This window comes from Mesocricetus auratus, unplaced genomic scaffold, assembly GCF_017639785.1.
Source record: "Mesocricetus auratus isolate SY011 unplaced genomic scaffold, BCM_Maur_2.0 Super-Scaffold_100004, whole genome shotgun sequence".
Classification (NCBI taxonomy): Eukaryota; Metazoa; Chordata; class Mammalia; order Rodentia; family Cricetidae; genus Mesocricetus; species Mesocricetus auratus.
Genome location: NW_024429189.1, coordinates 42,736,852 through 42,808,940, shown reverse-complemented (window position 1 = coordinate 42,808,940; position 72,089 = coordinate 42,736,852). Strand labels below are relative to the sequence as shown.

Genomic DNA, 72,089 nt, shown 5'->3' with positions numbered 1-72,089 from the left:
GTCTGTTCTTTTGACTCTGTATATGTCTGAGTTGTCTCTACCTCAGGCATTTCTTGGAGTCTGACTAGGGTTCCTACCCATTCCAGTCAAGGAACCTGCCATATATTATCAGATCACATGCTCAGGGCTCCTCTGTTTCCAGTATGGGTATCCTTCGGGTGGGATTACTAAAATGGTTCAGGCCAACCTTGCTGCAGAAGAGCTCTGGTGGAGGCAAAGATAAATACGACAATTCTTCCCCTTCAAGAGATTATGCACCATGACTGTTTGTGTGAGCAGGTAGAAATGTGTCTTTTGGCATACTCTGAAACTGAAAGTCCAGAAAGGGCTCTGATTATGCCTATGTTGCAACACAGAAGAACAATTTCCATACAAATCTGAACTAAGACATTCCAATGGCTTTTATCCCAGCCCCATTTTCAATCTTTCTTCCCAGGATTGTCAAATTATTCCATTTTCTGACACTGACTCCCCAGAATAACAATAATAAGGACAAATATCTCTGGATAATAAGATAACCTGGGAATTAAAGCTGGTGCTAGCAATCATTTTGCAGTGATTAGGCCACATTGGTTGGCCTGGACTAAATAACAAGTACTAATGAATGAATGAATACAAACACAGATTGGAGTGATGCCTGTTGTCCATAGGAACCTTCAGAGACTCTGATCATTAACTCCGAACACAGCTTTGGCATCTCAGTTACATCTTTCATTGTATGGATGGGATAGTCATTGTATAGATGGGACATTGTATGGATGGGTTGAAATGGTGAGCTACATCTAGTTGGACCTTTGAGATGTCTTTAGGATCATATAGGAGATTGTGGGGTGGGTGTTGGAAACTCCATGTTAACAAGATGAAGTTGAGGCACCCATGGTTCTAGATTGCTTTAAAACTTGTACAGAGCTGAACATCTGGGGCTTCAACCTTGAGCCACCCACTCCAGCTTCCAGAGAGAAAAGATTGCAATGGGGTGTGGCTTAGAATGCAGCAGGTTCAACACCTGGGTCTTAACACTGACCACTACACAGCTGGGGGAGAACAGTCTCTGCACCTGTTTCCTCTTCCAAAGAACTGAAGCTCCACAGACTCTGAAACCTCACCAATGGATTAAAATTGGCATTTAGAAAATGATTTGTATAGTACCTGGCACCTAGATGTCAGTTAATGAATGAAAACAGTGGTGATCATGCCGCTTCTTACTCCTATCTGTACTCTGACCTGCAGAAACAGGGCATGAAAAATGTGAGTGACTCCCTTTCATTAGCATGGAGAGAATAGTCCAAGAGAAGGCTAGACTCTGTGAAGAAATCAGGGAAGAAACCCAAGATGGGATCAGAGAGAGCCATCACACTTGGAAATAAGGCTGTATGCACAGTGGTCAAGAGAACCAAGGTCAATCCAGATGGATGATCTGGGAAAACTAATGCGTCTTCCCCAGGAAAACATAAGAGTTGCATATATTATCTCACACTTTGCACTAGCTCATGACCAAGTGTTCACTGGCACACACTCAACTATGAAAACTAAAGACCTTGTAGACTGTCTTTCAGAGCACTAAACACAATAGTTTGCAAGGGCTTCTTTAAGCGGGGCTTATGCTTGTCCTCACTCCTCATGCTGTGCAGTTGAACCCCCAGCAGCAGGGGATGCATAAGTGTCAGGAACTATACATAATACCAAGCTTTCTTCTGTGAAATGCATCTGCACCTACAATAAAGTTTAACTTATAAATTGGGCACAATAAGATAGTGATAATAAAAATAAAGCAATTATGAACATTCTTGAAAACTTATGAATTATTTCTGAAATCGTCCACCTAATATTTCTAGACACTAGGCGTAATCTAGTGAAAATAAGATCCCAGAAAGAGAATGCATGGGTGAGAGGCATTGCCCTGATGTTTTAGGAAATAATGGCAACAGTGGGTCACGGCCGCATAGAGACAAATGGGAAATGTGGACCGTATAGGGCATCTTCAAGGACAGTTTGCTTGTGACTTAGTGAACCCAACCCTCAGTCATGATCGCCCCTGATATGGAGGCTTTCCAGGACTCACTGGTGGAAAACTCTCTGGCTCTTTGGCATATTATTAGCTACCTTATTAGCAAGTCTATCCCTAGTAATATTTGACTACAGATTGCATGCTGAAATGAGAACTGGACCCAAGACGATGCATAGGAAGGGTTACAATACAGGGAAGGGAGATTCTAGGATTGGAGTGAGGTAGTATTGTGTCAGAAAAGGTGCACAGACCTTGGAAGGCAGAGAGAGACAGAGCCCTGGATCCAGAATCAAGGCCTGACCATGGGGAGCAAATCACCATATAGATAGAAATTGCTTGTGACCTTACTTGGAAAGTGGGCTTATAGATAGAAATGGGGGCAAACTGAAAACATCTGGCTCAATGATTTTTCAAGTCCAGAGACCTGTTTTTCTGCTCAGTAAGGAAAAAGAAAATAAAGGCAAAAGAACGATAAGCAGTCCTAAGGTGGCTAGTCGTTGCATTTTTGCCAAGATGCGGTTGTCTACTAACCTGGCCAGCAATGGGCCTGAAGGACACTTTCCAAGGCAGGACTGAGGTCTGACTGTGTCTACAGGTGAGAGTCTGGAATGCCTGGTTGAGGAAAAAAGCAAATGGATGGGAGTTGAGGGAGCTGTGTGCATATGCAGAAGTTGCTCCATCACTGTGTGGACAGGAGCTCAGGGACAGGAGGGCTTACTAAAAACATTCAGAGAGGTCTTTGCTATTCGCTGGTATAAGCTAACACCCCCATTGGGGAGCACGGGCTTAGCAAATCTAGCTTTGTGTGTGTTAATTGCTGCGGTAGATGTAAGAAGCATGACAGGTATTCACTCATGCAGAAAGAGCAGAATTTCCCAGCTATCTTCCACTCATTTTATTCAAAATTGGAAGGATAGTCTGCTGTCAGCTGGGGCATTTTGCTCTGCATAGAAAATGCAAAGCCTTCATCACCCCCTGATGGCTACAAGCAGGAAACCTCAGAAAGTGGGCACAGCTCTGGCTTCGTTCACATATGGTCATTACAAGTATCAGAAGTCTTAACTTTTGCTTTGAAACCACAACACTTGTTTGCTTAAGCAGTTTTTCAATCAAAACAAAAGTACCCAGAGGCCAGTAGAATAGTGTGAGACACTTTGGTGGGAAATACAAGCTGTTAAATAACGACAATAATAACATGGTGGCCAAATTTACTCTGAGTTTATTATCTTAGTCTGGTCAGACTACCGTAAGTAAATACCATAAACCGGGCAGCTTAAATAGCAGAGACGTCTTTCTCACAGTGATGGAGGCAGAGAATTGTGTGATCAAAGTCCCTGCTAATTTGGTTTCTGATGAGGAACCTTTTCTGGCTTAGAGGGGTTGGCCTTCTCACAGGAAAGAGAGAAACAAAGAAGAGAGGAGAAAGGAAGAGAAGAAAAAGGAGAGAGAGTAAGCTTGATTTTGTGTGTGTGTGTGTGTGTGTGTGTGTGTGTGTGCAAGCGCAAACACATTTGTGCAGGCGCAGTTGTGTGTGTTTAGGTGCTTGTGGAGGCTAGAGGTCAACTTCAGATATCTCTTTTAGATACCAGCTACTCACCATGATATCTCTTTCCCTCTCTCCCTCCCTCTCTCCCTCTCTCCCTCTCTCCCTCTCTCCCTCTCTCTCTCTCTCTCTCTCTCTCTCTCTCTCTCTCTCTCTCTCTCTCTCCTCCCTCTCTCTTTCTCTCCTGGACTTTTTAGACAGAGTCTCTCTGTATAGCTCTGGCTGTCCTGAGCTTCCTTTGTAGACCATGCTGGCCTCAAACTCAGAGATCTGCCTGTCCTTTGCCTCCCAAGTGCTGGGACTAAGACTTGTGGCACCACTTCCCAGCTTCACCTTGGTTTCTGATCTGGACAGCCAGTGAACACACTCCAGGGAGCCACCTGTCTGCCTGCCCCAGCACCATGACTATATGTGTGTGCAGCCACACTCAGCATTCTGTATGGCTGCTGGGAATTAAACCTCGCGTTTACTTGGCAAGACACTGACTGTTGTCTCTCTTTATAAAGACCTCCTAATCCAACCTGACCAGGGCCTCACCCTCATGACCCAATTTAACCTTACTTACTTTGTGATAGTCTCCAACTTCAGTCAACACGCTACAACACTTACAATACACTAGCATTATAAAACATTAATCTCATATGTATATATATGTTTAATTCCTTCAATCCAATGAAAAAGATATTCCAATTATCCCCGTTTTATAGAAGGATAAACTGAGGCTCACAATTTCACCATTCTTCCCAAGGCTGCACTGCTGTAAGTAATATCTTTATTCATGTGCATGAAGAGTTCACTGTACTGAAAGCATCACTGATAGTTTCCCTGATCCTTGTAGAGCAAGTCTTGACTATGTCAAGTCCCTCAGGGACTCTAAACAACTAATGAGCCTTGACACCCATGATTAGGAGAGCTATATTGGAAATATGTGGTGCTTACACACTCTCTCTTCACAACTGAAAGCTCTGTTCAAATACACAGCTTCGTTTGTTCTTAATGCCATGGAGCCAGTTTTGCTTCAACTATTTGTTAAAGTAATGTTTGGGGGGCACTGCCTTGTTCCCAAAGCATGAGAGAGAGAGAGAGAGAGAGAGAGAGAGAGAGAGAGAGAGAGAGAGAGAGAACGAACAAATCAAGTATCAAGTGTGTCTATAATATATGCTATGGCCATTTGGGAGCTTGGATGGTCTGGTCTGCAGGTCACACAGACCATCAGAGACAATGTTGTACCCAGCATGAGTCTTGAGCAACAGAAACCATTTGGCTAGGAATTTCTGTAAGAATGGCTACACAGACCTTTGCAAGGGAGGGCATGGCATTATTAGAAGCTATACATGGGGTACCACAAGGGCTGCAGGGGGCAAACAGAAGCAGTAGCATGGTAGGACCTAGCATCTCATGTGGGGAAGGGGCCAAATCCCAGACCAGGAACAGTTTTCTGTGCTATTCTGAGGAGTGTTGATGTTGCTGCTTCTAGGAAGTGCATAGTCTCATGCCCAGAGCAACAAGACAATATTTGTGCTTCTGAAGGATAATTATAGGGAAGACAGATTTTGAATCAGCAAGTTGAAGACCAGAGACAATTGCTGTGTATTTCAGAAAACAAAACAAAAACTCTGAAAGCCTAAGTTTGAGTCAAGTAGGCAGCTAGATCAGGTAAAATGGAGTCTTGATACTTCTTCTGATCTTGACCTAGGAAGTAAATCCACTGGTGTTCAGCATGAGAAAGCAAAGCTGCGACTTGCTCCTGTTATGTGACCACAGGTAAGTATTCTTGGGAAAACCGAATCTTTTCCCTACTAACTTATGATAGATACCCTTTACACTTGTTTCATTGTCACAAATTATACCACACTCAGTCACACTCAGAGCTCTCTGGCTGCCAGTGTGAGTTACCACAACTGTTACATGGTTGGGTAGTTTACATTTTATTGTAGTTGAAACTCACCTGTATTTCTTCAGACTTTTCCGCTGCTGTTGTCAAGAATTGGCTAGATGGGAGGGTGCCACAGCCATGGTTCTTCTTGTCCCTGTCAGCACCCTGGATCTGTTCACCAGCCTCCCTTGCCTCCTGTATACCTCTCCAGCTGTACCCATGGACAGTCTCTCCTTTACTGGTCTTGAGGTTAACGATATCTCTTGATTACATAAGGTTAGAAATTTTCAAAGAAACTGTATAGAAGACAGGGTTCTTGTCATCGTTCAATGAGGAGTGGCAGCTATAGATTTTCTTAGCTAAGACATAGCTTTCTGAACTCTATGATAAAATAGTTTGGCTCCTTGGAAGAGTTCTTACATTGCCTCCTTTCTTAGGCTTCACTTCTTGTTTTGGTTGTCAAGGCACTCAAGTACAATGGTTCCTTTACCAGAGACATATGTTGGAGTTTGCTTTGGTTTTCTCCACACCCATTCTTCCCTCATGGCATCCCAAATCCTTTCAGAGAAAAAAGTGAGTCATAAGCTACTTCTCACTAGTAAATGCTTCTCCGTTAAATTATCCGGGACAATTTAACACGTTCCTGATTCTTTCCTATTCAATTCAGTCTGCTGTATTGTGTCATTTCACCCTCACCACAACCTGGAGTTTGGAGAATATCATCACCATTTCCGTTTTTCTTTAGTCAGTCTGAGGCTCAGAGAGATTCTAATGTCAATTCAAAGACAGAGAGCTAAGTTCAGATGCACATAAGAAGCAAAACAAAGGCCCAACCTGGAGTCTCCTCGCATCCTTAACCCTGGGTGTGCCATTTCAGAAGTGTGTGTGGCAAACCCTGACCACCACAGTTTGCAATGTTAAGGATTGTATCTACCACCCTGCCTACTCGCAGGGGAGTGGGGGTTGCTTTTTTCACACACTTTGCCTGTGTCTGGCCTGTCTTTAGTTCTTCTTATCACCTTTGACGAGTATAAATAGGATCTTCAGAGATGAAAGTCATCTCATTCTCATTTCCGCTACTGTTTGTGTGGATCATAAACCTCCATTGTATATGGTTTATATTTTATGATTACAGGAAAACACTTCCCTAAAAACAACTTCCCAAACCTACAGAGTCATGTGATTTTTGCTGAAAGAGCTAACAGGACCTCCTCTCTGTGCACTGAAGACTTTTCCACTAGTAGACACATGTATTAAATGCTCAGAATCAATAGGAAAAACCATGTTTATCATGCAGATAAATATCTCAGTGGTGATGGCCATTACATTTAGAACATTTCACATTTCACTATTGTCTATCTGATCTACATCATGACCAAACTCCCATTTTTGCTGAAAGAAATCTTTTATGGTAGTATAAAGGAGACTATGCTGCATTGGAAACAAGAAGATTGGTTTAAATGCAGAATTTATATGAGGTTATGTTGTCTTGAGTATGTGTGCTATTGTTTCAACCAAATAAAAAAGCAAGCTGTCCCATATTTTAAATGATCATCTCTCTCTCTCTCTCTCTCTCTCTCTCTCTCTCTCTCTCTCTCTCTCTCTCTCTCTCTCTCTCACACACACACACACACACACACACACACTCAGAGAGAGAGAGAGAGAGAGAGAGAGAGAGAGAGAGAGAGAGAGAGAGCCTTAGCTCATAATAGACATATTCCTCTGAATGGGTTAAGAATAAACACAAGGCCTGGAAAGGCAGAAGCAATAATGACAGTTTTGAAGTTTCTCGTACCTGTTGTGACAGGAATAACAAATTAATTGGGACTATAACGGATTCTTTGTAAAGGTGAAGTAAACACACTTGACTGTATATTTTTCACCATCAGTTAAGTCTCAATTGGTTCTAAAAATAAACAGAAGACATTGAACAGTTTTAATGGATTCTGACACCTAGGTATTATGCTGTCACTCCAGTATAAATGAATCATAACTTTGGACTGCACCTAGGAATTACTACACATTTGGAGAAAATTTATGGTGCTCCAAGCTTTGAATCATGATGTGATATCAAAACTAAAGTCAAAAGAGGAAAACTGCTGGGCATAAATTATGATCCTCAAGCCCTTTGGTACATGCCATGCAACAGGTAGAGATGCTAGAAAGCTTAGCGATGGGCCAGTGGTTATCCTGGGTACAGAAACAAATTGAGTCTCTGAAAGAGCTTCATAATAAAACAACAACAACAACAAAAATTCACCTTGGTACCCATGATAAAGATATTTATTGGCTTTTGTCTGGGTCCCTGTATCCAATTTTAGACTAGACTCTCCCTGAGGGCATGAGCATGTCTGTGTTTCCTGGATTCTGATTTTGAAGACCAGTCACAGGCCAGCCCACTTGCTGTACTGACTACACTGGTAGACTGATACCGTCAAACTCATTACTTCCAGTCACATAGATGCAAATCAGAACCTGAACCTTTTTAGGGGAACAGTTGACGTGGTCTAGGCAGTGAGAGAAGACTGCCAAGAATGTGCCGCTTTAAAGAAGTCTGTGACTGAATAAGGACATTCTGAGACTCCATGTAGGTCACAGGAAAGTATGAAATGTCCGTGTGTATTTGACTAGTGCTGAGTTTTTGAGAGCTTAGAGATATATTCAGATAGCAGGACATCTTTCTGAAGCACGTCTCCTACATCATGGAAACTGTGCTACCGTGCTCGGAGCCGGCATTCAATATTTTTCTCAAGGCATTTCGTGAGCAGTTCTTTCTTTACCTTTGGCAAAGCAACAGGGCTGGCGTGTTACTCCCATTGGTCAGGTGAGAGACAGGAGTGTTAACTCCCTCGGTGAACACACAGCTATTCCAGAGCTGGCCTTTTGCCTCTTGAACTGGCCATTGCAGTTGAACTCATTGCAGGAGTTCACTGTTTTGAACAAAAATCTAACATGCAAATGGTACTAAATGTTGCAACTAGGCAACAGAGACCTGCCAAACCCCATGATATAGAGGAAAACACTAAGGCTGGGACAGGTACTCCCAAACAAGGAAATGGGGATGCAAGAACAGAAATGCCTGCTCATTCAAGAGCCCTCTTGCTGAGCTTCGCTACAGAAAGCTGGCATAGTACGCTGTCTTCCTGTGCAACTTCCTGTAGCCAACTACAGGAAGCTGGCGTCGTAAACAAGATGGCTCTCCCTCTCCACTTGGGCTCACCATTCCAAGCAATGCTGCTAGCCGACTGAGTCTATTTATCTTCTGAGATATTTGCAAACACCCCAGCCTCATCTCTTGTAGGACATTGTGAAAGACTAACCAAAGACAACATTTGAAGAAAAACAGTGTCAAGAGGACCCTCATCTTTTAACGGTAATTTTAGCCATTACCAACTATGTTCCAGTGACACTCTTCTGCATTGTTGGCTTTGATCTTCCGGACCACTGGTCTTCTGGAAGCATCCTAAAATGGTGTCCACAGGTTTACAATGCTCATTTTGGTCTCTCCTAGTTTTAATCCATCCCTCATGGCTACTTGTACAGTTTCAGTTTCCATGCAGAAGCTTCCTGAATTGACCTTGTACAGTTATAAATGTTTTAACATCCATAAAAGAATAAAAATGTGTGTTCCCATAAAAGGCAGCAAACAGAAAATGCAGCGAATAGTAGGAAGATTTGAGTCCCCACAACACCATGCTCCATAAGACCGCTGTTACTGTACTTCAGTTGCATCCCGGAACTTAATGGCTAAGAACGTGGTTCTCGCAAGACATTTTAGAGGGCATTATATTAGCATGACTGTTGGTTAGTACGAATTGCCCTTTTATTTGCACTGGGAAGGAAATCATTTCCTGGGCTCCTTCAGAAAGGGAAGCAGGGCTTTACAGCTTTTTTAACCTGACCACCCCTACCTTACTCCCCTGCCCCTGAAAACAAACTGCAGGTGCAGGGACTCACAGCTACCCGCTTCCTCAGCTTTGGAAGCTCTGATGCTATTTGGAAAGTATGTGCTTTATGTTCTCCCCAAAGTTTCCTAGGTTTTTTTGTTGTTTGTTTGTTTTTAAGATGAAAAAAATGGTGCAGAGTGAAAACAAAGCGTTTAAAGCTTCATAAAAGGTTGTGAGTTCATTCCGTTCTCCTTCTCGGGGTTATAAACAGAGTTCCAGAAAAAAACACTCCTCTCGAAGCTGAGAGCCCTACCAGGCGTTTAAAGGGGCAACACCTTCACTTGTCAATTTCAAGAACAGTGAATGATCCTGGAGGTTTTTTATTCCCCTAATCAGCTGTGATTTTTCAGCTCTGATGCTGGCTGACAGGCTTCATCTCCAGCCCTGAGCAGCATCTTCTCTTGGCTTCATCCCTGTGAGCTTTGAACAATGGGAAGAGACCTGAGACTGAATAGACACTGGAAGTCGGATGGACCCTTACCCTTCTAAGGATGGGCACCACGGTTTAGAGGTGTCAGGGGGCAAGGGTGCAAAGCATGGGTGCTTCACGGAGGAAGGCCATATGCTAAGACATTTTGCAGTTTTCCCTCTTTCTTTGTTACCTTCATGCACTCCTCCCTCTCCTCTACAAGTTCTTACCTACTCCTCTCTCATCCTCCTTGAGTCACAGGCACAGAGACCATGAGTCTCAGACATGCATGGGAAGGTGCACACCCACATATACACGTGTACATCTTTTGCCCTGAACAATTATCCCAACATTCACACATTGAGGGCTTCCTGGGTGCTAGTCCCTGTGTTCCGTGTTTTCCGAAGCCCCAGATGCTGGAGTTCAGTGAGTCCTCGCATCACACCTGCGGGTATCATTTTATATATCAGGAAACTGATATAAAACCATGTGCAGATAATAAAGAGATCCGCTGCACAGACACATGCCCACCCGGTCACATGCCCCTGCTTTAAGTCATAGTCTCCCAACTGTATCTACAAGCCACACCCTTAAACATTGACTTTCAACAGCAGGAGTTCAGGAGGCGTGTGTCTGTTGGGTGTGAGGGCCAGAGTTGCTCACACTGGGGTTGGAAAGCTACCACTTGCTAAGGGGCCTTCCCCTACCTGTGAGGGGTGTTCATTACAGGGAGAAATGCTGTGGCCTTGGTTTGGCTGTGCCCCCACAAAGCTTCCTTCCTGTCAGGGATGGCAGCTGAGGGAGGGGAGGTGGTGTGGGTTTTCTTTTGGGACGAGTATGAGGGTGAGGGGTCACTCTAGAATTTCCTACCAAATGTCAGATGATAGGAAGAGCTGTGGCTTTCACCCCTCAGACACCCACATGCCCTGACTTGTTTACATGCTCAGTGCAAGACCATCTTTGTTCCCTGTTCTCCCCATGGGCAGGGCTGGGACTTAGCCTGGACACGCTTCTTTAGCCTAAGACGTACAAATGTTCATGTCCTTCATTACCTTGAGATCATTTGGAGAATTTTTAAGAATATGTTTTTAATTGAAATGGAATTATATTACCTTCTCCCTCTCATTCTTCCCCATCTCCTCCCATCTTCTTCCCTCGAGCTTCCCCCATACCCCTTTTCCAAAGTCGACAGCCTCTTTTTGATTATTATTATTATCACATGATACTTGTATGTATGTATATATGTAAGTATGTATGTGCACAAATACAAATAAATACAACATGCTGAGTGCATTTTTGTTTGTGTGTGTATGTGTACTCTCAGGGCTGACCATTCTACACTGGACAACCAATAAGGAAGCGAATTCTCCTTCTTCCAGTACCATTGGCTGCCTATGATTCTTTGTCTAAGGGAGGTAACTCATGTCACTTTCCCCGTCCACATTAGCATATCAGTTAGTGTCATTATTGCTCTGGTCTTGTTTGTACACTGATTTTTATGAAAGACTGTCATGGATGACATGCTGGCATTCTGACTCTTACAATCTTTCCATCTGTTCTTTGTGATGTTCCCTGGGCTATAGAAGCAGGAGCTCTGATGCAGATGTGTCCATTGGGTCTGGGCTCACCATGGTGTGTTGTTCTCTGCATTGTGTTCAGTAGTGGCTTTCTGTGGTGGTCTCCTGTAAAGAGAGGCATCTTTGATTAGGGATGGTAGCTCCATTCATCCAGGAAAAGTAGCTTGAGTGAGCATCCATTTGGAGAATTCCTATGTGGTTAAGTCATTAGTTTTTTAAATATTCACTGCATTTTAACCTTGGCTATTTTTTAACCTTGTGGGTAAAACATAAAATTTAAGTTGCTTCCTCTTTAGAATTAAAGATGCAAGAAAACAGTGAGGTACATTAACTCTATTGATGAAATGGTTGGCAGGCAGCATATTCCTCCAGTTTGATGTCGTTGTATAGTCTCAAAAAGTCCAATAGCATCCTAGACCAAATAGGATGAGACGGGAAACAGCATCCACACTCTAATGGGTGCTCTGTGATCCTTCTCTCCAGTCTGCATCCCTTTTTACTCCATCGAAACAGCATCCACACTCTAATGGGTGCTCTGTGATCTTTCTCTCCAGTCTGCATCCCTTTTTCCTCCATCTAACTATTACAAAACAAACACCAGAAGATTAGTAATTGGTTAGCATCCCTGTAGAAACTTTCCTTGGTGAAGTTGGTACTTGAACACCTTGAGTACAGAGCTCAATCCATGACAAAATGCTTGGATTCGTGTGTACAACATATTGGAGATTTTTATTTTTTAAAAGCATATATGGGTGGATGAAAAGTCCCACAATGTTGAGTGATTTAGCTTTCCTTTTGTGGTGGGTTTTCACTTAAGTTGCAGGTTAGGGTCATTTCTGACTTTCTAGTCTGGTCAAGGATAGTACAGAGAGTTGACACAGGGACACAGATAATTTTGCTGTTTGGCTTATATTTTCAATTCAAATCTTCCAGCAACCAAACAAGGCTACAGATGCAAAACACTACCTTGAAGAAGAAAAATAATGCAATGTAATGACTTTTAATGGCCTTAAACATGTAAGAAACCCTCCAGAAATAATGTGGTGGAAACACTATCCAATACCATAAGAAATTACATTTGTGTGATGGTAATCACACACACCTCCCATAGTTGGTCATACACATAACCCTCATGTCAGGATTAGAATCTATAAATAATAGCTATATTTATGGTTCTAATTTGGTTTGCAATTGATTTTCCTAAAAAACAAGAAGCCAGAAAATACCTTTTTTTTCTCTAACAGACCATAATTTAGCTTGGGGACTATTTTAAAATTACTCTGGTGTCCTCCAAACTTCAAGATCTTTTGTTTTCATAAATTATAAAAGGGCAATGTCACAAGCACTCATCTGTGTGGCTCCTGGGCTCTGCTGACAGCTGTATGATATACACTCAGTGTGGCAGGTTGGAAGCTGAAAGTTTCATCAATAAATATGACTCTAATCACTTCATGTTGATGGTCAAGGTAATGGCGTTTAGCATCTCAGAAACACACACCTCGTCCAGCCTCTCTCAGACTTGCGACTTGAAATCCACACTGTAGGGTGCATCTCTTTCTCCCCCCCCCCCCCGACAGAAATTCACTAGCATGTACATGACAATTCGTGATAATAGGTTTTGAGGCCATATTTCTTGCTTGCATTTTACTCTCACATGAGATATACATCTTCTGTACAGAACATATGGAAGTAAAGGCTGATATAGTCTTGTAAATACACTTCCTAGAGAGCTCAAACACGGGCATAACCACTGCCTCTCTGAATCCCTAGTGGCAATTATATCAATGTTTAAAAACATAAGAAAAATAAGCAATACAAAGCCAGAGGAACCAATTCTCCAGATAGGAAGAATAGGAGGAGAAATGAGAGGTAATTTTTTAAAAGAGAAATCACTATGAAAGAATTTTGTGTGTGAATTAATTTAAAAATAAATTTCAGTTTTCTTGGCACCCAAACTTCTCTGATGTACCCGTTTTTCACTTCCCTTTCATCTTTCATCTGCATATACAGCCTCCACCATGGAAGGTATTTTTGTATGGATGGATCCAAATACTGTATGCAACTGATTTTGAAATCCATTGTTTTTATTTATCTTAACTATGTGTTTAGGTTTCACTTCTCTTACAATTTATATGGCATAGCACACTTGTATATATAACAAGTGATATCTTAAAAAGTTTTTTACAGGTATCTTTTAATAAGATAAAGATAATATAGTGGAGATTGAAATCCACCTATGTATAGCAACTTGGGGTTTGTTTTTAGCTTTGATTCTTCAGGGGATAGAACACCTGTTCAGTTGGTGCTTTATCTGCAAGAGCTCTGCTGAAAACATTCTAAACGTCAATGACGTCCCTGAGTTGGAAATGGCAGTAAACACAATAGTTTTGTATCTCTTTACTACTAAAATTTTGCTTCAAGGTCTTCTGGTGTTGGCTTCTAACATATTTGGTGTCCACTTTGGCTTGACGAGGTTTTCAGTGGCTGAAATTATTAATCTGACGATAGATGTTTCCTTAACCAGGTGACACACAAAGGCAAGAAACCAGGGTAGATGCTCTCTGTCACCCCAGAATTTCGGGGTGGTGAGCCGGCACCCAAGTCGCTGGCACTGTGGGAGAGAGTTTCTGACAGGTGTGGCTGTTAAGAACAAAGTCTTCCCAACATTTAAACTAACCTTCTTTTTTTAAATCTACCAGCCAAAACTGAAATGATGTTAAAGTGTAACCAAAGAATTCTCAACCAAAAAAAAAAGTAAGAAAGGAAAACAAAAATAGAAAACAGAAGGTTTAAAGAGACCAATTTATATGTAAAAAGATCAAGAAGATGGGGTAATTTAAAAAATCCCTGTGCTTTTGACAATAATTCCTGATCTTTGCAAAATTCATTTTATTCTTATAATGACCTTCACTTTTCATAAAGAAAATACTTTTCCGCTCTCCTTTATTGACCAAAGTGTAATGAGAAAATAAGAAGTTTAATGCCGTTGGGTAGTTACATTTTTCCCACCTGAAGAACCTGGGAAAGAATTGGCTTCAATTAATGCAGAAGCCACTTTATTCCTGTTAAAAAACATAACACGGTTAATAAAGTGTTAGCCCGAAATAAAAATGTAAGGACCGTGAAATGCAAATGCAGGCACAAATACCGAGCAATTACGTACACCCATATTGACTTCCGTGGTGGAAAAAAGTATCTATGATGCTCTCAGAGAACGGAACTGTATGAGAATGCACCAGAATGTGCTTCAGTTTTGGAAGCTTGTGATTTCAGACTTTAATGCCTGCACACAAACTGACTTTAAAAAGCAAAGGTTTGAAACAGATAAAGCAACATTTTGCCTAAAGTTCATTCATCAAAGGGCTGCATATTTTGAAAAGGGTAAAAGCACTACTAAACCCATCAGGGATAAGCAAAGGCTATATACTATAGATTATTTTAATCCCCCAGCTAGATATAAAAGGGATAATTACATATTTGTGGTTGAAGCCATGTGGTGGAAAAATCAATACAACTTTTTTGTATGACACTTCATTAGTGTGAAAAATTTTAAAAGCTGAGAAGAAGTGCCTTGCAATTAAATGCCTCTGCTACTTCAGCTCCAGTAATGGGTTTGTATTATTATCTAGTTTATTTGAAATAGTGGCTGCACTATAGAAGTAATTGGAAAACATTGATTATGCGCTTGTATCTGGAAAGCCTGGCAAATCATTACAGGGCCCGGCAACAGTTAGTTAGCCTTACTAATGAAGCACTAATTGCTGTAAGTAGGTTAACATGTTAGTGAAACTAGAGGGAGATAATAGTTCAGAAAATCCTGAAGGATTTTGCCAAACATGTATTTCCATTTATTAACCAAAGATAGAAGTCACGTGGGATTTTTTCCTCCCCTCCCTTTTTGTTTTGTTCTATTTGGTTTTCATCACAGCACTCTGTTGGAGGGGGAAAGGCAGTTTAAATGAGGTTTGTGGAATCATTTGGCTTGAAGTGACTTCATTTCCTTCTATACGTCTGTTAACCAACTTAGTTTTAGCCGATGGAACTGAACCACCATCAGTACTGTGCGTTGAGCAGGTTTGGGGCTCTTTCAGTTCAGAAATGTCTGATTCCCCTCCCTTGGTTCACAAGCTTTGCATTTTCCTAGTGTAAAATCTGCCTGTGGTTGCATTGCAACCTCGTTGTTCTACGTTCATAAAAGTTAACGGTTTTAACTTTATTTTTTAGTTTAGTTCATGAGATTAATTTGGTTCGAGGAACTCAATGGCTTTTTTGGTAGGTAAGAGCATTTTTTAAAAATTCTCCACTGCTATCTGTGAGTTTCTTGGAAGGAAAAAAAACTATCAGTGTTAGAGGAATTCTTTCATACATGTACCAGGAAACACAGATAAGAACGTTCAGTGTCTGTGAGTACAGCAAACAAACAACGAGAAACACTTGAAATTACCCAACATCCACTGGCTGAATGGTGGATAAGTAATTGTGTTATGGTCACATAATGAACTATTATACAGTAGGGAAAATGAATGATATACAGCATAAGTATACACACACAATTTATGAATCTTAATGCTGAATGAGAAAATCCAATTCCAAAGGCCATGTATAACATGACAACATTTTATAAAGCACCCCCAAAAAATTAAGTAGCTATAGTGATGTGCGCATATATAGCAGCATTACTTTAAAGCGATTTGTAAAATGCATCAGTAGAATGTTCAACACAGTAGGTACTTCAGAGAGGTAGAATGGAGACATTTGGGAACCTGTAGCCTTAAGTTGAATGGAATTTTCTATGGGTATCTTACTATTGTAGTTTGCAATTCAAGTTTACATTGCATATATTATTTTGTTCACACACACACAAATTTAGATAAAATACTTATTGTTTATTGCCCTAAAAATGACATCACCTTGTCCTGTCACATTACAAAGACTTCTACATCATCAGAGAGAAAAATGCCATTTTAAAATAGTGGTACTTTTGGGGGTTCCTTGTTGACAATATCAGTATTAAAAAAAACTAAAAAGGAAGAAAAGGGTATTTCTTTAGTTCAAAAAGGAGATCTATGTAGAACATTTTGTAGAAGAATTCCCTTGTTTGTCTATAACTTACTTATAAAAATGGGGATTGACTTATTGTTCTTTACCAGTGACTTTGGGGCACTTCATAGTTTATGTATAAATAATAGATCTAGCAAATATATCTTTGAGGGCAATTAAATGGCCAATAGTGACATCAGAGTTGAAAACAGAGAAGTTCCTGCATATATGATATGAAATGCCAATATAAAAGGAAACTGGATAGCATCACCCATGTAAAGTGTATAACAATGGGTGGGCCCAGTGGGAGTAGGTGATTAATTTTCTCCATCTTTCCTTCCTTGCTTGGCCCTGCCTGCTTCCTGTGCCGTTATGGTGATGAGCACACAGTAGGTGTACAGACATGCCTTTGTAAACCCAATGAAACAGATGAAACAGTTCATTTATCTGAGTGCCCAAAGTACCGATTTACAAATAACATGAGCGTGTCTCGCAGGAGGAAAACCCAGCTTACCAAATTTCTGTGACAAGTGAGAAAACACTCCTGTGAGGCAACCCTGGTTCTAGCATGTGGGCTGATGGCATGGCTTTCAAATGCAGCTCATGGGAGAAGCCACAGAAACTTCAAAGGATCTAAAGTTCAAAATCTTTCCTTGAGCTATTAAACAAAAAGCCAAAGGACTATGGTTTGGAGCTAGCCACTGGAATGCTTACAGGTGTGATGACCTAATGATGTCAAGGGGCTGCTTCCCACCTTCACAAGGTGGGCAGTGAGCAGTGGGCAGCGGGCAGCAGGCACAAATGAATCTAGAATGACCATGAGCATGGCCTTTGTTCAAGTCAGATGATGGGTTTATGCAAAATTATCATAGTATTCTGTCTTATTTTGTTTAATTTTTCTGTAGCAAAAATAAAAATCTGTGAGATGTTTTACTGAAATTTGATCTTAAAACGTTTTATTGAGTGGTTAGTGCCGAGCCCACAGCCATTTGGGGGGTGTGGAAAGTCAGATTTCTCTTCTGGCAATGGAGTGAGGTTGGGTGGCAGTGCACAGGTGCCATCAAGGGTGCCAGCTGCCACAGAGCCATCAGCTCATGCTGAGAGGTTGTGTTTCTCCTATCATTAATAATGTTTCCCCCTTTGGAGTTATTGGCAGGATCTGGCTGGGGTAGGAGGATGCAAAGAGGGGAGATTATTGTTTAAACGGGACCTGGTTTGTAGCCTTAAGTCAGAAGAGAGCCATTCTGTTTGCATTCAACATTTCAAAGCAAAGTAACAATGCTCTCAGAGAGCCCCTCTCTACAAAGCAGCTCATTATTGTAAATGTGGGACATGTTTAGACTGCTAAGGAGAATCATAAAAGTACAGCCTCCACCACAAGCTCCTCCAGCAGTAAACACTGTCCTCAGCCCAGATCCATTGCTGGGCAGCTCCAGAGCCTACAGCCTGAGTGGCAAGCTCACCCGATGAGACCCAAGCAGAGTTACAGAGTCTAAGTGTGCACGGTGCACATTATCTGCAAGGTCTTTTATGTTAAGGAAATCATGACACCTGCCAATCTTTCAAATTCCAAAGGGTAAAACATGAGGCCCAGTAGGCTGTCATTGAACATGACAGGCTTAATGCCAAGTTTATAACAGAAAAAGGGCAATCTTATTGTGGTTTATTCAGTTTTCTGTTGCTGCTTCAGGAGGAAGTCTCGCTGTCTCTCCTCCATGCTCTCTCTCTCTTTTTTTAAAGCTAATTTAGAGCATTTGAAATACCGAACGGATTCTTTACATATCTCCTGAGCCCCCCATCCTCTTCATTACCCCCCAGTCTCTCCTTTAGGGAGCAACCCCTAAATCCTCCCAATTTAGCATCTTGGTGAGACCAGACTGTTTTTAGTTGAGCGTTGCCTTCAATGGTGACAGAGATGTTTCTAACATGGAACGTTCCTGTTTAATTACTGCTCACACTGTTGCTCCATCCAACCTGCCCCGCGCTTGAGCCCATTGGGCTGAAGAAAGAATTACTCCCCGCGCTGTTCCTTAGACTCTTCTTGTTCAGATCTGTAATTGGCTCTGTGTTTTTGACTTTTTGCTAATAAGCAGCTTACTTTCTCTCCCCCCTAGACTCAACCCACCACTTTTGTTTCATGAATTTTACAAAGGATTTTAATAGATGCTTTAGGCTATGCAAAATGTTATATGAAGGGAAGCCATTAATGCAGCAGCCTTGACACAAAGGACGTGTGAATCGCTGCTTATCATTATGGTCAGGTCTCAAAATTTTCATTAGTTCTGGAGGACAAAAGAAAAAAAATCCAGCCCTGCTATATGAAGGAATATTAACCTGTATTGTGTAACCAACTATAATTGCTTAGCATTTTACATTAACTCTCTTCAGACATGGCCTCTCATTATCTTTACACATACATAATAACTGCTTATTACAGCGGGATAGTTCATGCCAATACGTAGTGGGTAAGGCTGTGTCAGCACTTCTAATGTGAGACCCACTTCCACCGATTTAAAAGAGCTGTAAAATTTGCCTCCAGACCAAAGGCTGGCAATCAACTTTTCACCTGGAGAGGGAATTTTTGTTTAAAGTAAAACAGAACAAAAAATCCAGTTTTGCTAGGGAAAGAAAAAAGCTGGGTTTCTTTAAAACAGGACTTAAACAAAAGTGGATAATTGTACTTAAGTCATTATTGAGTTCCTTAAGCAGAAATTATTGAAACCCACCAAGAAATATGTTTTTATGATTAAATAGAAATAAATGAATGTTAAGTGGCATCAGAAGTAAATGCTACATGCATAATAGGCTTTATTGAAAGAGCTACATCCCCTGAAGAAGCCTTTGTACACAGTAGTAGTAAGAACAAGTCACATTATTTTCAAGATGTATGACCCATAATTTTCATTGGGAAATAAATTAAAATGCTTATAAATGTTGAAAGTTAGAGTTTGTGAAAAGTCATCCAGCTATATAAGAACATCTGAGCTTTTAGAATTACTTCAAAATTCTCTTTTTGGAAAGCCTGAGCAACTGTTGTTGACCAGGGAAAGGGTAAGAATTTGGCAGCACTGAAATCACCAAGTACTTGAATGGAGACTTAGGAAAATAGGTGGTCAGGTTGACATTTTTTTTAAATGAGCCTATTGGAAAGGCTTGAGTTTCTGGTAGAAGTATCCCCAGAATGATATTGATTATATTCACTAGCTTTATAAAATGTCCCAAAGCTTTCTCAGTAACCAAGATCTAAGACTATTTTAAGACCGTGCTGAAGTGATAGGCACGAGACGCATAGACTCACCTACCATATACCCCAGCATCCTCAGCTCATCTGTCCTAAGACAGAATACATTTGCCTGTAAAGGACAAGGAAACCACAATAATAATACGTCATGTCTTAAAGCTACCAGACAATGTCACCCCATGGAAGAATGAGAAAGAAATCTTCAAAAAATAGTTTTGAAAATGATTTTAATCCCGGTGATTCTCTAGCAGGAGTTGAAGCTATATCTTTAAGTTCACAGGAGTTGAAGCTATATCTTTAAATTCACAGGAATTGAAGCTATATCTTTAAGCTCATTGTGTTTATGAACATACACCAAACATTAGTGGCACAATCGGAGTTTGTTTCCTTAATTTCCATGAACCTTCTAATCGGATCATCTGCTTCTCTTTTTACTTCAAACGCCAACGCCTATCTTAGCTCTATTTGTTAGACTGGAAAAATTACCCGATATGCCAAGAAAAATTTTAAAGGATACTCACTTGAAAGTCCTAGGCCATTTAGAATATAACTAGAGTTTACTACCATGTCTAGAAGTGACAGCTTACAGATGTGGGAGCATGGACTGAAAGTGACTCTGGACACAAATGCATTAATGTGCCATGGTGGTAGTGCCTGAGAAGTATCAGCCTTGTCCCTAAACTGATGGAGTGAAGGGTTCCTGACTGACAATGACTCTCCTGTGATGGAAAAAGCTACAACTTGTTAGTACAGTTCCAGTAAACAACGCGCTGGCCTCACATGCTAATTAGCTATGGCCCAGCTCGCCAGGGCTGTGCAGTGGCACTCTAATCAGAGATGATTGTCATCAGGTATCACAGACGCCTCTCTCGGGCTCAGCCCAGGCAGGCGCTGATGCGGCTTAGAGAAGGAAGCCCAAGAAGCTTTGCGGAGCCCCGGGTCTCCGGGTGCCTCAGCTGCTGGTTGCAGGCAGCTCATCATTTCTGCCTGCAGAAAGAAAGAAACGGGGTTAGGCAAGAGGGGTATCCTACCTGTCGAGTATTCCAGGAGGCAGTGATGCAATCAGTTTGAAGGGAGAGGCTTCAGAAAGAAAACCCTGCAACTAAAGCTACTCAGGGGGCTTTTTGTTTTTCTAACATGGGATCCTTGGATATGACAAATGCTAATTCTTTCAATTCGTTACATATTTTTGAATGGGCGTCTGAGTGGGCTAAGGGAACAGGCCTAAAGATTTACAAGCCGCAATCAAGGATGTGGTGAGGAAAATAAATCCGCATGCCAAGAGGTGTGACTTGAGCCCTAAAGTGGGAACCTGATAACCTTGTAATCCTCACCCCCCTCCCTGCCAGTTACACCCTCTCACTTCACCCCAACAGCTTCAAGTCCTCCACTCCCTGCCCCACCCCACCCCACCCTAGGCACCTTGCCCTCAGTAACGGACTCCCCTCCCTGGGTTTCCTGGAAAATCCTGTGCTCCAAGGAACTCGTCCTCTCTCTGGGGAAAAAGGATCCACTGGGCTAGCAGCCACCTCCACCGCCACCCTCTCTGCTTCCCTGGCTGCGCTGTTCTGTGGTCTTGGGCTCCACTTTAGTCTTCATCCCGTATTGTCAGGAACACTGACGTCTCCAGAGGCTCCCTTGCCAATCTTGTGGTTGCATATGAGGCATCTGCTGCCTCTTATGGAACCACACCCACCCCCATGGCTCCATCTACTAAGCTCACCCTGAGACGTACAGATCTTCCCCAGAGCTCACTCGGAAACTCCGTGTTTACTCAACGTTTTCACATAAACATTCCATGGTCAAGATCTACCTACCTTTCTCCAAACTGTGAACCCACTCACCAGTGCCTCAGCCTCTTCCCTGAGATGCTTCCTCGGGGCACAGTGCCCTGTGGACTTGTCTCCCAGTTGCTTCACTCTCCATTTTGCTCATCCACGTCAGAAACTAGAATCTACCCTTCTCGCCTTACCCTAAACCATGCCTCTGACTTTCTCTTCCACTCTCTGTCTCCCTGAAGGTTTTTTGCCTCTTCTTACTGGGCTAATTTTTTGTCTCAAATTCATCCTTCATATTGCAATCAGCTTGATATCTCCATGACCAAATGCCAATCATGTTATTCTTCTTTTCAAATTTTTGCACAGACATGGTGAAACATATCTGAAATTCTACCAGTCCAGAGGCTGAGGCAGGAGAACTACATAAGCAGTTTCCAGGCCACATTGGGCTACGCAGAACTTGTCCCAAACAAAACCAAGCAAAACATTTCACCGGATCCTAGGGAAAGCCTAGCATACACAGCCCTCCAGACCCTGGACCTGCCTGGACATCCTCCCCACCCTCTACGGCTTATCCTAGCTTCCCCATCTCACCACCCACCCCCACTCTGATCACACATAAGCATTTGCACAGACATAGAATGCTATGATCTTTCTTGTTTTTCCAGGCTCAGATAGAACTGCTTTAAAGGACAGTATTCCTGATATTTCTAACAGAAGAAAATGCTACTTCTTGTGTGTTCCCAGAACCACATAAAGATGTTTTTATGTCTGTGTGTTTTGCCTGCAGGTATGTCTGTGCGCCATGTGCATGCCAGGTGCTTGCAGAGTCTGGAAGAAAGTGTCAGATTCCTTGGAACTGGAGTTTCAGATAGTTGGGAGCCATTATATAGGTGCTGGGAACTGTACCCTGGTCCTCTGGAAGAGTGGCCTGTACTCTTTAATGACTGAATCTTATCTCCAACCCCCATCCCAGCATCACAATTTTATGATTCTGTCATAGATCTAATTATATAAGCATGAATGTGGACCCATCGGTCCATTTCACTTGACTCTGAAGAAGTTCACATAATGTTTACTTTCACAGTTTTTCATTTGGTTGAGTGCTTGACACATGGTAGATCCTTAAATAACTATCACACAAATTAATATGCAAATGCAAGGATGAGTGAATGAATATAAATCTTATAGCTTCATGTCTTACAGATGGAGGAAGAAATGAGGCGCAGGGGCCAGGATAGGAGCCCAAGAATCACTGTTATGTGTCAGGGTCACACTGCCTGCATTGAAGACAAATATGGTCTCAGAACTCTTCTACTTTGCAATTTAGGCCAAAGTAGACTTGGGAAAGAACGTGAAGAGTATCCCTACTACTTTATGTTAAAATCAAATGGAGGTTTTCACCAAAACTTAACTGTCTATTGCCTTGGCCAAACCGTGATGCGGTTTCTGCTTCTTCATGTTCCTCAGCTATGAATTCTTTCCCTGTGACAGGTCTCCATTCATGAGTGAGGCACAGGAAAGAGGTGAGCTTGAGAAGGCATTTAGAATGCTGGTGTAGAATGGATGGAAGGAACCCTTGCCTGAGAAGCTCGGGGGTGTGTGGCCAGAAAACTTGGTTTGCAAATAAACATTTTCACAACCCACTTATTTGTGAGATGTGATGCTTTCCACCAGATGAGTTGAGCAATTGCACCTCGGGTCATTGTGGTACTGAGTAGGCAGCTTCAGCAACACACAATAAAGAATGTGTATTGGAGCCAGTGAGGATGTGGGAGACTTGGTTGAATTAAAACTTCTGAATGCTTGTAAATAATATTGAAGGCTGTTTTCCAGCATTTAATTAGGTGAAATATAAGGGTCTTTTTATTTTAAAAACATTTTGGGGTTTTTGGTGGGGTTTTTTTGGAATACAGAGGAAATATGGGGGGAAAATCCATGTCTCCAGCACTGAAAACATAGAGGTCTTGTGTGTCCCCCTCCTATCCCTTCCCAGGGTGTTTACCACATTTTTCAGGCTCTTATTTGAACTTTACTTTGTCAATTCTCTAGAATTACAAGGAATACAAAATTGCCTAGCAAGGTGATAGATACCTTTTTCATTTTAATTTAACCCATTTTGCTGGGCTCATCGAAAACAATGGTCTTAAGCCACAATGAGGGCCAAGGTAGACCACTAAAGGCTGCTTTTAACATATTTATTTTAAAGACTCTTGATTTGCATGTGGGTTCATAAGTTTAATGAAAGTGTAATCTGTTATTTTTACTAGGGAACCTTTTTTTTCCTTAAAGAAAATCCCATGGTATGTGTAAAAAGAATAAAAGCAAGACTAAGAGTAGGTAGAACTCAGTGTCAGAGTACTTGACCTGTATGTACAAGGAGACCCTGGGTTTAATGCCCAGGAGTGGGGAGTGGGGCAGGGGAGGAAAAAGAATCAGTAATAAGTAATAATAATCCGTTATCAAGTGCTCATCCAGTTTATACTTTACGGAGTGTACCGCTCATAATCACAATGTCACTTATTAACCTTACATAGACAGACAGACATATACATGAGATATAAGCATATATTCATACATATAGTCACATTTGGACCACAGATCAGACATATAAGTTTGACAGGTAAGTGTTATTCCAACCTAGAGAAAAGATAATTCAAATTCAGCAAGATGCGATGAATTTTCTATGAGTTAAGTGTTCCCTTAAGCCACAAAGCCATAAACACCCATGCGGCCTGTGTGAACCGAAGGTTGTGTTCAGAGTGGAGTCTGCATCCCAAAACAGGTTAGGCTGTACAAATTTAAGATTGTACCCAAGCTGCATTTCTGGTCCCAAAGCCTGATTTAATAAAAGCAAATCAGCCTTGGTTATTAGCTAAGTAAATGAAAGTGTTAATTAAGCTCAGCTCCCTGGCCAGGCATACAAGCCTGTAAATCTCAAACATACCTGAGGAATGTGGCCAAGCAACTGGGAATTTGTGTACGGGGTGGAGTCACATTCGTTTGTTTGCCTGGTATTCAGCCTGGGGACTGTAAGATGGTAAAGCTTTAATATTAAAAGGAGCAGAGGAGGAAAAACAAAAGGAAAAAGAAAAGACAAGAATAAAACCTGAAAGAAGGCATACAGGAAAAGAGGCTAACTTCTGTTCACTAATTGGCTGAAGGTGAGTGTTAACCAGGGCAGGGTCTGTAAAGTTGCCAAATTACTCTCCCGGTCTTTACTAATAGATGACTGCTGAGTGTGTGTGTGTGTGTGTGTGTGTGTGTGTGTGTGTGTGCCTGTCTGTCTGTCTGTCTGCAGTGTTCATGGATGATAAAAGAATGCTTAGTCTGTGCACACATTCTACAACGTGCTTGTGTCCCGAATACATACAAACACACTCAAACTGGGCTTTGCACTTAACACAGAAGGCTAAACCAAAGATATGATTAAAGAGGACAGAGGGAATAAATACTATAGAGGAGGAGAGTTCTACAACTTTAAAGAATTGGGACAACGAAAGCTCAAATGTACACAGAGTCCTGATAAGCTTGGAAAGTGTAGGGAGGTGACACTGTTGTTGAAACCAGATTCAAAGCATTCCCTGAAATATGCATGCTACTCAAAGTAAAGGACTGTGAAAAATCAGGACAGGAGACAAAGGAGCCCAACTTCTAAAGATGCTGGCCACATCATGATCTGCTTCCAACAGAAAAATCCACCTTAAGAAAGGTCCAGAGAGCGCAGGAGAAAGCACAGACAGTAGGAGGAAGTTGGGCGTGTGGGTGTCAGGCTGTCAGTAGTCTGACAGCTATGGTAACTACCCTCTAATCCAGCCAGCTCCAGCCACGCTCTCAGCTGACACCACCAGGCCTGACTGACAGCTGAGAAGCAGGCACTTTTTACAGGCTCAAGTGACATCCAGTCTATTAAGGCTGACAAGCACAAAGCAGAGATTTGCCCTGAATGGTTTGGTACTGAAGCCTAGTAAAGGGGTTATTTGAAAGGTCTTAGATAAAGTGTCAGACTCCAGCTCAGATGATAACAATATTGTAATGATGGTACTGGACAATGAAGGGTGATGATCGCCCCTCCAGGCCGGGAAGACTGTAGGCAGTGGAGAAAGGCAGCAAGAAGCATGCCCAGGGTGATTCTCCTAGGAGGCCAGTGTGCAAGCTTGCATTCAAGGAGTTTCCTTCCTTAGGCAGGACGGGCCTTTGGGCCCTGGGGTCTTACCTACAGTTGCTTATTAACTGTGTCATTTGCATAGAGGCTGGTGGAGCATATACAAGGACTAGAAAACTGGGTGTTAGCAAGGCGCCCCTAAAAGGATATTCACCGTTCTTTGCTTTACACCAGTTATCAAGGGGCACCGCAATATTTGGCCACCAGAAAATAAAGAATTTTCAGGCTAAGCAAGTGAGTGACTGCATCAATAGGACTGCGGCTGTCATCACCCCACTCCTGACCATACCAGACCCCCAAAACATCCAGACTTATTTAGTAATATACTTTTCCTAACAAGAGCAAAATTACTCTTCCAAAGTACCCTTTTATGTCTTTCTGTGAGATAGGACGTGCGCAATCGCCACAGTCCTGCCTGATTAGTAAGAGCGTGTCCCCCAGAGTCATCATATACTGACATTTGGATTCAGCCTTTCCGGAAGTGTGCTTGGTTTTTGCCCGTTTATTCACTTATCCCAGATGGGAGCTTAGGTAAGTCTTGGGAGCATAGTGGTGACCAAGTGCCTGCCCTCACTGTGATTTGAATCCAGGGCTGAGGCTGATGTTCTGCTACCAACATGCCAGCTATTGATATACCAATGTGCTTCTACTCCGGCAGAGAGTGCCACAGGGAGCTCCACTTCTCCCTCCCCTGCTTCTCTGGCCTCCTCTCTCTGCTGTCTACGACTCTAAGCTCCCCATGGTTCAGCAGCAGAAACCATGAGTCCCTGGCATAGCAATGTCCCCTCTCCGTGTTGTGTTTCCCCATCTATTCTGAATGGCCATTGTCGCTTTCATGTCTGCCTCTACTAGTGAGATTCAGAGATTTAAAACTTATGAGAAAAAAATGTCAACTCTCTTTCTGGAACTTCAACTTCACTCCTCTAAAAACCCCCTCAAACAGAAACCTAGAGTTTTCCCCATGCAGAGCCTCCTCGCGCCCTTCACATAAAGGGGCTGAAGTCTGAGTGTGCATAGGCAATCATATTCCTCGAAATTCAGGAAATGGTACCAATGAACTAGATTTTGCTTTTAGAAATTTGGTGACTTTTCATATTTCTACCAGTGAAAATGGTTTCAGATTATCCATGGTGACAAAAAAAGACTAAATTTACTATACCTTTCAAATATTAGAAAATAACGATTATTAATTTCATAATATTGGGGTAACAGACTCAAAATTGTAGCGCCTCAATGGTACCACAGTGAAAAACAAACTCCAGCAGTGCTGTGCATCAAAAAAACCAATGGTGCTCTCCTTCAAAAGGGAGACAGAGAAATACATTCCTATAGCTGAGAAAAAGAGAAATCACACCAGAGCAAACATCTTCCAAAGAGACCAAAGGTGGGCCTTTGAATGATCAAAGGTACTATACCAAACAAAATAATTTAAAGATTAAGAGGTATATAGAATGAAGCAAGGGCAAAAAGAATATGGGAAGTATACAGGGCAGTCTTAAAAAATTAATATGCTGGAGTTGAAGAGATGGCTCAAGGTCAAGAGCAATGGTGCTCTTTCGGAGGACCAGGGTTCAATTCCCAGCCCTCACATGGTGTCGCACAACCATCTGTAGCTCCAGTCCCAGGGGATCTGACTCTCTCTTCTGGCCTCCTCCAGCACTGCACATGCCTGGTCCACAGACGAACTACCCATACACATGAAAGGAAAATAAATCTTTGAAGAAGCGTGCTAAATTTCTGAAAAGAGCACAAAGCATTAAGAAATGGGAAGAAGGGGTTTCCCAGCATTACCAGAGGAGACAAAACCTCACTGATGCTAAAAATGATTGGAAGTTATAAATATTCAGTTTCAAGAGGCCTTGGAGTAGGGCCAAGAGAGTCAAAATAACCAAACTCTTGAGAAACACCAAATACGTCGAAACATCTAGTTCACGAGTGCAAGAGTAGAGAGACAGAGCACCATGGGCCACTGAGTGACAGAAGTGAGGAATTTTATCTGGACAGTGCGGAGAATGAACAGGTCTGTGAAGGTAATTTACTTTGGGAGTCAAATAAAACCCCTTTTAATTTAATTTTTAAGAAAAAAAACAATGAGGAACAGGAAGGAAAGAAAATAAAGAGGAAGAGGAGACAAGGGAAGAAAGATGGGCTCTAAGAGGAGCGAAGCTTAAAAGGAAGATAACGAAGTAAGAATGGACGTAGAGAAAATGAAAATATCAGTGCCAAAATTAAAATCCCCCGAAGGCACTCAAATAAAACAGGCTACAGAGCATTAAAACACTGCCTGGCTTAAGAGACAAAACCAAGCCTCTTCCTTTCGGTAGGACATTGACCACCTTTTGTCTTTCTTATTCTCTTGTAGCATCCCAAACAGCAATAGGAGATACATATTTGTAAATGCATAAGATGCATGGCTATCACAAGCATAATGGCCATCTGCAGAGAAACCCCAGGCAAAACCACAATGCGGTCAGTAGTATGAGAGTACAAATTGCTAGGCACGATGTCAAGAAAGTGGGGTACTGGTGTCCCAGAATGAACAGACAGTCTCAATGCAAACACTCCTGCACTGAGGATACCATGTCAAACCATAAAAGAATGATAACAAAGAGAAGGTAACGAGAAAGAGAATTCTGGACTATAAGGCGCAGAGGACCAAATGAAGGTGACAGCATGTGTTTTAATGAGACTGGAGACAGGAAGGCAGAGGCAAATGGGGGGCAAGGAAAAGACACACTCAGAATGCAAAAGATACATGAAGACGAGCAGAGCAGTTAAGAAAGAGAGCATCACAATTTCCCACTTTCCTCTTAATGGCAGCTGTAAAGGGTTCAGCCCATAACCGTGGTAAAACCATCAGCCCAGCAGCCATTGGCTGTATGTTCTTCACAGCACTGCTCCTAAAGCCTAGTCATTACTTGATAGTCCCTGGAAAACCACATTTGTAAGACTACCTTTATTTAACCTGACTCACAGCACAACCAGTGCCCAGTTTTCCCCCTGAAATGATTGCTGAAATAGTGATAAGCAATCAATCCATAAGGAGATGGGTTACAATTACTATAAACAAGACTATGACCATACACAGAAACAAACAAAACCCCAACAAGCAAAACAGCCATCACTAGAAACTGTCCCTGACAAAATTCAGTTGTTGTCTTCTCTAGACAGAACTTTAAACTTCATGTTTTAAATATATTAAATATATAAATAGATACATGAATTAAAAACTAAAGGAAAATATGAGAACAGTGTCTCACCAGATATGGCTTAGCAGGTAAAGACACCTGCTGCCAAGCCTGAGTTCAATCCCCAGGACCTGCATGGTAGAAGGAGGGAAGCAATTTATTCAATTTGTCCCCTGACCTCCACACACAGGTTATGGTGTGCACTCACAAATGAGAAAGACAGACTTGGTATGTACTCACTTATAGGTTGATATTAGCCTCAAACTAAAGAATGCTACAATCTATAGACCCTAAAAAGCTAAGGAAGGTTCAAGAGAGGACACAGAAATCTCGCTGTAAAGGGGAAATAGAATAGATATCACAGGTGGACAGGGTGAGAGTTTGGGTGGGGTGCACGTGGGAACAGGAGGGATCAGGCAGGGGGAGGATGGAAGGAGAGAGCACTGGGAGAGACAACTGGAAGGCGGGCATCTCAGGGATGAGCTAGAAACCTAGTACAAAGGAAACTCCCAGGAATCTATGAGGGTGACCCTAGCTAGGACTCCTAGCAATGAGGAATACAGAGCCTAAACAGGACATCTCCTACAACCAAACAAGACTTAGAGTGGAGGGGTTGGGACTCCAACCCAGTCACAGAACCTTTGGCCTACAATTTGCCCATCCTCCAAGATTTGCTGGGGTAAAGGTGACCCAGAAATTATGGGAATGGCCAACCAATGACTGGTTCAGCTTGATACCATGAGAGGGAGCCCACCACCTGGAGGGCCAGGACCAGAGGCTGGACATCCCAGAGACCTAAGATAGAACCAAACATGACCAGCAGAAAAAAGTAAATGAAATGATTCCCAATGATATTCTGCTATACTCATAAACCATTGCCTAGCCCCACTGCGGTCAGAGAGGCTTCACCCAGCAACTCAGGGAAAAAGATGCAGAGACCCACAGCCAAACCTTAGGCAGACCTCAGGGAATCTTGTAGAAGAGGGGGAGGATGAATTCTGAGAGCCAGAGGCGTCAAGGACACCACAAGAAAACCACAGAATCAACTGATCTGGGCTCATAGGGGCTAACAGAGACTGATTCACCAACCAGAGAGTTGCATGAGACTGACGTAAGCCTTCTGCACACATTAAAGTTGTGTAGCTTGGTCTTCTTGTGGGACTCCTAACAGGGAGAGCAGGGGTTGTTTTTGTTACCTGCTTTTAAGAACTTTTCCTTCTATTGGGTTACCTCATTCACCGTCAATTGGAAAGGAGGTGCCTAGTCTTACTGCCACTTGACATATCATGGCTGGCTTATATTCATGGAAGAACTGCCCTTTTCTGAGAGAAAAGAGGAGTAGATGTGGGGAGAAGAAGGGAGGCTGGGGGAAGAGAACGGGAGGACAGGAGGGAAGAGAAACTGTGATGGGCTGGGGAAAATTAATTAATTAATTTTTAAAGGAAAACTAACTAAATAAATAGATGTAATTTTAGGTGCATGAGAAATTAGTGGCAAAGCCAAAATGCTATGAAATGCATTACATATCTAAGAAGTTCAATAAACTCCAAGTAGGATAACTAAAAAATTCAAACTTAACACATCATAATAAACTTGTTGAGAGGAGGAATTAAAGGCACAATCTTGAAAGCAGCAAGAGAGAAGTGACATATACAGTAGGTCATCACTGTGATTAACAACTACTTGCTTATTGGAAAGTAAATAATCTAGGCGATGGGCTGGCATATGCAATACTGAAGAAAAATGCAGTTGATTGTCCACTAAGAATTCTTAAAAATAAGGACAAAGTAAGACAAAAAGAGATAAATGAAGTATATGTGGTTGTACATAGTGGCATATGCCCGTAGCCCAAGCTATCTAGGAAACTGAGAAAACAAGAGTCAACTAAATCAAAAACTGGTTCTTTGAAACCATCAAAATTGAGGGGTCACTAGCTAGACTGATGATGGGTAAAGAGAGGACACAAATTAGTACAGCATTGAAAGAGGGATCATTACTACTAATACCAGAGAAGCAGATTATAAAAGAATACTAGGACTCACTATATACTAACAAAGCAGGTAACATGGATGAGGTGGAAATATGGCTACAACGAGAAATTCTAACAAGAAGGAATAGAAAATCGGAATACATTGGTAGCCAGTAAATAAATTTAATCAGTAAATCAAGAATTTCCATAAAGAAAATCCCCAGACTAGAACCAGACAATGCACTAAAGTATTTGCACAAATTCTCCATAAACTCTTTTTGAAAACAACAACAAAGTGTAAGCAGAAGAAACACTTTCCAGCTCACTCTGAGACCAAACACTTAAGAAACGAGCCATACACCAAGAGCTGTTACGAGGGACAGAATTCACAATGAAATTTTGCCAAACAGGTCCAGCACCATAAAAGGGACAGAACACCGAGGTAAAGTAATGGTTTATAGCAGACGTTTTTGGTGGTTAAAGTCAGTCAGTGCAATAGACCACAACAATAGATGAAGGTTTTAAGTCATGATCATCTCCACACACACAGAAAAGCATTTGATAAAGTCTGTCCTTTCACGATAAGAACAGACAACAAACTGGGAATATAGGAACATTTCTCACACTGTTAAAATACATCTGTCAGTATAATTATCAGTATAATTAGAAAGAAAGACTGGTTATTTTCTCTATAATATTGGGAACAAGAAAGGAATGTCCACTTTGGCACTTCCATTTAATGTTGTACAAGTTGCTGTACTAGCTAGAGCAGTAAGACAGAAAATGAGTTCCAAGTCATTTACACTTGAAAAGGAGGGATACCATAGCCGTTTGCAAGAAGGAGTGATCCTATATATATAAGGAAACTATAAGAAATGAAAAAGCTGTTATGATTTCTAATAGTCTTAACAAAAAGCTTATAAAATACAATAGAATGATGGAAAATTCATTGTATTTCTGTGCATCAATAACAAAGTATTTGAAACATGAAATTAAGAAAACAATTTGATATTAATATTAAACAAGATCATTTTTAATAATTTGATATTTATATACTGAAACATCATTTAATAAAGTTAAATAAGACCTAAATAAATGGAAAGGCATCCCATGTTCATGGATCAAAAGATTTAGTAATGGTTAAGAAGCAATAATTCCCAATTTTATCTATAGATTTAATGTATGTAGTCTCTATTAAGATTTTTGTTTGCAGAAATTGAAATACTAATACTGATCCTAAAATTCCTCTGGGAATACAAGAGAAGTTAGTATTGACAAGGGTATGCAGAAACTGTCACCTTCATATACTGCTATTGAAGATAAAATGGTGTAGTTGCTGTAGAAAATATTTGACAATTCCTCAAAAAGTTAAACACAGTTGCCACTTGACCCATCAAATCCATTTCTAAGTGTATACCAAGAGATTCAAGTGTTCACATAAAAATACCTTTGCAACTCTCCATAGTAACACTTATAGTTCCTATAATTTGGGCTGTTGACATTTGTTCACTTAATAGATGAAGTACTATCTCTCCATACAATAGTCATAAAAGTAAACTATTAGTATATAGATGGAACTTGAAATGCTAAGTAAAACAAGCTAGTAAATGCTACATTTCCATGATTCTATTTTATAAAACTCAGTTTGTTATAATTAATCACCCAATTAAGCCTGAATACTTTTTATTCAATAATTTAAAGCTCAGTACATTATTGTGACTGAGAAACCCTTTATAGAAGTCATATGCATTCTCTTTAAAGACTTTCAAGCTCTTATTTGCACAAGATACACATAAAGATGAAAGCATGGCAAACGTCCTACCATGAGAACACAGCAGTGGCCATCAACGGTGCTCACAGCAGCCAAGGCTGCAGACTTCAGCTGTGAGCCTCAGCCTAAGAAGGGGCCTGGCAATCATCACATGAGCTTAACTTTCTGCTTTGCGAATACTTTCTACAAGCCACCCAACACATTCTTTGACACATTTGTCAAATGTCTTCTAGAAAGGCCTAGAAGATTTTTGTCGTATCCTAGAGAGAATCAAAATAAGAAAGCTTTGAGGGGCTTGCAATTGTAAGTGAGATGGATACAGATTTTTCCTCTTGTGATAAAGGGAAACCATTATAAAGTTTCAAGATATTTCCTTTCAAACACTATAATAGGAACCTCATGAAACCATGTATGGCTGGAAACTATTCTTTCTGATAGAGCTTTAAAATTGTGGATTATGGATAATTCTTTAATCCCAACTGAAAAGTATCTTCAAAAAGGGAGAGGCAGGGTACAGTACATCTAAGAGATCTCTCTCTTATTGATTGCAGCATTATTCATGGTAGCTGCAGGACCAACCTGTGTCCACTAACAGTGATAAGTAAGGAAATGTTTACACACACAAAGGAATATTATTCAGCCTTTAAAGAAAGAGGTGTGGCAACGTGGATAAATCTGGAGGACATTGTGCTGTGTAAAATAAGCCAGGCACAGAAAGGAGAATGCCATGTGATCTCACTAGCATGTGGAAGCTAGTAAAACTGAGCTCATAGAAGCAGGAGGTAGAAAGATGGTTACCAGAGGTTGGGTGGGACACCCATTGTTGGCCAGAGAACCAAAGTTTCAAATAAAAAGACTTGAAATGTATTGCAGGACAGAACGAGATACCTAATAATAATCTGTTGTATGTCTCAAAATAAGTAAGAAGGTAAATTTCAAGTGTCTTGCCATTAAAAGAACCACGAGTGAACAAGGTGATGGGTATGTTCACTGGCTCGATCTAATTATCCTACTTTAGATAGTAGGCATGTATCGGAATATCACATTGTACCTCATAAATGTGTAGAGTTCTGATTCATTGATTAAAATATGAATAATAATTTTAATGGTGATAATAATACCTACTTCATGTAATTACTATGGAGATTAAAAGAAGGAATATGAAGTGCTTAGAGGAGTGCTTGAAATGGCTTTATAACTACTCAAATCCATTAGTCCCTCCTCACCCAATTAATTCTGGAGGCATTCTGATGAATTAAATATTTTCTAAGGACTTTTACTTGCACCAAAAAGGAAAAAGCCTCAATGTCTTCTGAATTTTGTAGAGTTTTTAGATAGCCATAATTTAGTAGGTTTTTTCTTTACAAATCTGGAGTGGATTTAGATCAGAGTAACTCTAGATACTGCAATGTTGCTAGAACCCTAAAGGTTTAATATTTACCAGGATTGCCAATTAAATGAAATGTCAATTAAGCAATCAAATATATTTTCATTGAATTCATTTTTACCATCTTCTAGATGCAATTTAGATTTTCAGTCTAGATGCTGACTCTCCCAATACTGGATTCAGAGTGATCCAAGGTCTACAGACCCTTGGAAAATAATGCAAAATTCATTAGCATTATGGCTGAAGCACGTCTTCCTCACAGTGCCAAGAGGTTAATACTATCTTTGCTTCTAGCCACTATGAATATTTATTGGCCCATAAAGTCAGCCTGAATGACATGGAACGAAAGGTGATACAGATTTTCCCAGTGCCCTACCCTATATATCTGGTATAATTTTCTATCCCAGAGACTTTACTTTTAGGGGGAAAATTCTACATAAAAGGAACCTGTGGAATCTGAGTTGATACAATATGCTCTGTGTATGCTATTGTTTTTCAAGGTCAATCCCTGTTACTCCTATTTTGATCAATTCAGCGGTGACATTGTTCCTGGTTTTTGTCTCTTGCATAGCTGTTCCCACTTATTCACTAGCTTGAGAGCCCACTTATTCACTAGCTCAGGAGACAAACTTGGCCCCATTTTCCACTCTTCAAATTACAATCTCTTGACTTCCCATTGACCAGGCTGGCAGGAATCCAGGGTGTTTTCACGGCTGTCCTTCTACATTACTCACAATCCCATCACTCCCTCATTGTAGAGAGGTCCAGACCTGGTCCTAGAGGGCTCTCGGAGAACAAGATGTCCGCCGTTGTATGTGCCACCTAGCCTGCTGTTTCTTGAAAGTGCGGTGGCTCTCTTGCTGATTTGGCTTTGTGGACAGACCTCACAGGTGCCGAAGAACAATGACACTGCTTCCCACTGACAGGGTCAGGGTTTATTCGCTAAGCTGCACCACACTGCACAGATCCAGCAGTTCTTTGAGTTGACCTAGTGTTGTTATTAAGCCAGAGGGCCCACTTGTCTTTATTGAGAGTTCCCTCACGCATGTGCTTTCTTTTCCTGCTAGTAGACTTCAGCTGAGACTCAGTCCAGCAGAGGCATCATCTAAAGATTCTAAGTCTAAAATGGGTGTAGGTATGGAGTTGACAAGAGTGGAATGCCATTATTTCGTCCCAGAAGTCTTTTTCATGTTTACGGAAAAATAGTCTCTTAATTTTCCTCACAATGATCGAATCTGTACACAGGTTGTTACTTGGAGTAGCTTATCCACCAAGCCACACAAAGGCCATACATAATACACTTCCCCGGGTGGCAAAGGCCCACTTGAGTGACTGGTATGTACTGACAAGAAGTCTTGCCAGGGAGACTCCCAGAGTATCATGCTGTGAAGGAGCCAGCTGTGCACTAGGACACACAGGCTGTAAGGGATTTTAGAAGGCATCTTCTCAAGAAAAGAGCACGACTAGTTTGACTGGACACTACACTGTGTAGGTCTCAGTTAGAGATTCTCTTGCTGTGAGAAAGCACTGTGACGCAAAGCAAGCTTGGGAGGAAAGGATCCATTTCAGCCTGAGACAAATAGTCTGTCACCACTGATGGACAGTGTAGCCAAGACCTCAAACAGGGCAGGAACCCGGAGACTGGAGCGGAGTCTGAGGACAAGGAAGAGTGCTGTGTGTTGGCCTGCCCCTCTTGGCTTGCTCAGCCTGCTTTCTTATAGAACCTGGGACCACCAGCTCAGGGGTGACAACACCGGTAGTAAGATGGTCTCCCCATACCAATCATCAATCAAGAAAATGCACCACATGCCAAACTGGAAGATACAGTTTCCTTTTCCAAAACGACTTTATCTTGTATCCAAGTTGGCATAAAAGTAGGCGCGCAGAAGGACTCGTGGCAGAAAGTCATAGGCGACAAGGTTACCTTAGTCCCATATCTGTCAGATTAGTCTCGGTTAACACTTTGAGCCTTAAAATAGTTCAGATACTATCTATGGCCTCATATAACAAACAGGTAGGGAAAATAGCTTAAACAATTTTTGTTTTCTTCTGTAATGAGAAGTCTAGAAGTTGACAATTGCACATACTTTTTTAATAAGTCAAAACAGCAGACCAGGGTTAGGGAGATGCCTCAGTGGGTGAATGTACCTTCTGCAAGCCTGGCAACCTGGGATAGATCTCTAGACCCACAGTAGAACGAGAGAACCCACTCCTGCAACTGTTCTATGACCTCCACCTGAGTGCTATGGCATGCATGCACTCCTCCATCTCCAATACACACATACACGTATACATACATACATACATACATATAAAAATATAGCAACGTGACTAAACCGAGGACTATGTTCCTCTTGGCATTTCTCTCCTAGTTATAGGGGGTAGCTGCATATGTAGTTGCAATACGACATTTCATACAACTAGAAGGAAAACTAAACAGTGGCGAGAAGGAAGCATTAGTGCTTACTTTGGGAAACATATGCTAGTCCAGACGTCTCAGTCAACACGCTTCATAGTCCACGTGTTAGGCTATGCCACATGGCCACTCCTAACCTCGAGAGAGTCTGGGATTCTGAAACACGTCGAAAATCTAGACTTTAAATTCCAGAGAGATGCTGGGAAAAGCCGTAGAGATGATTATTAGCTGAATCCAGCTGTAGCAGACAGGTAGAAACTGGGACAAAGGCAACGGCAATGAGGATGAAAAGCCGACAAGGCAAACGCAGAGTCAACCACGCTCTCTGAGAGCCGGCAGGGAGGGAAGGGCACAGGTCAGGCGCCGCAACTTATCCTTTTAGTAGCCTCCTAAAAGAGCTAATAAACTTCTCAAGACAAAATAGACGGACTGTCAAGAATGACAAGTCCCCAAATAATTCTCGGAGTTGTGAATCTGTGAACCTGTCGCCTGACCTTAGACTCCTTTTCAGGGAGCCAAGACTGGTTGAATATGAACTCACTGTGAGCCCCGGGATTTTTTTTTCACTCAAAAATTTTGTCAAAATGTTTTATTTGAGACTTTTCCCGTTTTTGTCTCCTTCTTTTGGCTAATATCAAGTCAAACAAAACATTCCATCACTTTACATGAAAAAGCACTTTTGTGGCATAACCAGGGCAGGATGGGGGGTTCTGAAATCCTATCAGAGACATTGGTGAGTGAGCTTGATTTCTATGAGAGCTGTAGTCAGCCCTTCAGAGCCCGTTTTACATGGGTATCCTATTATTTAACAGGCACTTTAAATTGAGACCAGCATCCTGATTCTCAAGCCGCATGGCTTTTATTGGAAGTCTCTGCCACGTTTAAACATCTTTAATACATTTTAAAAATAGAATTGTAAAAGGCAGGGACCAGACTTCAAAGCATAGACATGTTGGCCAGAATTGTGAAGCTGGCGACAGTTTTCACTGGTTGTAAAGTTCGGGAGCCTCTTTCAATCCCCAGAACAATTGAGTAGGAAGGGGTCCAGCAAGCGTTCCTCTCGGTGTCTCCTGGGTTGGCCTAAACATACCAGGTGTGTGTTTGGGGTGGGGGTGAGCGTGTAGGAAGGGAACCAGTTAGCAAAGGCCAGAAGTAATCGTGATCACCAACGAAAGTGACCAGCTGAGCTAGAAACCAGGCCAAAACAAAAACAAAGGAGGGCTCATGGGAAGGGCGGCCGCTCTCTGTGAGCTTCCGACCCTTGTACAGCTCATCTGCCCACACCTTTATGCTGAGTAGACTACAGATGCTATCTATGTAATGGAAAGCCTGGTTGCTTTCTCTTTCAGTGTCCACTGAGCTTTCTGTGGACACTTAATACACTCAAGTGCCATTTTTATTTGCATGTTGAACTCTTCCTTGGGAAAAAAAAAACAAGCCTTGTCTTATTCGTCTTCTGTCCCCATCACATTAGATCCGTGTTTCAAGAAACCTAAGTCTTTCGTGTGGCAGGATCTGGTTTGGAGAAGTTAAGGAGGAAGGCTGTTTGAGTTTCTGTAGTCTGACACAGTGCCATGCTCCCTGGACAGCAGCATTGGGATCGCTTGGTGGGAACTGGCCTGTACAGTGAGTGGACAAACTGGAAAGTCAGGAGTGTGATGCTGCCCTTCCAGTATAGAGGTTGGCAGGTTACGGACTCTGAAAGAGTGGATATATTTGCTCAACATGGAATATGGGATGTCTTCATTGGACAACAAGCTGGAAGGAATGTCAACAATTTGTGTTTTAACAAATCTTTCCGGTGTTTCTGAGGTGTGTTAAAGTCCAATGATTACTGGGTATTGTGGCTAGGCTTGTGATCACAGCACTTGGAAGTAGAGGCAGGAGAAGCAGGAATTCAAAGCTATCCTTAGCTACATTGCAAATTAGAAGTCAGCTTGAACCACCCTGTCTCAACACACGAGCAACCTACAGAAGTGTTCAAAAATCAGGACCTAACCTCACCTGCAAAATAAATAGGAATAACTCAGAGGGTGGTCTCGGTCTGCACTCAGAGGACACAAGCATGGTTTGCTCCAGATCTCACACATATTCATCACCGTAAATGCATTTCCAATACTGGCTTCATCCCATGGTTTATTTGGTTCCCTTAGTTCATCTAAGTTCCCAGATTGTACCAGGTGAACACTATCCTTAGAGTCCCTGTGAGTCAAAGCCGAGTATTAATCAAGTCCTCGTTGTCCTACAAGTACCTGTCCTCTCCCTCACACAGCACCGACTGGAGATGACAGGGAACAATCATTTGTGAGAACTGTAAAGAGCTAGGAATCATGGCACTCACCAACCCAGGAAGGAAAGTTCCCCCAAGAATGACACCTGAGGAGAAGGCTGAAGAGGAGAAGCCCTCCCTCAAGGATGCAGAGAAATCACATTTCTGATACTCATTTTCAAATACCCAATTGTATCATTTAAAATTTTCCAATTGATTTCCTCTTAACTGAGTCACAATAGTATAAAATGTGTCAACAAACCAGACCCGTTCTAAAGGGACCTAGGAAGACACCTGCTGTTTTTGTTTAAATTTACCTGACAGCTACATCCCCCTACCTGCACACACACGTAGGCCCGCACACATGCACACACCTACAGTTCATTCTCTCATGTCTACCAGCAACAGGGAAGCCACAATTCTCAAGGGCTGTGTCTACTCAAGCCAGCCCTCCCTAGGCAAGCGCACCAAGGATCGAAAGTGCTTCTCTGCCTGAAGGCTGCCACCAAATAACACTCCAGGTGGGCTCAGCTCCACAACACAGACACAGTGGAAAGCAGCCACCCTCTGGCACTTCAGACCAATAAAACTCCGTCCTTTCACTCACAAATAAATAATGCTTTGAAAATTATTGTTATTACTGTTTTTTTTAATAAGTCTGCCTTGCCCCAGTGCCCCCCTCCCATCTGTCCCCATTTGTTTTCCTGTGGGGGTCAGATCTTCAAAACAATGTCTCCCTGGGCAGAGGGAAGATGTAGTACCTTCTCTGCCTGGCTGACCCTCCCTGGAGGGACCTGGTAGGAGTGAGCTACCCCTGGTGGGACTTTTCTCATTAGCCAACATCACAGTCAGTCCAGCCTTATCATCTAAACAGAGAACCCCAAATATTTTGTGAGATATATTAAAGGTGGTCAGATGTGACAACTAGTTTATTAGCACGGGAATCGGCTCTGAGGTCAGCAGACGTTGGAAGGGTGGACCTACTTCCCACAGATGACTGGCTTGAGGGCAATAGCCAGGGAGGCTCAGAAACCCAATCCTCGCCTTCACTACGAGGCAGCCTTTGTTGGCTAATAGCCACTTAAAACAAATATTGAAAGCAAGCTTGAAACAGCACCAGCCAAACAAATGTTCTGAGAGTAATAAATGCCAGAAAAACATTCTTACAACAGAATGTTGTTAAGTCACTTCAGTGGTACGGGATATATAAAGATGACTGAACAAGACACCCTGCTCTTAATTTAATTCAATCTGAGAAGGAAGACATGTGCATAAGTAATAGTACAAAAAGCGGAAGTTCACAAGGAACCATGAGAGGTATGAACAAAAACATCTGGGCAGATTCGACTTCTGCCTGTTGCCGTGCAGGCAATTGTTCCTAAAATGAAGGCACTTAAAGGAAATTTGGGAAGAAAGTACTTAACAAGTCCTAGAAGCAAAAATGTGGAGCCTCCTTTGGTTCCTCCTGGCAATCCTGCCCTCCCCTCTGTTTCCAGAAAGAGCCTGCCTCCCAATCTAGAGCCTGCCAGTGCCTTGCTGCCCTGTCCAGCCTTCCTTCAGGGAAAGCTGTGAACTCCTGACTCAATGCTGGCTAATGATACTGCAGGGAGCTCTGCCAGGGAACCTTTGGGATTTATGAGTCTTGTTTCTTTGTTTATGTTTATCAAGATGGGGCTTCTCTATGTAACAGCCCTGGCTGTCCTAGAACTTGACTTATAGATCAGGGTGACCTGGAACTCTCAGAGAACTTCCTGAGTCTGCCTCCCAAGTGCTGGGATTAAAGGCATGCCCCGCCACTTCCCGGCTCTAATTCTTACTTTCCCTTTTCCTACTTTATACATGGTCAACCACGAGTATGGTACTTTGAGTAATGGCTGCTATTTTGACATCTGAAAGAAAGTTAAGAGAATCACAGAGAAACCAGCTCGGTCGCAGAACCCCCTATCCACTGTGACCTACAGTTAAATGCCCCCCTGGGCCATATACAAAGATGAAGGAAACCTATTTGATGAGAATAGAAGTAAAGCAATGAGACAAGACCAAATAGGATGAGCTCATAATTTGATCAGTGAGTACAGCACACAGATAGACAGCTAGCAAGCAACAAGGCAGGAAATGTGGGGCCTCAATTTAGAAGAATGTATGACCTGAGGAAAGACTTTATCCTGAAAGCTGTGATGGGGAGACAGTGAAGGCTTTTGTTCATGGCATCCCTTGTCAGAGCACTGAAAGAAGAATGTCCGTGGAGGGGCAGAGATACAGATGACGGCTTGGACTGGACAGAGACAAAGGGGGAGAAACATACAGGGCTGTTGTTAGAAATAATCCAACCAGGAGACTTCAAGTATGACATCAGGTTACATTCCCTTGGGGGAAATTTTTAAATTTCTGAAGTCTTGGCTTCTCCCTTAAGTTGTTGATTTAGTCAGTCTGGAAAGGCAACCTTAAATGGGTTTGGTTGCGTTTAGTTTTGGTTTCCAAGATCACCATATCATCTAATGTGCAACCACTGTTGTGAACCCCTTGTTCCTGAGATGGCAGCAAAATCCAGAAAGGGCAGACTACGAGAAACGAAATCATGGGAGAGGTGTGTATGCAGGAAGCAATGGAGAGACAGAGGCAGGGATCACCTCCTTCAAGGCAAGTGACAGGTGAGTGACACTGCCACTCAAAGAATCAGACATGTTAGAAGGATGAGCATATTTAAGAAAGAAAAGCTTTGGTTTCGGAAATATGGATTCAGAAATGTGGAAGTGCCGGGGTGCAATCCACACTCTAGTTAAACATTTGAAATTAACAGAATTTTGCCAGGCACGATGACACATACCTGTAATCCCAGCATTCATGGGGCATGGGAAGACAGAGTTCTATGAATTCTAGACCAGCCAGGGATACATAGTGAAATCCTACCAAAAAATAACGTTCTCACACAAATGGGAGGGGATAGAAAGAAGGAGAGGTGATTCAGCAGTTAATTTTACATCATTTATATTGGAGGAATCATTAAACTCTTAAAAATGTTAGCAGAGCTCAGAAAGAAAAAGGAAGAGAGGGGAGGAGGAAGGAGGGGGAGGGGCAGGAGACAACAGTGAACCCTTGGAAAACACTGAAGAGAAAACACTGCTGAAGATGAGTCAGTTTGAAGGGTTCAAATCCATTCTCCCATCTGCTTAGGACAGTAGACTGGTAGAGTTACAGCCATCGGGATGTGAGGTGTCTGTTATTGCTTGTAACTTTGGAAAGCTGCCTGCCCTTGCTACCCATAAATGACTGTCCCACCTGCCTCATCTCATCATCGCAGGAAAGATAAAGCTACATCCTCTGGGTTGATAACAAATTGTATATTGTAGTGAGCAAAGTTTTCATATGACAGTCTTGAGTAAATTTCATGCCCTATCGCAAAAATGACAATTGTTCACATAGGTCACATCTCATGGAATGAAATGTAGCCAAGATTGGGAAAGTGGTGTTTCTTGAACAAAATCTTCAGCAAGGGGCTGAAGAGATGGCTCAGCAGTTAAGAGAGCTTGCTGCTTTTGAAGACTTGGTTTTGGTTCCCAGCACCTACATGTGGCTCACAACCATATGTACCTCTTCTGGTCACCACACCTCTGCATGCATGTGTATACAAACATATATGCAACTCAACACTCATAAACAGAAATTTAAAATGAATTATTAGAAAACCTTAAGCAAATGTACCTAAAACTTCTCTTTGTTTCAGCTTTCTTTATGAAGATTTGCACATAAATTCCAGATCCTGCTAGTTGGTGTGGCAGTAAATATAATAAAGTCTAGAATGAGCAAGAAATAATATTATTGTGCAGATTTTCATTTATTGCCATTTGTGCAAACTCATTACTTGTTAAAATTTTAATTAAGATGATTAATTGATCCAGTTAGTACTATCAATGACAATGGTACATCGTGACATGCGTAGAGATCCAAGACAGTTTTTTTTTAATTTGTTTTTTTTTCAGGCAGGGTTTCTCTGTGGCTTTGGAGGCTATCCTGGAACTAGCTCTTGTAGACCAGGCTGGTCTCGAATTCACAGAGATCCGCCTGCCTCTGCCTCCAAGACAGTTTTTAAATAATTCTTCTTGGCCCATGCGAACTTCTACAGCAGTCTGACTTCACAGAAGTAAAAATGAACTTCACTCTGAAGATCATATAGAAATCACTTCTGTTATTCTGTGTATAGATGTATATCAAACATCACATGTCATGACTTGAATGGGGAATATTTCCCTATAGGGTCATGTTTTTGAACACTGTCCCTGGCCTGTGGCATCATTTAAGGAGGTTGTAGAACCTTTTAGACATGAGAGAGAGATGGCAGATGCAAGACCACAAGACCTTAGGGCCAGGGCTTATGGTTTAGAGCCTGACTGGGTTCCAGCTGAGCCTGTCTGCTTCTTGGTTGGCATCATGCAACAAGCAGCTGCCACACGTTCTCAATACCACCATGCCCTCCCTGCAATGTTGGACTATAGCCCCTCAAACCCTGAGCCAAAATTAATTCTCCCTGAAGTGGCTTTGTCTGGTACTTGCTCACAGCAATGAGTTTATAAATATCATACAAAGTTTATGGGATAATGGAGAATCGTTTTCATATTTGTGACAAATCATGTTTCAGATAGTTCCTGTCGGGACAGAAGAAGAAACTGCTGATGTTGGCAATCACTTTCATACTTGAATTTTGACATGAAATCAAGTATGTCTAATTTTGAAGGGAAAGTCTAAGGAGAAATAACCCCTGGCCTGTCTTTTACTGTTTCATAGTAATTGCTTTACTATAAAATGTTCACAAGCATGATCCTCTCAAGGAAGAGTTTAAAGTTCGGTTTCTCTCTGGGATAAATGTACATTTGTTAAAAATCAGCTGCCCATCACCCAAACCACAGAAAGAGTTACGGCGAAAGCCAGGCTCAATTCCCTTAAGTTCTCGAATGAAGTTGGTTGCAATAATGGTTATCCTGCTGAGGAACCTGTAACTAAATTCATGAGTTCCTCAGGAGTCTCCTCATGTTAATTCATGACCTTGGAGATGCATTCCTTCTCCATGAGTCCAGCATCCCACATCAGACCCACAGTGCTTCCCCTGCTGTCTAACTTCCAGATTCTTTTTACTTTTAAATACATCCCTTCTCATTCAGTGGAATATTTTCAGTCATTAAAATTAGAAATTTTTTTTAAAGAAGATAGGAACTAAGGAAAACACTACCCTCACCCAAATGCATACACATTATCCCTACAGTGTTATAGAAAGTGGCTGGAGAGATGGCTCAGCATTTAAGAGCACTGCCCACTCTTCCAGAAGACCAGGGTTCAATTCCCAGCAGCCACATGGCGGCTCACAACTGTCTATAACTCCAGTTCTAAGGCGCCCGATACCTTCACACAGATGTACATGCAGGCAAAATGCCAATGCACATAAAATTTAAAAATAGTTAAATGAATTTCAACAAAAACTGAATTAATTTTAGTGGTTAGTCCTTAAAGATAGGATGGAAATAATTTTAAAGTCTTAATTTTCTGTTTCTCTATAATTCCACAAAACATATAAAGCAGATTATGAGTAAAAAAATCATTATCAGGTGTGAGAAAGATGGCCTAGTGGCTAAGATTGCAGAATGGACTGCTCTTCCGAAGGAACTGAGTTTGATGCCAGCATGCATGTCAGGTGGTTCACAGTCAACTGTAACTGCAGTTCCAGGAAAACTGGTTTCTATGAGTGCACTTGCACTCATGTGCACACACACACAATTAAAGAAATAAATCTTTTACAACTTTATCAGAAAACTCAATATCAATTGTTATTAAATTCTTATAACCCAGAATCATGGGTAGTACTAGGTCCCTTTGTCAAATATGCTAAGTCATATTCATGAAAGTTATAAAAGAGATACAATCCCTAAGGAAGGGTTGGCATTGATTATTAAAAGGGGCATATAGACATGTTCAAGGTAAATTTCCTTAGGCTTGAGTGTCACAGTACAGAACACTGATAATATTTTTCTAGGGTTCTTAATGTACTGCCACACGCATTCAATGGACCATCCCAGGGCACACATAGGAAGGAACAAATCAGAAAGGGCCAGACGGGACAGGAGATGCAAGGATGGCAGGGAGGATGAGGCTATTCTTTGATTGCTGACTGAGGATAACATATCAGCCTCCGTTATGGAAGGGCCTCCCAGCAGCAACTGGGAGATTCTGGTAATGAAATCACATTGTGTAGGGTTCTGGCAAGACGTTTCAAGTGCACAGTTACAACGTATGGAGGCGTTCATGAGGAGGCACATACCTTGCTTCACAGCACTGGTGTTTGTTGATCTCCCTTTCATCAATTGCTGGTGTGCTAGACTCCCTATGGAACCATGAACTTCATGGGGACAGGGACTAGGTGTTACCTGCATCAAACACTTGGTCCTGATCCAGGCCCACTGGATGGACCTGGTGATGGGTGTTTGACAAACCCTGTCGGTGAACCTTATTAAAACCTTCGGGACTAGGAGACAAGCGTCCAGTGAAAGGCTCTAAAGTGCCTCTCCTGATAACGCTACCTCTTTAGAGAAAATTATTGTGCATTGTCAGATGATATGGATTTTCATAAAGACAATTTCAGAAGTGTTCTAACTAGATTTTACTGTCCTGTATTTGTTTTTGAAAGCAGCAATTTGGTAACATTTATAAATTATAGCAGAATAAATGATTTCCAGACCTCTAATTGTGACCTGAGCAGGACCTGAAAATACTGTCTCATTGTGAAATATCATGGAAAAGAATGAATTTGTAAGATGCATAATGGTCGAATGGTTTTATTACTCTTTATATGACAAGTTTGTGGAAAATGGCAAATGATACTTTTAGTTTATATTCTGCTATAACAACAACTGATTATTTCTAAAGATTAAATTGCTGTGTAGCAAGATGAAATGGGCTGTGTGGTCACTTCCTTACAGAAGCATCTTCTAAGAGCAATTTTTAAATGTGTGAGCACAGCTAATTGAAGACTGAAGAGTAGATTTATTCTTGTAAGATCTATGAACAATGTCCGATGCTTTACAACTCTGGCTGTACAGAGGTATTGGTCTGAGCATCTTCATTTGGGATTTTGGCCCTAAAAGACAATCCAATGCATAAACAACAGGAACAGTAAAAAGCAAACAATCTGCCTTTTTAGGTTGCCAGTAAAGACAAGCAAGCAGCAGTGGAAAAAGCAGGTACAAAATATTGACAAAATCCCCGTCTCTTAAAGCGGAGGTTGATTCTCAAGGCTGATTATAGTTCACATATGTGGATATACACAACAGACACAGTTCTCCATAGTTCTTACCAGACCCTAGCTGTATGCATGCCAAGTTCTCAACACTTAAAGAACACTCCTACTAGCTGACATGACCCAACAGCTGCATCTTAAGAATTTATTACCTTCATCGTGCATGCCAGTGAACACAGTATTTCCTCAACTTCAGCCAATTTCCTACCACTGCCTTTACATACATTGTCATGACATGTCCTGGTTCTTTGGTTTTATTCATTACTTGGAACTTTTCTTTTGGCTTATTCCCTAAGTTAACTTGATATTAGTACTATACGTAGGAAGCCAGAACTTGCTAAAAGATAGTAGGCCCACATTTAATGTATATTAAAAATAAATGTATCACCAAGGCAAAAGCAGTTCCTCTGAGAGGTATTACATTTACCTTGAATTATATCAGTTACCTTGTCATAGTGTTCAGGGCAAAGTTTATGATAATGTAATAAGTAATATTTGTGCTTTTTCAAGATTTTACTTTTTATTTATGTGCATATGGTTGTGTGAGTTTGGGCCACATGTGTACGGGGCCCACAAGGAACAGAGAGGGGTCAGATCTCTTGGAAATGGAGGTATTAGCAGTTGTGAGACACCCAGTGTAAGTGCTAGGAACTGAACTTGAGTCCTTATGGTAGTGCAACAAGCCCCCTTGGTCATTGTACTATCTCTCTTGCCCCTGTAATATGATTTGCATAATAGTGTAACACGGAATGAGTTCTGAAAGCATGGACCTTGGACCAGGGGCACTGGAAACATGTAGGAACTCATTAAAAGGGCCAGTTCTCAGGCCCACTGGAAGTTGGATCAGAAATCTAGTGATGGGACCCAACAATCCATGTTGAGTTAAGGGATGAATTTATCAGAGAAATTCATAGCTCGAAGGTCAGAGAAAAAACACATTGGTTCCTTGCACTCTTATCAAATCACAGAAACACACAGTCAGGGGCATGAGTGAAATGGGAAATGTGGAGACAATGACGCTTGGGTTTGGGTGCGAGTCATTTTCATAAGTTGTCTGGGGACACGAGCTGCCAACATGTGTGCACTCCTGCTTCAAGGAGCCGCCACGGCTATGGGATGTTAAGAAATTTAGGTGCAGCATCTTTTGCCAAGAGAAGGGAGAAAAGAAGACCACACAGTCATAGGAGGCTTGTCATCTAGACCCTTTCAGGACCACTCTTTTTATCAAGCTCCTGCTCAGGGGAATACACCAGAAGCGTGTCTGGCCTGCTTTGCAAAACCCCAGACCTTGGTCATCTGCATAGATTTTTCTGATGTAGAATGCCCAGACTGCCACAATCTGCACAGCTTTGGGGTTGAGCTGACTGGGGAGATGAGGGAATGATAAAAGGACAGATAGACAGAAGCTGGGATCTGATGGGCTGAGCACTTTAATGGAGATGAACCAGCAGCAGCCAGGAAACTCAGCAGATTCATTTTATACATCTGAATTGCACAGGTGGGTTTGTGCTATACAGCTGAACAGGGAGGCAGTTTAGCTAACATCAGCAGATCTCTACAGAGGAGGAGGAAACCATCGTTTGGTACTTTCTAGACACTCTCTCAACATTTGCACTTGGACTGGGAAAAGACCTGGGTCTGAAGCACTGGGGTCCTTGAACTTATCATGCCTATATCAACAAAACACACTCGCTTAGGGTTCATCTGCTCCCCACACTGAGACTGTTAAATAGTTCCTCTACTGGTATAATTGAAAAACTTTGTCCCCAGTGTCCCCTGTGCTTTCTTTTGTCTTCTCCATGACACTGAAATGATGTGACAGAAATGTTCTAGAATGAGAACATTTTAGAAAGAATTGGGAAAGTACTTAATCCCACTACTCAGGTCAAATTAGAAATCTGAGGTTCAGATAAGCTGGAAGACTTGCCCAATTTCATACATGCAATGGCAGACAGAGTGAAAAAATCTGCGTCTTGGTCTTCAGTGAGAGATTACTGGAGAGATTTCTCAGTGGTTAAGAGCACTGGCTGATCTTCCAGAGGACCTTGGTTCAATTCCCAGTACCTGCATGGTGGCTCACAACCATCTACAATTCCGACTCCCTCTTCTGAACTCCTCACTCACTGGGAACAATATGTGGTAGACACATATGCATGCAGACACAACACCCATACATGTAAAACAGATAGCTAAAACATTTCTAATTTAATTAAATGAGGATCAATGCATGGGGTTACATTTTCAAACATGTAATATCCATCCTCCACACTTTACAAGCACATACAGAAGCATGTTATATGAGAGGTTCTTTAGGTTTTTCTTTAGGCTCCCACTTCTAGAAGTATTTTCTAAGTGTTTATTCTGCCTATGGAGCAAAGTTATTTATAAGTAACTTCTAAAGAGGACTTACTTGACTGGCCAGGATGATTTTTCTTCTGAATTACATCCTAATATGTATAGCTTTCCTACTCCCAGCTTATTCCACTTGGAGCTATGCCCAGCACAATTTATGTCTATGAACTGCTGAACATTTAAGCAAATTAAGTGTCCAAAAAAATCAAACACAAATTGTATCTTGGTGATTTATGCCTTCATAAAGCAAAACACATACAGTGTGCCGAGCACAGACCAGATTTATAGCTCTGTTGGTTAGGGAAAAATGAATGGCTACCTCCTAGAGTACATGTCAAGAACTCTCTCTCTCTCTCTCTCTCTTCCTCTTTCTCCCTCCCTCTTTTCCTCCCTCCCTCCCTCCTTCTCTCCCTCCCTCCCCACCCTGGTGTGTCGTGTGTGTGTGTGTGTGTGTGTGTGTGTGTGTGTGTGTAATCCTTGACTATGGGGGTTCCTGCTCCTGTATATTTATTTTACAGATGATCTTCAATGCTAATATGCAATGCGAGCCAAGAATAGGAAAGTCATGCAAGAATAAGAATTCTGGATAAAGATTTAGGAGCTAGTTAACTTTCACAAGAACAACAACAACAAAAAAAGAGGCACCTAAACAGTCTAGAATCATCTACCTGCAACTTAACACCTGCAGGTCATACCACTTTCTCTTGTTAGTGTAGGCTGAGAAATTTCACTTAAACACAGAGGGTGTGGGAGAGAGAGGAAGCTGCATCTCAGCACAGCTGATGTAAGCCACAGGCTGATCTGACACAGGTCTCTACTATGAAATTCCCAGCGCCTGTAGACTTCCCTGGGTCCTGAAGACAGCATGGGTAGCAGTCAAGCATATGTGTGGAGAAGTCAGAGAAACAAACTGAATCCCAACTTTGTTGTGTATGGAAAGTGAGCATCTGTGTCCTTATCTGTAAATGAGGGTTAACTGTATTTCCTTCCAAAGGGTATCATTTGGGTTAATGAGATAATGGATAAATTAGCACCTTAGTATTTCCCTGCTGTCCTCTTGATAAGGGACTGAACCTAGTGACTCCTCTCCCATGTATAAACAACGACAATGGCAAAGACATGGGTGTCACTTCAAAGATTATGGTACCAAAACAAAAAACAAAACAAAAAATCCTCTGACTTCTGTCTTTCTCACTTTTTTTTTTTGCTTGCTCTGATGAAAGACAATTTTCGTGTTATGAGACCTGTGGACAGACTCAGTGACCAAAGAAATGACAGAGGCATCTAACCAACAACAAGAACCTGAGACCCTTGGTGACTAGTCCATTCCCACTTAACTCTCTCTGCCTCATGGTTGTGTCTCAGGATGTCAGCTCTCAGCATCATGGCTACTGACATGTCCCCTGCTGTGGTGGTCACAGACTCATCCTCTGAAACTGTAAGCCCTAATAAACTCTTTCTTCCATAAGTTGACTTGGTCATGGTGTCTTATCACAGCAATAAAATAGTGTCCTATGCTAAAATAATGAACATAATGCTTTCCTCTTGAGTTGAGAGGAAATTATTATATTACAACTTGTCCCAATCCCAAAGTGCCCCCCGGTAAATCTATTCTTACTGTTGAGTTCAGACATTTCTATTGCAGTTCGCTAAGACTAAAATTTTAGGTAGCTGCAAAAGAGTCAATCTTAGAACTTGCTTAATTAAAAGTCTGTCCTTCAAGTCCTCCAAATGCTTTCTTTAATACTGAACAAAGTTATTTCAATGCAAGGTAAGTTTATTTTTGCTATCAAATTAATTTTTTAATTTAAATTCTATTTTTATTTATGTGTGAGTGTGTACCATGTGTGTGCTCATGCAAACCCCAGTGTATATGTGGAAGGCAGAGGACAACTTGGGGGAATCATATCTCTCACTCTACCAGATTCCTAGGTATCAAAGTCAGGTTCTTAGGCACAATGGCAAGCCATTTGCCTACTGAACCATCTCACTGACTCAAATGAAATTTATCCTGAAAAGAATAAAAAAGCAAAACAAACAGGGAAATGAACTTAAGTTAAATAATATCCATTGAGGCATTAACTACAAGCATGAATAAACAAAAATGGGATCACCTAAATGTCTAGCTGTAAAAGGCTAACTGAATGATTAACTGCATGTCCATGCACTAAAAACTATGCTTGCTGTTAGACATTTTTATAGAGATATTACCAAGCTGGAGAAATGATCAAAAATATTATGTAGAATAGCTGAACATAAACAAATATAATAGTAAGTTCTAAACTAAGTTTTGAGGAAAAGGCATATAATTATGTATTTGTGTGTGTGTTTATTTCTGATATAATAGTCTTTTGTGTCTCTGAGTGGTCAGAGCTTGGTCTCACAGCCTTATATAATTAGCAAACAAAATGAGTGGCCACGTTTTTAGAGAGAAATGAAATCCGAGCATATATTTTGATTACAGGAAATGCTAACGCTGGAGGAATTTGAATTTTTGCCAAGTGACTTCTTTACAGTTTTTCTTTTATTGGAGTCTTGTCTTATGTAACCCTTTGATAGAAAGGACAGTACATTTTGCTTCATTTCCCGCAGGAAGGCGCAGGTCCCACCTGCAAACAAGAGGAGCTTTCACTGTTCTCAGATGAAGTCCATGGGTAGGCATGCTCTACTTATGTATGTTTCCCAACAAGGAAAGAAGGAGACAACAGCCTGCACTTCAGCAGAAGGACTGAAATTAGCACTGGGAAACCATTTCATGGGGAGTAACTTGAGTCTCTGTCCTCGATGATCTTGTAAAAAGTCTGTGTGTCTGAATTACCAAATTGGTACGTGATAGACAAAACATACAAACCCCGGAAGTCCTGTGCACTTCATTTTTTGCATATTTGGGCCACTTTCTTTCCCAAAACTTAGTGTGAAGTCAGAGGGTGCAGATTATTTATTATATTTTAATTTATTTCATATGCCTGCGTAAGTGACTCTGTGTGTGACTCTGTGTGTGTGTGTGTGTGTGTGTGTGCGTGTGTGTGTGTGTGTGTGATGTGCCATGGAGCGTTGTGTAGGTCAGAAGACACGTGCAGGAGTTGGTTTTCTCCTTCCACCTTGAGAGTCTCTGGGTTTGCACTTGGCTCATCAGGCTTGTGGTAAGCACCTTCATGCACTGAGCTGTATCACTGTCCCAGAGGGCACAAATTAATGCTAGGATCACAAAAGAAAAACGCAGTTGGAAATCAAAATCTTATAAATGGATTAAATAATGTAATCCAAAAGCAAATGTAAGTGATTTAGTTTAACCACAGTTTGGGATTACCCATACCACTGCTCTATTAGTATGGGTAATTGAAAATTGACTCTGTAATCAATCCCCATTTCTTTGATTTAATTCAGGTGCACTTCTCAGCAGGGGCAGGGGAATGTACTCGGTGGCCATATGAAAGCCCATGTCACCTGAAGGACTTTTGGTTACAACTTAAACAAAATAAAAGATTGTTGAAACGGTGAAATTATTCAAGGCAACACAGTTAAATTTCCCCCTCTGATACCAATACGTTTTCATTAAAACTTAAATAAACTTTTTATTGAATCAGTATGAAATCTGTGTTCATGCTGCTTTGGTATTCTTGAGATCTTTGGAAAGAATAGAAAATAATACAGCCTTCATCTTTTTAAGGTCTATGTCACCATGATTGTAGCATGCTGATGTTCAACAGTCATTTACCATTACAATACTGACTCTACATCTCCATCTCATCATAGACCTTATCTTCCCATGGCAAATTCCATCTGAGTGACAGGTACTACCAGATATCATAGCCAAGGGGGACACTTAGGATCCATCGTTCACTGCCAGTACCCCTCAGGTATCACATCTGTGTATTACCGAGTCACCCACCATGTCACCAGAGACTCCCTCTTAACTATGTCTTCAAGCTCCATCCTCTCATCTGTCTGCCTCCATGGCTTCCTACATGTTTTTGGCTTCTGTCTCCTCCCACTAACCCATCTAGGCTGTGTGTGAGAGGCAAACTGTAAGGAGATCCTCCAATGATACTTCTAGCTTGTAGCTGTTCACTGAAAGACCACAGAGAATGTGGTTCTTAGAGAAACTAAACATAGATTGGCTGGTGCTTTGTCAAATAAACAAACCGCTCAAACTGGGTCTCATGACTGAATTCACTCCTTCAAAATGACAAGAAAGGAAAGGCCTGCCCATGGTTCAATCCCAGGACCACCAGCTTGTTAAAAAATGCAACTTCTTGGTCCCTTACCTCATCAGAACCCTCAGGAATCTGCTATAAGCTTTCCAGGTGATTTTGATACTCGTGAAATTTCAAGAACCGTTATCCTAAACAAATTTATTATAATAAACTTGATGTTTCTCAGTCCCAACATGGCATAGGGAGAAGCATCATAGCAGAGTTCCCACAGCTGCTGCCAAGCCACACTACTTCTCTAAAGCTCTGTGGTCTCCTGTGTAGGGTTCTCTTGTGCTGCCTCTCAGGTGGTGTCGGCAGGCAGGGTAGAGTCTTGAGCACTTATCACACAGAGCTTTTTAACTCTAACCACACCCACAGTGGTGGCAAACGGTCTGCACATGAGAATTGTATAAGTTCATAAACTCAGCAAAATCTATCTAACCCATAACATAAATCACCTTTACCGTCTTACCATCTACGCCACACCTTCAAGTTCTTCCCCAGAAAAGTACCTCGGAAGATGAATCCAGCTTGATCTCCCTGCTCTATACCTCCCTTTGACTTTAATTACCTCTGGTCTTTCTCAGGGCTCTGCTGGCAAGGAGGCCTTGTGAGAGGCACCTCTAGCTACCTACATGAGGCTGTAGGATGACACAAATCACTGAATTACATGCTTAAACTAGTTAAAGGACACATTTTTATGTCGCACATACTTATCACAGTAAAATAAAAATAAACAAATTAGATTTGGGGCTTATTTAGATATCCTTATATGCGCCTATGATTTCAACTTGCTTGTGTGTATATGGTTATTTGTATGAGGTTTTTGAAATTAACTATAGGCATCATATTAACACGATATTAATTGTTCTTCGAGGACCCAGATAGCCCAGTGTATGAATCAAAAGCCTTTCACAATCGTACACTTCATGATCACAGAACAAACACTAGGCCCCAAGCCACGCATCCTCCAGCACCCCAAGAATAACAAACAGTACGTTCTGTTCGCTTTGGATCCTGGCAGTCTCTCCAGAGTCTGGAACTCACATTAGCAAATGGCTCCTTGATCTTTTCACCATTCTGCAAGAGCAGAACTGAGGACAAACCACTCCTGGCGGTTCCTGCCACACCCACATCTCAGAGAGAAGATAAGGCCCAGCGGTGAGGGCTGGCAAGAGTGTTCCAGAGGTGACTGTGCCTGCCACCGTGCCTGAAGACCTGCGTTCCACCTCTGGACCTGACTCCTGTGAGTTGTTCTCCAACCTCCACAGGTAACCACGTTCGTGAACCACCGCCACCCCACACTAAAATTTAAATGTAGTAAGAGAAACAAAGGGTATCAGATCTTTAAAGGCAGGAGGGCAGGGACCAAGAGTAAGACACATGAAGACAGCCATGAAAATCTGAAAGGCAAAACATAACACTCATGAGTCAGGAAAGCAAAGTGGGCTGGGCACTGGAGATGCAGAAGCGCGGCGGAACCTTCTTCCCCGCCCCCTCGGTGGACGCTCCAGTTCTAGCCCATACCATCTGGAGCAGAGAGGGACGTGACGGTTCCAGTTGGGGTTCAAACTGTCCGTGACAGTTACGACTGTGGAGCCCACCTACGTAAGCAGTCCTCATCTGAGCCAGGCTCCACCGCACAGTCCCAGGCTCCATATCCACCATAAAACCAGACAGCCTAAAGTTGTTTTGTTTTGTTTCAATTTTTTATTGTTTTAGGCAGGGACTCACTGTAGCTCAGGCTGCCCACAACTCATGGCAATCTTCCTGCTCTGCTCTTCCATTTACTGGAACTACAGAGGTGAACTACCATACCCAGCTGTCTGCCAACTTTTATGCCAAATCGGCACGCCTTCATCTGTCCTCTACATCACCACCTCCTGTTCCTCAGTTTTCACAGCTATGGTATAAGTTAGGAGAAACTCTCATAAAGGTTTGCATGTTCCTCTAGGCTCCTGATCTGGAGAGGAAACGGGGAAGGGGTGCGAACTATAGAGGAAGCCAAAGGAAAATGATATTTCAAACGTATATTGTGCCAGCATGGTTTTTAGAACTTGTTTTTTAAGACAAAAGGGGGAAGTGGAGCACAGTTTTACTGCAAACATTTTTTTCAGTTTAGTAATGTCTATAGATTTAAAAACTAGTTAGTGATTCTGAGTTAAGCTATGTCTTACTGCCAATTAAGGACTAAGATTCCAGCCATGGCCCATGTGACAGCACACTGCATGTGACAGCACACTGCAATCCACCCACTGCGTCTGCTCTTCACTTTTTCATCTGGGTTCTGTTTGTCCCCGGCTCACATTTGCAGAACTTGGGCCCTGCTTTGTTACTAACTGGAAGCAAGGACTCACACTTCTCCTTATTGCTATTGTAATAATGTCAAATGACCCAAACGTGAATAATCTCTCATTCTATGACCTACAAAGATAAAAGGGTGGTAAAGGCACCTTTGTCTGAAGAAGAGGAGAAAACAAGGGTGTTAGGAACAGCACGCCGAGTCTTCTGAAATCTATGCAGGGCTCTTCTCCCCATCCACACTGTATTTTTGCCCCTGCATTTAAATGTAAACAGGCAAGCCCCCGTGTCTCCAAGAAGGCTTTTCCTTTTAAAGCACTCGTTCTTATTTAAACAGATACAGGTTAGAGATTTCAAGGCAGAGCCCACATAAAATCCCATATTAGGGATGATACCAAACTTAAAGAATGTTGTAAAATGAGAATGGAAAAAATGTACAAAATGAATTCCTGCCCATTTACATGCTTTCAGTCAGGCTACTAGATAACCAAGCCCCTGTCTTTGTGTTAACACTGTAGATTAGGTCAAGTTTTTACCCCTCTGAGCTCTTTTCCTGTAAATGACGGGTTTTGATGTGAAACAAGAAACATGTCAAAGCGAGTTGAAAGATGTAGGCATTTTATGCCATGTCACAATGACAGGCCGGTGAATATTTGGGCCATTAGGGGCTTATTAGTGAATAAATGACCAGATGGTTCAGTGATGCACGGAGTCGGACAGAGCTGGATGCTCCTAATCAGCGCTGTCTGTACTTGATGTCAAATCACATGACACAGTAACCCATGGATACCAAGGAAGAGTTACCATTAGCAAGTCAATTTGATATCTGGGTGGTGTAAACAGACCACACTTCAGAACTGCCTGTTTTGAGGAGGAAAAAGAGTGGAGTCGTAAAAGGCACACACACACACACACACACACACACACACACACACACACACACACTAAATCCTAATTGTTGTTTGATAATTACACAAAACATTTCTATCACGCCTCGTCCTTTTTACCACTCAGAAAAGGCTGATGCCTGGACACACAGCAAGAGATGGTGAAAGATACACAATTGGACTGAAAAGGCGATCAACCCTTTAGTAAAAGCCATGGCAAAGACTGTCAAAGCAGGCCGCCCCAGAGCAAGTTCGGGGCCACCGTCTCCTGGCACTCTGCCGCAGCAGGTGAAAGGCAGAGCTTCGGCGCAGACCGTAAACCGTAAACACACATGTGTTGTTTGCGTTTACACACTCTCGTTTCAGTTTCCCCTCCTTGTCTCTAGAGATGCTGAAGTGTTAATGTCTAGCTCGGGTGTTTCCCAGAGGGACATAGAAACTGTTTTGAGAGTGTCTGTTTCCTTTTTCTTTTTCTTTTTTCTCATTTTCAGATTGATAAGAATCCCTTGCACTGTGAGTATCCCAGATATTACCAAAAAGAACGAGTTCTCTTAAAACCCTGAAGAAGAAACGTGGTGAGAACTCAAGGCAGAGGTGGGAACGCAGATTCACCCAATGTGTGGTTTGCCTACAACAAACTCAGTGTCAGGCATTTCCTCACTACACCGCCTCGTAAAGACATTTAGCCTGGAGGGAGTGATAACAGGTATACTTCTTATAAGAAAACTTCTCTTTGGTTAATAAACAACACCTATTGTTCATAGACAATGCTTATTTATTAGTAGATTGTGAATTTCAGGTCTTTGCTTTTTAGTCAACTATTACCAATGTTTTGATAAATCAAGTGCTTGCTTGTGAGCAAGATTCTGGAAACAGGATGAGCAAAGAAGGGATTCCTCAGAAATTTTGGTTGTACTAAATAGGGCACTTTCGTATTTTGTAATACTTGATGGTCACAAAAGATTATATGTAACATCATTTTAAAAAATTACCTGTGACCTAATATATAAACTAGAGCACTAACAAAATAAAGTGTTAACGCTCCCCACCTCATCTGTCTGTACCATACCCATGCAGAAGTAACTGTATCCTGAATTCTAAATTTCTCCTTCTTTTACTTACTAAAAAATAATTTAACCTCCTGTGGTTATATTTATAAGCAAAATAAATTCTAGTTTGCTTGTTGTATTCTTTATAACTAGAGAGACAGTTCAGTGATTAAGAGCACTGGCTGCTGTCACAGAGGACCCAGACCCAATCCCCAGCACCCACATAGCAACTCACAACTATCTCTAGCTCCAGTTACAAGGAATCTGACACCCCCTTCTGACTGCTGTAGTATCAGGCACACACGAGGTACAGATACACACATGAAACAAAATGCTTATACGAATAAAATAATCCTGTACAACTTTAATGGTGTCTTGGGGCTGAGGAGAAGGACCTGCCGATAAAGCGCCGCTCCGCATATCTGCGCACCTGAGTCTGGATCCCCGGATCTCACATAAATGCTAGGTGTTCGTGCCTGTAAACTCGGTGCCCTGAAGACAGAGAGTGGACTCCTCGAGTACGAGTCATGTAGGCCAGCTCTGTGTGCAATTGGAAGACTTTGCCTCTAGGAATTAGGTGAAACCAATCAAGGAGATTCCCAACATCAACCTCAGGACACTATGCAGACACACACGTGCACCCATACACATGCGAACGTGTATATACAGCACATATACCACATATACATACACATGCTAAAACAGTATCATGCTGCTTATAGTCTCCCAAGACATGTTCTTCCCCTAAGAGTAAATTTAAAATTTAAGTGCATTTTTGTGTGTGTGTCTGAAATTACTTCATTTGATTTTGTTATATGTGTTATATGTATTTTTATTGTGTGGCTATTCTACAATAGATGTATACATTCGGTTTTTTTCCAGTTTGGAGCTACTACAAATGATTCAGTGAAAAGCACCCTCATATATAGACACTTCTTGTGTTCACAGGTTTCTCAAGGTGTCCAGTTTCTGGGTCACAGGGTAGATACGTATTCTTCTTCACAAGACACTGCCAAGCTGTGTTCCAGGTTGAACTGATTTATACTCCACTAGCAGAATAGAATAGAGGTAGTGTTTCCATTGTTCTGCTTTTTATCAACATGTTTATGTTCAGGCTTAAAATTGTCAGTCTAGTGGAAGTCCATTTAGTCCTAACTACCATCGTGAGAAGTCATTATTGTGGCTATTTTACAGTTGAGGCTCAAAATCACACCACCAGTAAAATCAGAATTTAACTCAATTCTGCAGCATTGAGAACCAGAGTTCTGCCTGCCTAACCACACTGCCCCCCCACCAGGCCCATTTCTGTTCCATTGACCCAGGGTACGTTTTCAAAGGCAAACGAACAGAAAGCAGAAGGAAACTAGTCACTTACAAACTTTGCAAGCTGGGCAGATTACCTGGCCTCTCTGTGCTTCAAGTACCAGTAAAATGTCAATCATGATAGTAGGTATCCATTTTATAGAATTTTACAGACAGAGGGGATTAAAGAGAAAAGTACGTTAGCCTAAGAGAGATTTAACTTAATACACACACCTAGGTGGAATTCAGTGAACTCACCCCGTCCTTCTCTCTTCTTTCAAGCAAATGCTCTTTTCATCAGCTACTTCACTCCTTCATTTGCTGAGCTCCAAACGCATCCTTGTATCAAACACAGTTCAAGAAGCATTGAGAACATCTTTGACCCCCACTCCTCTCCACCCTGGGAGAGTACAGGCCTCTGATCTCAGCAATCCACAGTTGAAACAGTAGCATCAAGGAGTCTGAGTAATTCAGTGAGATCCTGTCTCAAAAGAAAATGTTAAAAGAAGGCTGGTAGTATAGCTCAGTGGTAGAGCTTGCCCAGCACATGTGGGAATGTGGTTTTTATTCCCAGGACACAAAGTCCCCGCCTCTACTACCATAGAGGCTTGACATCACCAGACAGTTTGGAAGGTTTTTCAAATGTGTATGTTGTAGTCTGGGGAGTATTCAAAGAACGTTCAGAGTGCCCAGTTTTCTGTGTGTGTTCATTTAGTTGACAATTTAATGTTTCATCTCCTCTAAAATACTTTCTACTTTTAATCACAGTTGTATCCCTGGACTTCATCCCTGGTAAATACTTCTAGGCAGATGAAGCCATGATTGAGTTTTTAAAAGCAAATCAAGTGATGAGTTTTACTGTATCATTCAATGCTTCTTTCTAAAAATGCAACCTTCTCTCTGAAATACTTGAAGCTTGGTTTCAGAATTTTGGAATTCAGATTTTTTTCTCATTTTAAAAAATAATTGATAATGTTCTGTGTAGAGTGTGTAGACTGTAACATGTTATGAAGCATGTTACAATCTCACCACAAAATGCACGAGTCCGTGAAAGATATTTTCAAGGACCACAAATAACACGTGTGGCTTCAGATCAGGTCTACCCTGAGAGTTATAGGAATGTTAATGGTTTTCAGAGATTTCCAGATCATAGGACTGTGGGTTACAATTGTGGACCTATAATTTTTTAAGGGTAGGAATTTGAATCCATGGTTCATTGGTCCCTAATTTCTTTCCCTCACACTATAGTGGCTCTAACTGGCATTCCTTGGTCTCCAGGGAGAAAAAGTACTATTTGATAGGACTGGTTTTAGTAGAGAAAGAATTATCCCCATATGGGGATATGGAAATGCAAAAACCACTATCACCCCTCTCCCCAACACACAAATAACACAAATCACTGTACTCAAATGTTAAAAACAGAGATTATAATTCAATAAGCTTAAAATATTTAGTTTTAATTCACTTGGATTAAATTGATAAGCCTTAAAAACTATTTTTTATTCATATTGGGGGTCTGATCATCTTTTTCTAAAAGGGAGTTCTTTTCAGATAGAGAAGTAAGTTTTAAAGTTGATTTTTTAAAATTCTTGAACAGCAAAGCTTGTAGCATCTTATGGAGATGGAGGTAAGGAAAATTAGTTGTTTCCAAGGCCATGATTCTACAGATAGATCTAACATGACCCTTGGGCTTTGAGAAAATCTAGTAATAGGAAATTAGACAGGCATGGCATTCAAACTTCAAAGATGCCTCAATTGAAATGTGTCTGATGACCAAGGACCACACACACACACACACACACACACACACACACACACACACACAAACACCACACACACCACATACACACACAGGGCTTTGCTTCCTCTGACAGGAACTTCAAAGGCAAGGAAGGCCTGTGCTTCTCTTTTCTTAGCCTTCATGCAGCATTTGACTCAATAGTTATTACTTACTCTTGTGTCCTGTACCTGGCATAAAGGGTCCCAGTATCCAATGGAAACCACAGCTTAGATGTTTGAAAACCCAGTGCTATGCTTTAGGAAAGCAGTTTGTTGTTCTCTGTCTCAGTTTACCCATCTGTAAGATGAGAGTGATGGTCATCTTGTGGAGTTACAGAAAAGATTGTATTTTATTTAGTGTTTCTGTCGTGGGGTTCTAGTATTCCAAATTCACGTGCGTACATCCTCAGCTCTTAGAAATCTATAGAATATTGACAGCTCCTGCTAGAGCTACATATTATGAATTATTGATTACATCCCTTGTTTCTCAGGTTCATAACAGTAGATCAGCCCATACTATGGGGTCTTCCTTCTGAATCAGCTGTGCTGCACGGTGAACACCAACTTCCTACAACTTGTACACTTGGTTTTGAATTGTTTACAACCTTAAATATACTCTTTAGTAGAGATGGTGTTTTAAAAGAAGTCAGGTACCAGGTAGACGCACACAAAAGATAGTGAAGTGAGCATCTGTGCCCTAAGCAGGAGTCACTCAGCGCAGTGGTTCCCCCTCCAGGATCCACTAGCTACCCTGCCAAAAGGGAGCAATTTGTCTGTATGTGCGCTGAATGCACGTGCTCATATGTGTGCAAATGTGTGTGGATACACACGCATGAATATGGATATGGATGTGAAGGCCAGAGATGTGTTGGATACCTCCCTCTATCGGTCTCTGCCTTAATGTTTGATACCTGGCCTCTCACTGGATCTGACGATTACCAGTTCAGCTAGCAAGCCCCAGCTGACCTCTTGTCTCTACCTCCCCAGCTCTGATTACAGCCACAGGTCACTGTAGGCAGCTCCTTGCACAGCGCTGGGGATCTGACCTCAGGTCCTATGGTTGCATAGCAAACACTCTACCATTTGTGTTGTCTCCCAAGGCCCATGACCAATTATTTTTACACAGTTTCTGGGAATCAAACCCAAGTCCTCATGTTTCACCAGAACTTTATCAACTGGATTATCTCCCTAGCCCAAGACACTGATCTGAGGTCTCTGAGTCTTTATACTCTCTTCATCTAAGAGGGGAATAAAACTGAAAGTCATAGAAGAGGCTGGTAGACCCCAGAATTGGATACCAGCTTGGATGGAAGACAGGGACATGAGCTATAGGACACCGTCTCTAACAAGATCATTAGAAATGTCTGGATCTTCTCCATATTTACATCACTTTATACTGGTATACTCATTAATTATAAGGGTTACTCCTTCAAACCAATTGCTCTTGAGAGCCCACAAGGCATAGGGGTGTGTTTCACTCAAAGGCTAGTGAAGGACTCGGGATAAAGGCGTAGGGAGGAGAAGCAGAAAGTATAAATGGAAACTGACTCCACAGCCGGTAAAGGAAAGTAGGCTGTGTGGATCTACACGGCCACTTGCAATCTCAGAAAGTGCAAAACCCATTCTCTTCGTTAGCCACATAAAGATGAAAACCCCTTAACATCTGGTCATCTGCAAGCTACCACTTGCTCTCAACCCTGATTGCACATTCAAATTATCTGAGAGATTCAAAAAAATTCCAGGGCTAACACTGCACCTCACACCGAAGTCACTAGAAAATTAAGCCATGCAGTTGATTCCAAAGAGTAGTCAATTGGAAGTCCATTTTAAATGCCAACCATTTCCTAAACTGAAAATAAGGTGGTGCCACCTCCACAGAGCCCTAGAACATTCCAAATATAAAGTCTTGTGTCCTGTCTCCTATTTATGATTAAATTCCTCCTTCCCCAAAGAGTCTGGGACAGAATTAGTAAATAGATTGGGTGAAGATCATTATTCACATTATGATTTTATTAGGCAAGATGAGAAATTAAAAAAAATTCAACAGTGGTATTTATTAAAATGGATGACAAAATATTTCAAACATTTTTATTGCAAATTCAAAGGTCATCCTAGAGATTAATATTCCCTGCCATGTGCCAGGCACTGTGTAGAATGTTGAAGTAAACATTCACAGCCATAGATATCACCCTTAGTAATCAGTGATGACAACAAGACTTAAAGGGACCAGTCAGGGGGTAGCATAAGCTCTTGGCCAGCCTTGGCTATTGAACCGTAGATAGGTATGTACACACATGAGGGCTGGATAACTTGGTTGAAATCATCATGTTTTAGAGTCACAAATGTTGATCTTACGGGAATAATATTGCTCTGAGGGTACGGCAACTGAATTATGGTTACTAATTAAAATACCCTGAAGGGTTTTATCAACTAGACATCCCTTGAACTCGCCTGGTATACTCAGGAGTGCCTGTGGGAAAGCGACTGGGTGTCTTTCTGTCTGTGCACACAGCTACTTGCTTGTTCTGTGCCTAGGATAATTGCCTCTGTTACCTGTTGTTTGTTCAATTACTTGAAATTAGCCCACTGTTGATCTGAGCTTTTAGGAGAGGATTGGTAGAGACTGCCCTGAGAGAAATCTGGCTATGTGATTAGTGTGTCCACATCAAGTCTCTTGCTTCCCAATTGCTTTAGGGGCTTAGGAACGGGGAGTCTCGCTGTACTGTAAGTATGTCGTCTTTTTCTGCTTTGACAAGGTTAGTGTCTCTGGCGTCTTCTGGCAAAATCCCCAAGCTTCCTGGAACTTGTGTCATTAACCATGCAGTGGGGTCTGACTGCAGAAAATGCAGAGCACATTAAGCAAGCAAAAGCAGCCAGGTCCTGAAGCACTCTGCACGGAAACAAGTCTCTCTAAACGATTCTGTTAGCAGAGCTGACATCCCATGGCTCTCCTCTGCTCTTGGCTGCAGAGGCCTTGAACCATGTGAAGTGTGTGCCCGCCTTCTCCCTCTGCTCCCTGCACAAAGGGCACCACTTTGTGAGCAGCCCTGATGCCACTGGGAGGTGCTGATTTCTGCAAAGATCTGCTCCTCCCTCAAAGCTGCGGATAGGAGGAGAAAATATGCAGAAGACAGGTAACAAGTGAAGCAAGCAGCTGTCAGGGAAGTCATATTTTTGCAGCCTCAAAGCTGCTTACGAGCCTTGGCTCATTTGGAGAACAATCTCATGGGTTAAGCACATCCAAACAATGCTACAAAGGAAATCAAGTCTAGCCCCGCAGACTGTGATTGGGAGCGCCGGATTTACACACACGAGCACCCATGTCCCGGCTTTAAACCAGCTGTAAACAATTCGGATGCTGCTATTCTACAGTTCTTAAAGGGATTTAACTGCTGATGGAACAAGGCCCTTGGAACAACTATTCTAAGATACTATGTGCAAGTCTTGAAATAAACGCTCCTTAAGTAGCCCGTGTGTTGGACCTTGGCTGACAGCTCTGAGCCTCTCTTGCTTTTCTCATGCTTGGTTCCAAAAGGAACGGAAATGTTGGGACCACTTTTGTGAGATCCTTGGCCCTCATTCTTGGGGGACAGTCCAGCCTGAGGCAGACAGTACAGAGAAAGATCCAGACTCTGGGCTGACTGTTTCGGGAGCATCACCTTGCCACCCTTTCCCTGTATGGCTCCATTCCTTTTACAGTAGCTCTTGCAACATGGTCCACAATAACTGACCCACTGGCTGGCCCCAAGCCCCAAGCTGTCCCAGGTGGTGACATCACCACCTTCCTCTCATCGCTACAGGTCATAGGAAAACAGCCGTCTTCCTGCATTTATTCTTCTCTGGGTTGTTTCTCTGTTAGTTTGTTAGTTTCTTGATTCTTCCATCGCCTATGGAACGATTTCCTTGCAACAGCTTCCTTATTTTAAGGTACCTAGAGCAGCTTCTGTTTCAGTGCAAATCTAGTAACCTGCTATTGTAACTTAATCGTGATATCTATAACGAATTTGCCTGTTAACAAACACAAAAGAATTGCCGTGATGGAATGAAACCTATCCTCCCACTTACACATGTTGAAGTCCTAACCCCAGTTCCTCATGTTTGAGTCTTTAAAATGATAGTTAAGCAAAAATGATGTCATTCGGATGGACCCTAAAGCCACCCTAAAGGAAAGAAGACTAGAATACACACACACACACACACACACACACACACACACACGAAGACTACAGGAAGACCTAGATGATGTCGGCTAATTTCAAAATACCAAGGAACAAAGTAGCTGTGCTGCCGCCTAGACCTTGAATTTAGAGCCCCTACCATCAGAGAAAATAACTTTCTGCTGTTTAAACTACCGTGTCTGTGACTCATTGATACAAGTCAACAATTGCTAAAGTCTGAAAATTGAGGTGAAACACTTAATTTTAAGCCTCAGTGTCTCTTTGGTAAAATGAGGCTACCTATGAAAGTAAACTGAAGAGGCCTATTACCACAGTGGCTACTGTGTTTGCTGTAGCGAAGATCTCAAATATTGCCCCACAGTCCATATTAAAGGCTAGATCTTCAGATACCTGCTGAGGGGCAATGGTGGAACCTCTAGGAGCTAAAGCTTACTGGATAGAAGTTTGGGGTACCCTTAAAGGGGACAAGGGGAATTTTCTGGCTTCTCTCTCAACTTTCCAGACTCCTTGAGCCTAAAGATTTCTGTCTCAGGCTTGCCCCCGAAGGAGTGTATCAAGCCACCTGGGACCGAGACTTACACTACAGTAGGAAAAACAGGCTTTCCTCCTTGACAGTTAATGACAGGCTCAGCAGGTAAAGGCTTGCTATGCAAGCTTGAAGTCCTGGGATCGAGTCCCAGAATACTCAAAGTGGAATGAGAGACTCAACTCCCAAAAGTTGTCTTCTAACTGCAACGTGAGAGCTGTGGAATATTCCCTTACACTGTGTGAATATATGTCTCCGTGACTGGTCTAATAAAGACATTGACTAGCCAACAGCTGGCCAGGAAAGCCAGACAAGGAGAATGCTGGGAGGAAGGTGGGCAGAGTCTGGAGCTGCCAACCAGATGCAGAGGAAAAAGGAGGTGAATGTGCCGTGTTAGTGAAGGTTCTTCCACGTGGCAGAGAGTAAATAAGGAATATGGGTTAGTTTCCTTGGCTGAGTTTGAGGAGTAGAAGAGAAAAGTGGGTGATTGTTTATAAAGCGTGTTCCCCCCCATGGAGACCCTTCTCTTCCCACTGATAAACCAAGGCTTGAATCTTACATATGTACATAATATTCATCATCAAAAATAGTTATTACAAAGTGGCTTCTAGATGAATAATCTTGCATGGTAAATGTACTGGGGAAAGCAAAAGACAAAAGAAGAAAGGGTAAAATAAAATAAAGAGAAGCCTAAAGCATTTTGATCTACTTTATAATTTAAGAGCATAAATTTACCAGTATATGATTTTTTAACCTCCTAATGGTTTGTGGCCATATGGTAATAATTCTCGCTGTGGAATGTGAAACATAGAATAAATGTAGAATAAATGTCAAGAGTGGACTCACAATCACTGAGCTCATAGCTGTACTGAATGGAACGGTTTTCTCTGACTGTTAGTCTGCTTGAAGGGCCAGAGGTCTCTGCAACCTCTCCAGCCTTCTGTAAATGTCTGGGCTACTGCTTGGAAAGAAAGACCTCAGGATGTGGTTTCCTTCACCTCTCTAATCTTTAATGGTGCTGGACAGAATTCATTCTGCCCCCACCATCTTGACAGCATCCTCAATGGCTCAGAGTCCCTGTTAGAAAGCCCAAGCTTGTTACTACTTCTCTATTTGATTTCAGAATATATTGACAATTCCAGCAAGATTATTGTTTGAGTAATACTTCAGAATAATGCAGTTCCTATTGCATGAGTTTGCTAGGCAAACTTGGCAATGAGGAAGAATATAAAACTACTTTTCAATTCTAGAAGAGAATCACATCCCAGAGATAGTAAATATGTGTTTCAGATATGCATATTGTTAATAACATTTCAGCTATCACTAAGGTTAGTGTTTTTTGTCACCTCTGTTTTTAATGGATAAACTTTTACACAGTCTGAAAGGAAGTCTTATCTTACATTGCATAAGCTCAAATAAAGTGCCATTTTTCAGCTCTAGTTGTCATTCCCTCAAGTATTTTTTAACCTATTAAGAGTGCAGTTTGTTATATTAGCAATAATGAAAAATTATAAAAAGACAATGAAATCCAAAGAGAATACTACATTTGAGATAGTAACACATTTGCTTAGATTAGACATAAAAATATGCAAGGAAAAATAACTATCCAACATTCTTTTCAATCATCATGAGCTACTGTGTGGTCCACAATTCCAATGACTTCTATAAAAACACTGGTTGTCCTTTTGTTCATAGAAATGGCCAGTCATCGAAAGGCCATATGGGTCTTGAGGTAGTTAATGAATCATTCAGTGAATTATAATCAATTCAATTATCATCAAGTTATCACAAATCAGATACCAATAAAAATATAAATGGTAGGTGCACCAGAGACTGAGAGATGATACTGAGCTCCTAACCCATGCCAAACACTGATCCAGTCTTTTTATTTCCAATGTTCACTCAAATTCCCTAATGGTCCTCAATATCTATGTTTCTGTTCCCATTTCAAAAAAGCAAACATATTGAAACTTAGACAATACACATATATCAATGTCTGTGACTGGCCTCTTGGTCTCTAGTCTTGTGTGCCACCTCCAATCTGAAACCATGGTTTAAATGCTGTCCTGGTCCATCTATTTTATTCAATAGCAAGTTATTAAAATATTACCACTTTTGCTGGGCGGTGGTGGCACACGCCTTTAATCCCAGCACTCGGGAGACAGAGGCAGGTGGATCTCTGTGAGTTCGAGGCCGGGCTGGACCGACAGCCTCCAAAACAATACAGAGAAACCCTGTCTCATAAAACCAAAAAAAAAATTACCACTTTTTAAAAATAAAAAATCAGATTATTGGGGAGAAATACAAAGTGTGTGCACGACGAACTTTCTGGCCGAAGTAAGGACTTGAAAGATGTTTGTCAGTTAGATCCAGCTGACTTGCGTCTCTGCTAGGTTTACTTCTGTGGAAATTTTTGAGAAGTACTTGCTTAGGCGCTTTGAATGCCTGAGAGAATTTCAGACAAACTGGGGACTAATTATAATGGCTGAACTCGGTTCTTAAAATAGAAGTCAGCCAAGATCTCTCAAGATGGATTTCCAAAGTTAATTTAAGGACACGAGGAACGTGTGGGGAGGACAGGGGAATAAAGAAAGTCTGTCTCCGCCTTCCGAGCAGCTGGAGCCTGTGGCAAGGCAAGAGAGTCACCTGTAGCAGCTCAGATGGTGGCGCTCTCCTATGCTCACAGTCTAGGGAAGACGAGGTTATCGCTCTCCTATGCTCACAGTCTAGGGAAGACGAGGTTATCGCTCTCCTATGCTCACAGTCTAGGGAAGACGAGGTTATCGCTCTCCTACACTCACAGTCTAGGGACGATGAGATTATCGCTCTCATATGCTCACAGTCTAGGGAAGATGAGGTTATCACTCCTATGGACCTTTGTGGCCTTTTGAAAAAGAAAATCTTGCTTTTGTAAGGCTAATGGACTTCCCCGCTAGTGAACTTGTAACTAGAAAGTCTAAGTTCAACCACTGCCTAATCCTTTGTCATATTTTGCTTGAATGGAAAAACTTGAATGCAATAACAGAAGAGCATGTGAAAAGACAGCAAACTAGTTGTTAATAATTCTAGCAAGTGGAAGCGACACTTTGAACCTTCTTTCTCTCACTCTATGTCATTCTGGGCATTTAGACCATCTGTGCAATGCTGTGGGGCTTCTCGGATCCATACTCACCTTACCTTCTGCAGAAGCCTGAAAGAGGGGCCTGTTTCCATGTAGATGCCTTTGTTCTCCATGGTAAGCCTGCCAAGCAGGGCGAATCTTGTTTTAAAAGGAATTATTTTGCCTGTCAAAACACTTTACGGAAAACAGCCCTTGCAGTCGGAAGGATTTGAAAAGTGAGCTCTAAAACCCTACAAAGGGCATGGAAAATAATCTGCTAGCTAAAAACAAAAGAACTGGTCAGCTGACCTCCAGCTCCTGTTTCTTCAATATATTCTTTGTCACTTAACATTATTTGGCCTCTGTGCCTTTATTTTCAACTGGGCTCATTTAGAAATCATCACTCTAGGCCAGGTAAATGGATTCGAGAGAGATGAACACACCATCCATCATATTTTGTGGACCTATACAGCTGAACGAAATAATATTCAGAATAATTATACTGTCTAGTATGTGCTTAGAATGTGTGTCATACATTATCATATGCTAATTGTGCATAATTAATGTTAACTATTCATGGACACAAGATCAATTAATGAGTTGTAAAGTGAAACCTACATGCTAAGACAAGAAAAAGAACTTCCCAGACAAAGCATAGCAGACCCTTTATTCTCAAAGGCACATTAAAAAGATTATAAATGAATTGACCATTTTGATATCAGAATGCATACAGTAAATAACATGTGTAAAAATGCAATTGTTCTAGATCTCCTGGGGAAAACAGCAGTAACTCTTCCTCATGTGGGAAGTATGGTAAGAGCGCCATTGAAAAGGGTTCAATCAATACATTATCTTCAGGACAAACAAGGGAGCTGCAGATGAGAGCTGGGGTGGATATTATAGATGAGGGATTCTGTTGTCATAACCGTGTGGAAGCCCGGCAGGATGTGCCTCCAATTCATAAAATAAATGGTCAACTTATTATTCAGGCTTAGCTCAATTTTTGGTGAGCTTGGCAAAATTCATCACTGTGAAAATGTGGACTCAAATAAAAAGGCTTGTTTTTGTTTAACAGGAAGCTCTCTCCAGAATTGAATAGAAATCAAGGAGTTAAGTCCCTCATCCCCCAACTTCCATTAGCCCTCAGACTAGGGAAGATGGTATACATTACCATCCCGTATCTCTTTTCCCCTTGGAGGTACTGAAGCGAAGCCAGAATAAGTATCTTGCTTAATGTGAATGCACAGTTCAATGTAAGGACTGCTAAGTGATCCCTCAACTCCGGCCCATGTCAGTCCAAAGCCTCCTGACCTGCTTCCCCCAGGCTCCCAACTTTAAATACACAGTGCACTCCTTCACACTTTATATTCTCAGCCATATGTTTCTGGTTTTCCATTTTTAAGAAGAGCCGTGTATGATGACTCTGTTCCTGGCTGCAATTGTCAGTAGTACTTGTTGCCTGATAATTCTGACTCTTGTCCCAGAATTAAACTGCTGTTCCCCACCGGCTTCCAAGCCAGGTATGAAAGGGTCTTGGGTAATCGTATGCAATTGGCTACACACCAAAACAATAAGATAAAGCCTGCCTCTCCAGGAAGCCTGAGTGATGACAAGGAATAACCCTTTCTGGGACCTCCACTGAGGTGGGTGGTAATAAACTTCACTGGGGAGGGATTAAATCACTGAAGTTTGGGGATTCCTTGTCACTACAACATAATGTAATTTAGCCTGAGCAGCATGTCCAAAATAAAATTTTAGCTTCCGTCACTTGATGTTGAAGACACCCACCAGCTGACCTGAACTTTTGCACATTCACTGAGACTGTATTTGCTGATGACTACAATAAGTCAGTAACCATGACAGTTCCTAGTTTATAAAGGTAAGAGATGCCCTAAAGAGGGAACTATACATGCATTGGTAGTATTAAAATTATAGCATGAAAATTTATTATAGTTAAGCTAAAATAAAAGGCCTAATAAAAATAAGAAAGACCACATTTTTCTTCTTGGGGTGACATCAGGAGTGGAATAGAACACTGTATACAAAATGGTCAACATATTAAAGGACACAAACTTGGTAGAAAACAAAGCCTATTCATAAGCAGTAGCTTATGTGGCTTGTGCAACTCCTGTGTACCCCACACCCCACATCTCTGTTCACGTCTTTTCTCTTTCCTGCATCCCTTCAACCATAAAAGGGTTAGTAAAGAGAGGCACTGGTGCCAGGTGCCAGAGTGCTCAAGGCTTTTCTTACACACACACACACACACACATACACACACACACACACACACACACACACACACACACACAATCTTAGACATGCACCTCATCAGCAAATGAGTCAATGCATATAGACACCGGGTAAGTTCTGGGATTCGAAAGTGTTATCACTACTCTTTAACCAGATCACACTTCCTAAAGAAGGCTAGACATTAAGACTTCTTGTTTCAATCATAATTACACTTCGACTACAATTTAAAATTCCATTCCATTTCATATGCAAAACTACTCAAAATAAACATTGAAACGTACCTCAATTTTGTAATCTTTCTTTGAAGTTTCTCATCCCCAACCTTAAATTATATACATATGTATATATATATATATATGTGTGTATATATATATACATTTATATGATACATATATACTGCTATCCCTTAATAAGGGACTTTTATTATTATTTTGTATTCATCTGTGTTTTGTCTGTGTGTCCATCTGTGCACTACAAGAGTGCAGTGCTCTCTGTGGCCAGAAGAGGGCTTGGATACTCCAGAACTGGAGTTGCAGACAGTTGTAATCCTCTAGGTGGGAACTGGGCAATGGGTGATGACGAGTGTACTGTCAATAGAACTAGTTCTCTGGAAAAGCAGCCAGTGTGCCTAAACACCAAGCCATTGCTCCAAACCTCTTCAGTTGTGAAGATTTGTTATAGCGCTGTCCTTCAGCTACTGAAGAGCAGATGTCCTTTCCTCCACAAAGTCTCCTTAACAAGGGTGTTCCTTCCTCTCTGGTCCTTTGGAATGCTGTCTGTGACTCTGCCTTTCATGGTATCCCGTCTTTCATTACAGATAGTATTCTTTCTGTGTATACAGCTGCCACTGGGCTGTGCTGAATAGTTCTGAATGCCTTGCTTCTGTCTGGACAGAATCACGGAGCAAAACACGCTGAACTGAATTGAGACACCCTATAGTTACAAAAGACAGGGGAAAACAGAGGAGGAGACTGGTAACAGAAAGTTTCACGAAATACACCCAACCTCTGTGCAACCATGTGCAAGTTCTGCATAAAGAAACGATGAGAAAACCAATAAAAGAATCTAAAGCGAAATGCAATGGCACCCACTATGGTGTGACTTCATGCATCCAAAATCTTCGTCTGAGCCTTTGGCTGGACATGTTTTAGAATCTGGACTTAGTGTGAGTAAAGCAATTTGACATGAGGAATGAACTTAGGCAATTTCCTGGACAGGATGCCTGGGCATTTCTATGAGGTTTCTATTATCCTGATGTAAGTCTGGGTTAGATTTTGTTGCTAATTAGATTCCCAAACACTGAAAGTTGCAGAGTTTAGAACTGTGAGTGTGCCTAGGGTGCTAGTGACTGTTTATCTAACACACAAAGAACTCCTGATTGCTGGGGGACTGGGGGTGAGCTGTCTCCAGCCCTGCTTTGCCAAATTCCCATTTCCTCTTTCTTTGTTGCAACTCCAAACTGCAGTAATCCTCCTGCCTTCCCAGGGCTGGAGTTATTGGTTTGCCCTTCCACACCCAACTCAAATTTCAAATGCTCACTCACTCCCAAAACACTCCACAAATCGTAGCGTCAGACACATCTAAATATGGGTCCTTGATAGATACAAAAATGAGCATGGTTTGGGGTTTTAGTTTTTACTAGAGGTTTATCCTAAATACTCCTTAAACAAAAGGGCTAACAGTGTAGATCAATGGTAGATGGCTTGCCTACAGTGTGTAAGAACTGAACTTCCTCCCCAACAGGGCAGAGGAAGGTGGGGCCTCATTAACAAAATGTGGATGGAAAGACAGTACCCAAATAAGGATGGGCAGTATGGGATGCTTTCTTGAGGAAAACATAGGTTAAGCCCCAAGCACCCCAGAAAACATAAAAATCTTCTTTTGTAGGAACTTTCAACCAGTATTCTGTGCATGAATGTGATAGTGCAGTTGGCTGGTAGTCGCACACAGACGTACACACGCATTGCACATGTTTGTCCTAAACACAAATTTAGTAAAATAATAATAATAATAATAATAATAATAAAGAACCTGAGTGTGACAAATGAGGTGCTCTCCACCAGCTTACTTCAGTGAGACACCATCCCGACAACACCTGTTTACCACAGCCATTGTAACCACTGTTGGCATTGAGCAGCTCCAAAAACGTAAGAAAGGGAGAATTTTTCGAAAACCATTTCTTGCACATTTTGGTTACTCTTAGGTCTAATTCTTTTAAGTCTGACGTTTGGGGAGCTGGGCTAATTAGTGGGACTTTCTTATGAGAGTCCTAATTTGTGAAATGTAGATTTCCAGAGCTC

General features: G+C 41.7%; 1 long non-coding RNA gene across 1 annotated transcript; it reads left to right on the top strand.

Annotated features, from left to right (window-relative positions):
* The first annotated feature begins 24,434 nt into the window (after positions 1–24,434).
* LOC121140183 lies at positions 24,435–49,686 on the top strand. Its single transcript, XR_005876989.1, has 2 exons — positions 24,435–24,583; positions 49,442–49,686. It is a non-coding gene; the product is annotated as an uncharacterized LOC121140183 (long non-coding RNA).
* The last annotated feature ends 22,403 nt before the right edge of the window (positions 49,687–72,089 follow it).